General features: G+C 37.0%; 2 protein-coding genes across 2 annotated transcripts; both read left to right on the top strand.

Moving 5' to 3' along the window:
* Window positions 1–15,258: 15,258 nt before the first annotated feature.
* Window positions 15,259–19,363, top strand: LOC127119285 (protein trichome birefringence-like 2). The gene is made up of 5 exons (XM_051049492.1): window positions 15,259–16,402; window positions 17,546–17,738; window positions 17,829–18,019; window positions 18,319–18,477; window positions 18,769–19,363. The coding sequence occupies exons 1-5, from the start codon at window positions 15,360–15,362 to the stop codon at window positions 19,109–19,111; spliced, it is 1,929 nt and encodes a 642-aa protein (XP_050905449.1). The 5' UTR covers window positions 15,259–15,359; the 3' UTR covers window positions 19,112–19,363.
* Window positions 19,364–52,958: 33,595 nt separating this feature from the next.
* LOC127123024 (uncharacterized) lies at window positions 52,959–54,437 on the top strand. The gene is made up of 3 exons (XM_051053291.1): window positions 52,959–53,415; window positions 53,509–53,947; window positions 54,029–54,437. The coding sequence occupies exons 1-3, from the start codon at window positions 52,959–52,961 to the stop codon at window positions 54,435–54,437; spliced, it is 1,305 nt and encodes a 434-aa protein (XP_050909248.1).
* The last annotated feature ends 17,652 nt before the right edge of the window (window positions 54,438–72,089 follow it).

Raw genomic sequence — 72,089 nt, 5'->3', positions numbered from 1 at the left:
ATGCCTAACCACAAATACTTGTGTGACATTTCCAAATTCAAAGGAGTCTCCACTGAGCAGATGGATCTCAAGCCAACTTGTTAAGGACTACTCCACACAAGTCGAACATGACTATACCATCCTCCTATCTTAATTGCACTCAAGTTCGGGTTAGAACTTATCTCACAACTCGAAGATCACCAAGCATAACAAGCAGATAATATCACACATACATATATACAAACATCACATATATACAAATATATTCACACAAAAAGTAAGCTAAACCCACTGGAGACTACTCCCCAGCAGAGTCGCCACTTAATTTCTGTAGCGGGAAATTCATGATCGTCAAACTATTGACAAGCTAGAGATCAATTAACAAGAGTCTCCACCGCGCTTTTATTGTTTCCAAGGGAAAGGGGAAAAAAGTACGAACAAAACCCAATAAGTAAGAAGTTTTCAAATAAAAACTAATAAAAATCAGAGATCACAGGTAAGGGGGTTGGTTACACAGAGGGAAGGTGTTAGCACCCAAAGTGTCCTAGGTACTCCTAGGCAGCTCTTTTTGTGTGCATATGTATTTTGTACAAAGTGATGTTTACAAACAAATAGAATGGGAGAATGAGAAAAGAATTCATTAATTATATTTTTGTGTTTGACAAGACCTTTGGTCTTGTGCCTACGTACCAACATAAAAATGAGGGATCAAAACCTCGTAGTTCGTGCTACAAATTTCAAAATGAGTGTGTTGATTTTAATAAAATTTAAGTTTGAAAGGCACAAAGGCCTGAAATGGTTTGAATGAGTTAGTTATTTTTGGCTTTTTGAAAGTTTAGGTCAAATATAGTTAAGTTTATTCACAAGTTTGATTTAAGAAAATAAGTTTGAAAATGCAATGGCATAAGGCCAAAGTTTCTATCTTTTTTGCAAAAGTGGTCAAAGCTTAGAACAAAAGTAGTTCACATAAAGAAGGTTTTGAAAATGGGGGGAGAGATTTTGAAATTAAAGAAATGGGGAGAAGATGAAGAGACTATCCTATGTACAAAAATTTAAAAGTTTAGAGTTGAAAAAATCTGACCAAATGGGTAGCAATCCAATAAACAAGTATGTCAATAGAAACCTAGAATTCCCTTGGACTTTTAGAATCAAGCAACACACAAATGCACAATTATATTCTTGAAGAGCAAGGCATCAAATAAAGATGGCCTCATCCAAGCTTATCCATTCCATGATATTCTTCAAAATAGCCCATGCAACAGATGAATTCCACAAGTCACAGGTTCAAAATAACAGCTACACCATGATCATGTTACAGATGAATCTTAGAGAGATCTTCAAAGATGTATCAGATGAATTTCAAATTGCAAGCACTTGGTTCTTCAACAAGTTGGCATGGGCCAAATCCATTAGCTTAGGAGGTTGCCTAGATTCTAAGTCCATTTTCTCAAGATCAAACCAACAGTCCACTCAAAAGTTTTTTAGGGTTTTTGTTTTTATTATGTGCATTAAATGGTCAAAGACCACACAAACAAACAAAGTAACACAAATAAAATATATCACACAATATGGTCCAAATGGACAAAGTGAAAATTACATTAACATAAAAAATTAGAATGATATGTATAATGGCAAATGAAATAAAGTGCTAAAAGTAAATTGCATTAAAGTAAAAGCTTGAAATTAAAAGTTAATAGTTAGTAGGTTAGAGGTTTGTTTTGTTTTGCTTTTCAAGATATTCTTTGGAGAACGCTCAACCCACTTATCACAAGCATGGATCCTTGAACCAAAACATCTTCCAAAGGAAGGAACGAAGGCCAAGTTTCCATACAATACCATGAAAGAGGGAAGACTTACAATCTCACTAATTAGAATGCTTATGCCTTTTATGTCACAAATTTAGCGTTATGTTAAGCAATCGTAATTGGATTTATGTAGAATTCACAACTATTTGAGGCCGGACAATAGAATTTTGGTGTTAATGCATGTTAGAGACATAGTATAATGGACTATGCTCATGAAACATACCACACACAAAAAAGAATATGCAAAAGGTGTGGCCTAATCTCATCCAGACTCATGTCAATTTTTCAATCAACTAGCATTAGGACTTTGAGATGTCATAGGCCAAATGAAATGAATGAAATAAGAAGAGGAATGAGATGAAGTGGGAAGGGGATGAATGAAATCACAAATTGGTCAAAGGATGACTTTTATTAAATTAATATCATTCATTCATTTTGGGAGATGGAATGTACATTCCATCAATCCCCTAAATCCAATGATATTAACTTGACAAAGTAAAATCAACCTTGACCAAGACCCAACAACAAACAAGCGAACTCAAATAAGTCACTACAAATGGTCAACAAAATTTAATTGGCATTTATTCAATTAAAAATAGTAAAATAGTGCATTTAATTCAAATATGTTTTGTCCAATTCCTAAAATCTCATCAAAACACCAAAGAAATGGCCATGAGATTTATCATAGGTCAAACAAGGTCAAAGGACCTTGGAGAAAAAATTTCATAATTTTTGGACATTTAAAAATATTTTTAAACAATTAAAAACAAATGCAAAATCAATTAATTCATGAAAAATATTAATAATGATCCAAAAAATAATTTTAATTTAGAATATGAAAGAGAAAAATATTTGAAATTTTTTGGTGAAAGTCTCATAATTTTTGGATCAATATTGAATTTAATATGAATTATTGAAGAAAAAGCAAATAAAACAAAAATTCAAAAAATCTAAATTACGTGGACCATCAGATCTCGCTCATTAATTGAGGTGGCAGATCTGATGATCCAAAGCGCGCGTTCCACATAGACATGAGTCAACTGCGTGGCAAATGTGGTAATCAACACCAACGCTCAGGATTAAAACGTGAGAGGAGGATCATGTGGTTCAGAGGTTGGCCAAGTCATCGCCGGAGCCAGAGCTCCGGTCATCTTCTCCGGTGAACCTCACCGAACTGGTCAACATAAACCATCATCAAAAAGAGAAACAAGGACATGATCTTGAAGAAAAAATGACATTGAGCTCGAATCTGACCTCCATTCATTCCAATTCCAAGTATATTGAGAGATATGTGGAATTGAAATTTGAGGTACATGAACTGAGTTGCTTCGATTTGACCTCAAAGCAACTCAATCTTCTTGCCTACATTGGTAGGACTTCAGACAACCAAAGAATCAATAAAATTGAGCAAGATTTTGAGAGAATCGAAGAGTTTAAATTTTTTGAAAATTACCTTCAATGGAGGTCTGAACTTGATGGATCTTGATCTTGCTTGTGCTTAGACTCACTCCACTTGCCTGCAGGAAGAGGATTGAATGGTTTAGAAGCAATGGTTTCCTGGAGAGTTGAATTCCAAAACAGTGGAGATTCAAGCTCAAATCCAAAAGAATTTATCAGGCTTATCCTATGAGAAATGAGGGTTTGCAATGGGGGATCAAAGATGGCGCGATTATGTGTGAATTTCTTAGTAACTGAAGCTCTATTTATAGCTGAATTGGTTGATAATTGCACACTCTCTTTCACTTTCCAAATTTGGAAAATGATGATGTAAGTGTGCATGGGCGCGCATAGGCCCATGAAATGATAGCTTGAGGTCCATAATTGAATATCAGATGCCTTGAAGTAAGCTTGGATTGCAAAGCAACTGAACATTGATGCTTGAAGATTGCTCCATGCCAAATGATATCAATCTGTTTATGCCATGCACAGCCTATGCATTTCTCATCCAAAATGTATGAATTTGAGCTCTTTGGAAAGGTGAGATCAAGAGGAACAACTTTTATGTTCAACACTTTTTCATTTAGATCTTGGAACTTGGATAAATTTGAGGTGGAAGTTTGGAAATTTTTGACATATCAAAATTTTTCTAAGTGTCAAGCCATATGTCTCAATATTCCACCTTGCTTAACTTTTTATAGGAGCTTCAAATGAGAAACGTGTCTTCATCAAAGTTGTATCTCTCTCAAATACCTTCAAAATGGTCACCAATTTCATGTCATTTGGATTTTAAATGGTAGAGTTATGCATTTTTGGAGTTTGGAAAAATCACTTGATCAATGGTATAGGTCAAAAGTGACCTATAATGTAGCCTCATATCACATGCTCAAAAAAGTTGAATCATCTCCCACTCCAAACATCAAAGTTTAAGTAGACATATTGAATTTGATTGTGAAACTTGGAAATTTTTCATCTCATAAAAATTGAGCAAGTTATGGCCTTGGGAAGTTGACTTTCAAATTAGGGTTTAGACAAAATGAGATATAATGTTTCAACATAGAAAATGATTTTCCAAGCAAAACTAGATCTAGCTCCCCACATGTAAGTTGTTTATAATGTCATTTAGAGTAAGTTTTATCTTGGAATTATTTTCATATGGTGAAAATTGTAGGAGATGGGGTCTAGGGAGACCCAGTTTTGATCAGATGAATTCATCTGGCCAACCACCATCAACCAACTTGCTAATTTCGAATTCTCTTGACTTTCTTGGATCATGGTAGATCATATATGCATAAGATGATGAATTTTTAAGTGTCCCTTGAGAAATTTGATCAATTGGTGAGATAGCTTGTTGGAGAAGTTACTCAAGATACCTAGTCAAACTAGGGTTTCCAAGGCAAATCACCCTCAAACTCTTGAAGAAAACTTGATCAATATAACATGTAGAGATCATTGGGACTCATATATGATGATCATAACCATTCTTGAATCAATTCTTGGTTGTGCCCTTTGTTCATGAGGGTCTCAAACCCTAGATATGGACTTGATGAATCAATGAGATCATGCCCTTCCTACAAAAAGTTAGGCAAATGCAAAGATATATTTTTGGTATTTTGGTTAGTAAAATGATAATATACAAGTATGATATAATCAAAAAAATGCTTGGTGATCTCTCCCAAAACAAACCCAATGAAATAGGGGTAAGGAGAATGCCAAGACATGATCCCAATGCTAATGCATATGATGAAATTGCATGAGGGATCTTAGGGTCAAAATTGGGGTCTTACACATAGCGCTAAATTTTTTACACAAAAAGGCATAGCATTCTAGTTAGTGATATTGTAAGTCTCCCCTCTTTCATGGTATTGTGTGGAAACTTGGCCTTTTTTCCTTCCTTTGGAAGATGCCTTGGTTTAAGGATCCATACTTGTGATAAGTGGGTTGAGTGCACTCCAAAGAATGACTTAAAAGAAAAAGAAAAAGCAATACTAATCTCTAACTCATTAACAACTAACATTTACTTTCAAGTTATTTACTTTAATGCACTTTACTTTTAAGCCCTATTCATTTTCCATTATTCATACCATTCTAATTGTTTATGTTAATGTCACTTTCACTTTGTCCATTTGGACCATATTTTGTAATATCATTTTGCTTGTGTATATTGTGTTATTTGTATGGTCTTTGGCCGTTAATGTACATAATAAGAACAAAAACCCTAAAAAAAACATCTTGTGTGGACTGTTGGTTTGATCTGAGACAATTGGACTTAGAATTTAGGCAACACTCCCTATGCAAAGGACTTGGCCAATGCTAACTTTCATGTAACCAAGTCCTTGTAATCTGAAACTTCATATGATACATCATTAAAGATCCATTTGAGTTCATCTGCAACATGATTATTATGAAGTTGTTATTTTGAACCTGTGACTTGTAGCATTGTGGAATTCATCTACTACATGGGCAAATTTGAGGAAGATCGTGGAATGGCTAAACTTGGATGTGGCTATCTTTATTTGATGCCTTGCTCTTCAAGTTAATATTGTGTGCCTTGTTTGTTGCTTGATTCTAATGTCCAAGGGAATTTGGGTTTCTATATGACATTCTTGTCTATTGGATTACAGCCTATTGGTCAGATCTTTTCAACTCTTAACTTTTAATTTTGTGCTTAGGATTAGTCTCTTCATTTCCTCCCCATCTCTTTAATTTCAAAATCTCTCCCTCCTTTTAAAAACTTCTTTTTTTGAACTTGTTTTTTTCTAAACTTAGACCCTTTGCAAACTAGAAACTTTGGCCTTATGCCATTGCATTTTCAAACTTCTTTTCTTAAATAAAACTTGTAAATAAACTTAACTATACTTGACTTAAAATTTTCAAAATCCAAAAAGAACTAAGTCATTCAAATCATTTTCTAGGCCTTTGTGTCTTCCAAACCTAATTTTTGTTAAAAGCAAAGCATCCACTTTGAAATTTGTATCACGAACTACGAGGTTTGGATCCCTCATTTTTATGTTGGTGCGTATGCACAAGTCCGAAGGTCTTTTCAAAAACAAAAATATAATTAATGAATTATTTTCTCATCCCCCCATTCTATTTGTTTGTAAACATCATTTTGTACAAAATACATATGCACACAAGAAAGGGCTCCCTAGGAGTACCTAGGACAATTTGGGTGCTAACACCTTCCCTCTGTGTAACCAACCCCCTTACCTGTAATCTCTGGAATTTTATTAGTTTTGATTTGAAAACTTCTTATTTTGGGGTTTTGTTCGTACTTTTCCCTTTTCCCTTGGAAACAATAAAAGCGCGGTGGCGACTCTTGTTATTTGATGTCTTGCTTATCCATAACTTGATGATCAAGAATTTACCGCTACAGTTACCAAATTGTTTCATTCTTTGTTATCATAAAAACTTAGAGATATATTTCAAAATCAAAATCTTGTCATAACAGTTATTTGCTTTTGTTTTTTTCTTCTTCTAGGTTTAGGATTGTCGCTATCGAGGTTTTTGGATAATGAAACTGGGACATCCTCCTTGTTTAAAAGAGAAACAGGAGAGTTACCACCAATATTTATTTTGGATTCCTCTATCGGAGAGGAGATGGAATATAGTTGATAAAAGCCTCAAAAAGGAAAGGTGCACACGGCTAGTGCAGGGATGAGGAATTAGTCTCACAACCGAGACTTGGATTCAGAATCCAGTTACGCAAGGGCAAGGTATTAACACCCCTTACGTCAGTGGTACTCCATGGGAACCATTTGGGTTGTCTACGTATGCGGGTGTTTATCACGTTTATTATTTATTTTCTAAAGAGTGTAAAAGATTTGTGTTTTGAGTTTTTTATTATTGTGCTCACCAAGGATTGTGGCCCTTGTGCCTACGTATCACTCATCGGGTGATGAGAAATCAGAGCTTCATAGTTCAAAATAGAAAATGTTTATGTGTTGGTTGATTTTACCTTTGAGAAAAGGGTTTTTGGGATGATTCCCTAAGGCACAAAAATAAGGTTTCATGGGTTATATTGTTTTTACCTTGAATAAGGGTTTATTAAAAAGAGTTTGTGATTAGATTGCACTAAAGTCTATGGGCGGAGGAGAATATTTTAGACAAACAAGTCAAGCGTCTTGCATCCAAAATAATCAGAGTAAGGGTAGGAATGCTCCATTCTTACTTATTCTCCACTGTTTAAGGCTCGTGGCACACAATACTAATCGTAATTTTAAGTGTTTTGAATTTGATTATGAAAATGCCAACTTGACGTTGAATCAAAGGTTTGTTTATTTGATTATGAAATTGGGTAATGTAACAGATATACAAAATAAACAATACAAGAAAGTAAAGGGTCTCATTGTAAGGTAGCCCAAGAGAAAGCATTGTGTGTGCAAAAGTGACCTAAGCTAAACAAAGGATAATGGTCTTACAAACATGTCCCCTTAGGGTGGTGCCATGACGCCATTCTTACAACAAGTATGTAAGTTACATGAAATCCAAAGTTAAAACAAAGTATCACAAGATAAGGGCAAGGTCTTCCAAGAAAAAGTACTAAGTGAAATCCTCTAAGTCCAATGGTTGATTACAAGTGGAATGCATATTTTTGGTCTTATCATTTTATCATGTTTTTGTTGTTTTTAGTTGTATGATGACAATAAATTAAATAACAATAATAAACATACAATGATGTTGATGATGGTAATGAGTAATTGAATATAAATTACAAGGTAATGACATAAAAGTAAATTACAATATAGTAATAATAATGTCACAATAACAATGGTTAATGAGTGTGAATGACATAAAATAAAACACAAGTCAATAGTAACAAAAATCGCAATAACAAAGGTTAATAATAAATAAAGTCAATGAAATATAGTTAGTTGTTAGTAATATGTGCAAAATAAACATTTGAGGATTATATATCCATAAGTCAAAAGATTCAAAATATGGCGCATCAGGGATAACTTATCATTGATGCAAAGTATTGAAGATGATCAATATTAATCTAATAATAGATTTGTATCAATGAAAGTTATACAACCCCAAGTCCATCTATCAATAGTTTTACAAATATAAGATTATATCATTTAAATGATTATAAGTTTTTTTTATACTTATTGATTATACAAAGTGGTAAAAAACAAATAAATTGGCACAATGTAAATGATATGTGAATAGATGTCAATGGACATAAACATAAAGTGCTTGAAATAAATTGAACAATAAAATAAGCTGTGAGCAAATAAATAGAAATAAAATAAAATGCAATAATATAAATGTTAGAGGTTAGTAGTTAATGGAATCAAAACAAGCAAATTAATTAGCAAGTTAGTATGCATAAACATGGTTTCATCTATGCATCAAATGACTCAAGTATGGTTGAAATAGAGGCAACCTATCAATGCCTCAAAGTATCATGAATGATCCATTGATCATTCATTAATAGGTTTGAAACATTGAAGGTTTTATCAACCTAAACAACCATAGTCATGATCTAATCGATTTCATCAACCAATAAAAATATAACAATGGATAAACAATAAATAGGAAATGATAACAATAACATAGTTTGATTGAAAATGGTGAATAAAAAGTAGTAAGAGCAAAAATCCCAAGAAAAAGTGTGTAAACCAAACTTAATCATTTATCTCAAACGTGACTCTAAACTCTCTAAAAAAACAACCCAAGAACACCCAACCATTTCCAATACAAAATTAGAACCAAAATGCTAAAGAGTTTGATCTACAATCATTACCAAAATATGGAAAAAACTAAGTTGTTGTGGTGTTGAGCTTGAATATGAAGCAAGAGGTTTGGAGTAGAGGTGTTTATGGTTGAAACTCAATGAAGGGTCTGAGTTGTGAATGTTAGAGAATGGAAGATTTTGAGGGGAAAAAATGGGGAAAAAAGTTGGTGGGGATGATTTTGAGAGGGAATAATTTGTTTTGGTTTAGGTTTAAAGAGAGGGTTTGATTGAAGTTTTTTATAGATCTTTTGGGACTGCAAGCATTGTCCAAAAAGAGAGAGAAATAATGCCCTATTTATAGGGGAAACAAGTGGGTAGGTGGGTGAAAAAAAGGGATCATTTGGAGTAAAAAAGAGTTATTGTTGTTGTTCTGCGCAGTGTAACCGATTATTAGGATATGGGTAACCGACTACCCAGACCAAAAATGGCCCGAGGAGCCTTTGTTACGCAGGTGTAACCGGTTACCAGGAATTGAGTAATCGGTTACACAAACCAAAAATGGCTTATGGAGCCTTCGTTACGCAGGTGTAACCGGTTACCATGATTTGGGTAACCGGTTACACAAACCAAAAATGCTCATGGAAACTGTGTTAAAAGGGGTGTAACCGGGTATGTAGTATGATAATTGTATGGTAGAAGTGAATATGACATTGTAATTTGAATGAAATAGGAATTATAATGTAATGCATTTGAATTTAGTGAAATGATATTTTGGAATTAAGATGGTTATGTGCATTGTGTAAATGAATATTCATTGAATTTGATGTGTATGGAAGATTGTTAAATTGTATGGAATAGAACTCTAATGGTTTGAAAAAAAATGGAAAGTCACATTGAATGTTTGGAAGCGAAAGGGATTCAATTTTGGTTTGAAGTTGGAAATTGAATAGTGGTTGAATGGTGCATTGACCCGAAATATGATTTTAAAAGGTGAAGAAGGATGGAAAATTGAATTGTGGACTTGTGTATGGTTATTTGGATTTGCAATATGGTTTCTATGTCCACGCCTTAGGTGATTGAAAAATGAACCTGTAACATGGTTTATGTAGTGGTCATGTTATGGTTTAAGAACCAAAGAACTTAGGACTTATGGATTGCAGAATGGTGACTTGACTTTGGTCAACTAGTTGACCAAAAAGTCAACCTGTGCAAAAATGATGTAATTCTTTGTAATTTTTCAACATAATGCAATGTAATCCCTAATTAAAATGAATGTTATAATGAAACAATGCAAAAAATGTGAATTTATATGACCATTTTCCAAAGCAACTAATTGAAAACAAATGAATGAATGAAGGAACCTCAATGATTATGAAAAGATTGGACCAAACCAACAATGAATCCTTGGACCAAATGGTTTTAAATGAACCTTGACCCACAAAGGGACCAATGGATGAAACCTGGACCAGATGACGACCAAGATAGCCAATGGATGAAGTGACAACATGTAATGAGATGTAAGCATGCCTTAGACCAATCATAACAAAACAAGGACTAGGGTTGGGATGCACAAATGAACGCCAAGGTGCAAGAATCAAGGTCTCCAGCAATCAAGGTTTCTCCACATGACGAGCAGTACCAAAATCTTCAGGCCACAACCCATAATCTTGAGTCTATGATGCTTGTTAACATGTATTAATCATGAATGAATTGTGGCTATGAATGAGGCACGAATGAGCATAGGTGGGTCTCAAGTTATATGTTAGATGAGAAGCAAAAAGGAGGGAAAATTTGGGGGTACTACATTGTGCATAACATATAAGTTACAAAAATAGACGTTTCTTAGATTAAAATACAAACTACCTAATAATAAGAACTACTGAGTCATTCTCCTTGAAATTTCCTCCCATGACCTCATTTTCTTCACGGAAGGTTCCTCGTCAACTACCAATCGTGCAGCTGAAGTTGAACCAAACCCAACATTATTTTTAAATCTCCAAACAAATTTCAACCTATCACTACTCCTCTTAGGTTCCTGTGTATTCTTCTCATCAACTTTTTTCTTCTTCTCAATTGCTTTGGCAACTTGTTTCTTCATCTCAACTGGGCAACCTATTTCTTCTTCTCAACTGCTTTGTCAACTACTTGGGGAAATGCTTTGTCAAATTCTTATGCTTGTGTCTTCTAAGTTTGTGCAACATTAGGTGTGGGATTGCACACTTGAGATTGTGCCTGCTCAATTTGTGCAACATCGGGTATGGGATTACACACTTGAGATTGTGCCTGCTGAATTTATGCAACATTAGTTTGGTCTTCAATAGCTGCCATTATCTCTTCAAGTAGTGCATCTAAATATGAATCATTTATTCCATGCACACTTTCAGAAGCATCTGTCTTAGACACCCCTTCAGTTTCAGCAGCAGTTGAAGAGGCCTTGGTCCTTGGTGTTTACCTCTACACATAATGATATTGCAAACATTTATGTCAAACATCAACATTTTGTAAATTAGAATTAGAATAGTACTTAAGAAGCATGATTAATTACCTTTCTCTTAAATGCATTAGGATATTGTTCTTTGCTCAAACACCTTGCTTAGCATGTCTTCAACACCATGTTCTACCCATATATGCCCATCAACGTTACTATCAAGGTTGTGATTAGCAATCTATTCAACTTGTACATCATCAATGAAATGAATAAACCCTTCATCAAGTCCTAGTATCTTTCTCCAAAGTCTAACTTCATCATAACCCCAGTCTTTAACTAAGCTAACTACCTCAAAAAACTGTAATTATCAGAATCTTTCCCTTATACAATTGTTTCACTCCATCCTCTGTAAAACATGTGCTTATCATGAACAAAGTTTCCCCCATGGTGAAATATCACATTGAATAACTCCTTATGTAATTACAAATATACCCATAATTTAAAATACGACTAAGAAGTTTAACGTTCACAGTTTAAGGAAACAACAACGATTTACCCACACATTGAAGATCCTAAATTTGAAAAACTAAAAGTTATTGAACCATGCATTGGGACCACTAAAAATTCAATTAAGCTATTATAATCATACATTTTTGTCGCACTACAGGACCCCTGCAAACATATAGCACATGAAAGATGTTGTTCATTGAATGCTTCAATGTGTTTCAATGATGGATAAGGATGAACGATGAAGACGAGAGAGAAGGGATGTAAAGTTAGTTTTTTTTTTCGTTACATGAGGATTCACACATTCTCAACTCTCTAAAGGTTTTGTTTTTTACTTGGGCGCATTTGTGTCATCTTACACATTGAAATACACATGTGGAGATTATATTAAATGGAAAAACTATAAAAAAAAACAGTGTCACATCAGCTTTTTGGATGAGTTGGCCCGACGAAGGTCAAAAGTGAGATAATCTTCAAATATTTGGGGATTTCATCAAACTTTTTTTCGAAAAATGGCTCATATGACAGGGGGAGAATAGGTATTAACCCTTTAATCTTTGTTGCTTCAATTACAACCTTTTGAACATCTTTTGTTTTATAAGTAACGATTTTAAATTATTTAGAATTCTCCACTTTGAATTTTTTGATGCTAATTGTCTTTTAAAAATTATTTTGGTTGGCATGTTCTATTTGATGTTCATTTCCTTGCCTAACCTATGATGTGGACTTAATTTCATTTGATTAGAGTTAGAGGAATCATGAACTTGTTGGTTGTTCTTCATGACATGTTTGAGTTCTTAAGTAAGCTAAAACATTCACGTGCAAGTTCAATTCTTAAGAGGAAGTATGCCCTTGTAGTGTGTGATATTTGATTCTACATTGCATTAGTAACATAAATATGTTTAGTTCTTGTTAGAAATGTGATCGCATTGCAAGTAAAAGTTACAAAAGTGTGAGACCAAGAATTTTGGGGAGGCTATAATAATAAGGCTAAAATACACATGATGTAGTTGATTAGAAAACACTCTCAAACATTTTTAATCGTTATGGAAACACACATTGGTTTTCATAAGATTAAATACTTATAGGACAAGGCTGGATATGTGAGTGTTCACTATATTGATGTGCGTGGTCAATCCGATGGCAATTGGGTGTTAAAGCAGAATAATAGTAACATTATAATTGTCGTGCATGATGTTTTTATGGTTACAATTACTATCAAGCTATCATTGGGACCTTCCACTTATTATGTAATTGGAATTTATGCTAGTCCCATGTACACTTATCATTGTGGCTCCACCCCATTGTCATGAGGAACACTGTTGATGGTCCTTGGATGCTGATGGAAGACTTTAACGACATCATTCATCTAAGTGAATAAAAAGGAGGTAATTTTAATCATTATAGGACAACTACTTTGATTAATGTCATTGATAAATGTAATTTAATTGAAGTAGACATGACAAATGGGAATTTCACTTGGAATCTGCCTTGTATTAGTAATTGAATGGTCTACTGCAAGCTGGATAGGGCACTGTTTGACGTTGTTTGGCGCATGGCTTATGTGTGACCTTCCTCTCGAAGACCACAATCCGCCTCCTTTTAGGTTTAAGACAACTTAGATCTCTCTCCCGGAATACTCCAATATAGTCAAGACTGCTTAGGGGAAATCCTCATATGACATTATAACGTGTCTCCAAAATGTGCAACATGATTCTATCCTTTTTAATGAGGAAACATTTTGCAATATCAGCAAACAAAAGCATAACATTAAGAAAAGACTTAGGGGTATTCGACGCTGGAGAGAATAGTTTCGACAAGACTAATTTATCTCCAACAAGATTTTCAACAGGAGTATGATGATATCCCTGCGCAAGATTGTAACACCAAAGTTTTCCAAACCAAGACGAAAATTAGCCAGAAGAGAAATAAAGTCCATGACCTTCATCTTCTCAATGATGTTTGGTGCAATGATGACACTATACTCAGGGAATAAACATTGACTTTTTTTAAAGATCTTTTCTACCAACATCTCTTATACTCCCCACTAGTATGAGTGACTCAACTATGGCTACAATCCTCATTGAAGAAGCCAAACACTCTTTGATTCAAAGTGTTAACTCTTTTCGAATTCAAAATACAAACGGTCTATTGCAATATTTCACAAGTATTGTCTATTTCTGAATTCAAAAATTAACCTTCACTTATATATTTTCTTGTCATTTTAGAACAAAGTAATGGATGTGGAAGCCTATGTGATAGTCAATGCTCTGAGAGTGACAAAAATCACGAAGATAAACAACTTGCAAATCCGAACGAATTGCAAGAATATGATGGATGACGGCGGGACGGGAAAAACGATAGAACATACAAATTTTCAAGTGAGAGTCATTCATAATACTCTAAATCAATTGAAAATGGGCTCTATTATTTTCATCTCTAGAGATACTGATGTCCAAACCCACAATTTGACCGGACAATCAATTTAAAAAAAACCAAATTGGCCTAAAAGGGCCAATATCAATGCAATTAACATGTTTATAGATACATTCAACAATATATAATTGGTTCTTATGGTTAAAAACAACAACAATATAATCTCATTAACCTATATCGTTATAAGTTAAAGAGTATAAATAGTTAAATTCTCTTTTTAGTTTTATTTATTTATTTATTTTTATTTTATTAGTTTTGTAAAAAACTATAACTAACCACTATTCAAATGACGTTTTTATTCCGACCTATTTTGTTGGTAGTTTAAACACAACAAAATGACAAAATTGATAATGATGTAACTATATTCATGCAACGTCTCTCTTCAGCACAAATTAGTATAACTCAATTTATTTAATTAAAAAATTATGGGTAAGAAGGTAAAAAATTCACAAATAATTTTTTTTATTAAAAAAACAATAAAATTATTAATTATAAATTTATATTAAATTCATCACACAATTTCTAATATAATATTTTTTGCCTTTAAAACACAAATAAACATTATTGAAACATAAATTAGCATTATCCAAGGGTAACGATCCATCTATTTCAATTTAAATGAAGAAAACAAATCCACATTTCTTTAGTAAATTTCAATCACATAATAATTTCTTTGTAAAAATTTTAAATTTTATATTACAAACTAATTTCAAATGTTAGAACCAAAACTGCAATAGTACTAAATTTACGAGCATTGAAAAATGTAGTTATAACAATAAATTTGTTAAAAAGTTTTCCCATTTAACTATAGGAGTACTTACTATGTCAATTTTATATATTCAGTTATATACTGTCGTTCAAATTTTACATAATTGTGTAGTTATAACAATAAATGTACCAAACATGTTTATAATAATCAAGTTAATGATGTTAAATGTATTAATTAAAGGGCTAATTACATCCTAATCATGGAAAAGAAAAAAAGAAAAACTCTCATAATTAAATACTGATTTCTAGTTTTCTACAATTTCTCTTTCTGTGTAAATCCCAAAAACGCTCTTTGAATTTTTCTTCTTCTTCTTCTTCAATGGAGTGCACCAAGAGAATAACAATCTCTGAACATTTTCTCTCTTACAGAACAAAAATATTATCTGGTTTCACATTAGGTGTTTTAGGTTCTCTCGTTTTTCTAACTCTTCTCTTTTTTAACTCGTCTTTCAAAATTCCCAAACTCCAAGTTTTTATTCAAGGATCTCAATTGAATCGAAACTCTTCTTCTTCATTCTCTAAATGGCATTTTCCGTTTTCCACATTCTCTTCCGATTCCAATCTTTCTGTTACTCCTCTTCACACGATTCACGAAGAAGAAGAACAACAGAGTGTAACTCGTCAAGTGAATGTGTCAGATAAGGGTTTCCAGAATGGGAAAACGAATTCGGGGAATTTTTCTGAAAGTTTATCGGATCGTGATAGGGTTGCGAAAGTTGGGAACTTGTCTGTTGGGGAAACACGTTTGGGGAATTATTCTGAAAATTTATTGGATCGTGATAGGGTTGCTAAAGCTGGAAACTTGTCTGTTGGGGAAACACGTTTGGGGAATTTTTCTGAAAATTTGTTGGATCGTGATAGGGTTGCTAAAGCTGGAAACTTGTCTGTTGGGAAAAGTGAAATTGATGGAAAGGGAAACTCGAGTGTTTCTGTGTCGGTGGAGAAAACTACAGAGAGAATTGATGGAAAGGGAAACTCGACTGCTTCTGTGTCGGTGGAGAAAACTATAGACAGAATTGATGGAAATGGAAACTCGACTGCTTCTGTGTCGGTGGAGAAAACTATAGACAGAATTGATGGAAAGGGAAACTCGACTGCTTCTGTGTCGGTGGAGAAAACTATAGACAGAATTGATGGAAAGGGAAACTCGAGTGTTTCTGTGGCGGTGGAGAAAACTATAGAGAGAATTGATGAAAAGTGTGATATATTTGATGGGAATTGGGTGAGAGATGAATCGAAACCTTATTATCCTTTGGGTTCTTGTCCATATGTGGATAGGGATTTTGATTGTCATCTTAATGGGAGGCCTGATAGTGATTATGTTAAGTGGAAATGGAAGCCAAGTAAGTGTGACATTCCAAGGTATGTATCTATATATCAATGATTGATTAGTTTTTTTTTAATACTCTAAACTTAGTAATGTTAATGTTGTTATTATAGGAAAATATATAATAGTAGAATAGCAAGTTGTGTATATTTTTATGTAGGAAGATTGTGTATGATTATTAAAATAGTAATTTAAGAAGAATGGAATTTGAGGTTTCTTAGTCAACTATTTTTGCTGAATACAAAATAATAAATTGGTCTTGCTTAGGTTATATGTTTCAAAGTTTTGGAGACAAAGTGATAGAATAGTGTTGAATACTAGTATGTATTAGTGATCTTGGAGTTTGTTTGAAGTCTCGTATTATTTAGGTTTCTGGCCTGACGAATGTATAAATATGTGACGACAATTTCACCATTTGAGCTAGCTTTTGTGGGATGAGATCTAAGCATATTTAAACATGATATCAAAGTTTGGTTTCCGATCCAAGGCCCTGTGGGGTATGGGTCAACCCACAATTTATATATGCACAAGGGATACGTTTCATGCATTTGGATTTTATTTTTATCAAGGGAATAAACGACTGATAAACTATTATATATAGGTGTCAAATGGAGTTAAATGATACTATGATCCCTAGAAATATACCTCATCTTAGAAATGATTGTATATTTCAGTCCATAAAGTACAAATTCATTTCTTATTACACCCTACAATAGATAACAAAAGGTGAAAGTTAAGCAAGTTTGAATAATTTTAAGGACTGAATCATGCATTATGTTCATTAAGGTTATAAATTCAGAGTGAGTAACCTTATGGAGGACCACAATGCTTCTTTCTTTACATTGAATCTTTATTTACAATTGCATACATTAAGTAGCACAATTTTTGAGTTAGTGTAAACAAAAATTTAAATTAAAAATGCTATTCCCCTCCATTAACAACCCATTTGGAAAGGAATTAAATATGCAATAGAGTTATCCTTCAATCTCTAAACATCTCTAATTCAAACAAACTCTGTTTTTGGAGTGTTAATAATGATCAGTAGGTTGTGTTTTAATCTCTGTTGGTTTACAATCATTTCAACTATACGCAAACCAGTGAATTGTGACTTTCATTTTAAACCATAGAATATATGAATGTAATCCTTGTATATTTATCAATTATTGATGTCACCTCAGTTTGAATGCAACTGATTTCCTGGAAAAGTTGCGAGGACAGAGATTGGTTTTCGTTGGGGATTCACTGAACAGGAACATGTGGGAGTCCATGGTGTGTATTCTACGTCAAAGTATCAGTGACAAGAAACGTGTTCACGAAATTTCAGGAAAAAGGAGATTTAAGAAGAAAGGTGTCTACTCTTTTAGATTTGAGGCAAGCTTCTAGGACATCTTTGATATCTTTCTTCTGAGTATTAAACTTGTAATGGTATCTCAATGATTTTTTTTGTGTGGTTATTTATAGGATTATAATTGTTCAGTAGATTTTGTGAGTTCAACATTTATTGTACGAGAGTCGACTTTCAGTGGCATTAATGGGTCTTTTGAGACATTAAGATTGGATTTGATGGACGAGAAAACTATCAGGTATCATGATGCTGAGATCATAGTCTTCAATACAGGCCATTGGTGGACACATGAAAAGACATCTAAGGGGTGAGTCTGTCTTCTACCACTATCTATGTAAAACTTCCTTCACATTGTTATGATTATATGCTTGAAAGTGGTCTTGAAATCTTTAGCGATAATGGTCTTATTTGAAGATGAATAACAACAGAATTTTAACATGATATTAAGATTCATATTCCCTGATTATAAATGATCATATCTTTACAGTATCATAGTTTTACTTTTGCTAAGTTGTTTCGCTAAATTTCTTTTCCAATCAAGAAATTAATGCCACATAGTGCTTACCATTTGTGATTCTCATTCGTCGTCATCTGGTAATGTTACAGAGAAGACTATTATCAAGAAGGCAACCATGTATACCCAAGACTCGAAGTTCTGGATGCATATAAAAGGGCATTGACCACGTGGGCTAGATGGATTGACAACAATATTGATCCAAATCGAACACATGTTTTCTTCCGAGGATACTCAGTTACCCATTTCAGGTATGGGTCTTTTACATAGCTTCCGAAGCCTGATAGAATCTGGACCTGCTATTGTTTTCTTCCTTTATATGGCTCTAATATTAACCATTGTAACTTTGTAGCTCAAAATTTATATTTTGTTTCAAAGTTAAGACTTGTCGTGCATACTTGTCGATCTTCTACAAATGTTTTTACTTTTATTAATCCACACGTCTTTTATTTGAAGAACAAGATGTCTGAACATTGCTCGCGATTGATTCATATAGTATGTCTTAATGAATTCTAATACTGTCTGACATGGTTTTATATCAGTGGTGGCCAATGGAATTCAGGAGGAAAGTGCCACAAAGAAACCGAGCCAATATATAAAGGAGATCATTTACGGAAATATCCCCCGAAAATGAGGGTTCTAGATTATATCATCCCAAAGATGAAAACTCCAGTGATTTTTATGAACATAAGTAGGATGACAGATTACAGAAAAGATGCTCATCCTTCAATATACAGAATGGAATACAAGACCAAAGAAGAATGGGCCACCGCAGAGCAACACCAAGATTGTAGTCATTGGTGCTTACCAGGAGTACCGGATACCTGGAACGAGTTACTCTACGCATCTCTCTTAAAATATGGTAAAGGCAATTGGAAAACCTGAGAAATCTTCATGTACCACGATTCTGGTTGATTTTGGTTCATTATACACATTGAGTTCAAGACTCAACACATGTATATTCCTTGGTTTCCACTAAAGGGTGTCTTGAGTTATGGTCTGTGCAGATGAATAGTTAGAGTGACAAGTTTATATGTATTTTGTGTATTCATCTGGTTGCAGACATATTTGTCTTAATATTATTTACCATGAAAGCTAAAGAATCTGTCGATCAAAGGCCTGATTTGATTCTCTGCATTTAATTCGTTCATATTTTATCTATCATTCTCTCATCTACTCTTACAATATCACCAAAAATCGGACGATCCATTTTCACGTCGTCTCTATCGCTATCTTTACTCATCATTTTCTCTTCTCTACACTTGCAAGATGGAATATAGTTGGCAATTTTTAACTAGGCCACTACTGCAATTTTCTGTACCATGACATCTTCATATGAAATCTTGGGTCAAATAATGTATCTTTAAGATGAAAAAAACAACCTTATTCATATTAACTACACTGAATCATATGATAAAACATTACTAAATTTTCTGACTCCAAATTACTGGTGGGACATGAAACATTACTCATAACAGAAACAAAGAAGCATACATTCATGTAGAAAAAAGGACAACAACACAGAAGAAAAGAAACAGGAATTAATGATAACAGTTACCTACCTTACATGCAGAAACTGAAACAAGAAACAGACTCTAGGATCAGCTGCAAATTGAGTGAACTTGAAGTACATCACAAAGTTGGAAACTTCTCAAAGGAAGACAACACCATCTTTATGTTTATTATTACATTCTACTACAAGAAGAACTATAATAATCTACGAAGCACAGACACCAGACGACTGCGCCGTAAACTAACACACGTGTCAGACACCAGACAACCTTCAATCTGAAGTGTCTGCATAGATGATAATAACAGATAGAGTGATTGATACATAGCCATTAAGACTCCAAAAAGGAATCCATTGCCTTTTTGTGACTTGCCGGTTTGCCATACAATAACCAAAGCTTCTGATCTTTGAAGAAAAATGCTTAATTATTTGCTTCTGCTACTCAGAAAAAAGCACATCCCTTTTTGATATGAGAAGCCAATAGCTAAAGCACAAAGCAAACTGTTTTTGTAAAAATGGAGGGAGAGTGTAAAGGATGATGTAATTAGTAGTAATTAGCAACTAATTAACCCTCTCACACTTCACTCCATATTTGTTTTTAAGAACCATGGATTGATTTTTGCCAACAAAGAAACTTCATTGCTAATAACAAAGATTCAAAGTTTTGATAATGGATTGGTTTAGAGGTTAAAGGGCTCCACAAAAGAAAAGTAGTGGGGAAGTTGGTGTCTCTGATCATTGTTTTAAATACTTGTGATGGTTGAGAAGTAGTATAAGAAAGTGGTGAGTGTATGTATCATTCTTTTTCTTTATCCAATATGACTATTTAACACCATCAAAAGTTGCAATGTATAGCCACTAACATAAAAGAAAAATAGTACTACTGTTTTTGTCATTAAAATAATTCAAATGGATTAAGACGTTTTTTCATTGGTTCAATCTTAATCTCTAACCTAATGGCCTAACCTTTTGTTGATCTCAAAATCTAATATTAACCAGAACATACCTAACCTAACCTAGCCTAACTGAATTTCTTTTACGGTTTTATTTTCTTTCTAACCGATTTACACATAAATATAATAAAAGAAGTTTGTAAGTTTGTTACTAGGGTTCCATCGACTTAACAAGAAATAAATTTATTATCTTATCAATAAAGTTGATAAATAGTACTCTGTTATAATATAATAAGTTGATAATTCTTTTTCAATATTTGATCATAAGACCGACTAATTTAAAGATCAATTTTACCGTCTATTAATGAAAGACTAAATTGAAATCAACACATAAATTATTAAAATTATCGAAAGAACTTTTCATGTCATTTCACATGTAAAATAAAGCTGCATCGTTATCTCTTTTTAAATGATAAAATCAATCTTTCTAAAAACTATATCTATTGACTAGAAGATACAATATTACTATGCATAAGTAAGAAATCTATTTTGTTTCTAATATTAAAAAATCAAATGTGTCAAAGATAAATGGTATGAAAATATGTTCCTAGAACACGATTTCTCATGTTTAACCACTTTACTTGACGCGATTTTGAGGGTCGTGTTTGTGCTAACGGTGGGGAAAGTTTGTCAAGTTCACACATGTATGTTTTTCTTCCATCCGCTCATATACCAGAACATCTGCAGACCTAAATGTCAATTTTCCTTCATGTGGGTCAGGCAAAAAATTAACATGCATCTCTTTCTTGATAGATACTCTAACCCACCGTAATATATCAAATATAACATCACTAACAAAATTATGACGGTATTTAAAGTTTGAAAAATCCATATAATAATTCGCGTATTCTCTAAATATGATATGAGTACGAGATCTTGTAAGAAACATACTCTTATATCATAAAGATTCAATTCATAAAATTATTATTTGTAAGTTTTTGTTTACAAAATTTAAGAATACATCTTATTTATAATCTAATTTTTTTTTACAATATATAAGATGAGCTCATTTTATATATTTATATTGAATTTGAGATCTCTATCTTTGTCCTTGCCAATATGCAGTCCTCAACTAAATAATAAATTTGTACATAAAGGCATTTTAGTGAATCATGCCAATTTTCCAATAGAAATATGTCTGATTGAAATTTTGTATTGATTCAAGAAAAGTTATAAATAAATATATCAAAGTCAATATAAACTTTAAACATTGGCTCCCACACTTTACTTTTTTTCATTTATACTTGACCTTCGATAATTGGAGGCTTTTATTGCATAGTGGATCCACTCCCAAACACTATCCCCACCTCTTTTCCAACAATAATTTCATATCTTGTTGAGTATGTTTAATATAACTCTTAATTAGATATGAAATACCTATCATTTAATTTCTAATAATTCTTTTAATAGTTTATTTGATAAAAAAATGATTTTTAACGTTGATATCAAACTATAGGCCTCTTTCGATACACTAGAGTGATTTATAATTGAATTTGACGTATTTAGTTCATCTAAATTAGAATTGACTATATATTTTAATTTTTAAAAATTTATAACATTTGAATTAAAATATAATTACTCAAATTTAATATTAAATTCACTTCTACATAAATCTATTTAAATATATATCAATTTACATTTAAGTTAATTGTAATCGAAATTAATTTTATAAAATCAATTTTGTCAAAACTAATTTTATATGAAACACAAAACACAAAGATCTCTAATAATAGACTTGGTGACAATTTTTTTTTACTATTTACACATTTCAAATAAATTAATCAATATTTTAATAAAAAAATAGTTAACTAATATAATAACTTTTCTAACAATAATTTCCTTTATTTATAATATTCTAATTATTTATTATATTCATTTTATTTTTTTCTTTGTAATAAATATTTAAAGATAATTTTAATAAAAATATAATTAATATAATCTTTAACTTTGTAAAAGATAATTTAAAAGACAAATCAAAAAGTGATATTTAAAAGAAAGTAACAGATGAAATAATTTAATTCCAATTATATGATCTCCTTTCACATTTGTAAGAGACATTTTTTAATTACATTTTTTTAAGCCATTAATTTCAAAAAAGAGCGATTTATCACACGATCAAGAAGCAAAGGAATAGCCCAAAAAGTTGTAGGGGGCATTAATTTCAACCCTAGCATTTATTAAAAGTAGCAGTCAATAGCACGAACTTGCCTTCAAGAGTCATTGCCCTTTCTCTAGCCGGCTTTAGGAATGGCTCAAAAATTGGAGTGATTTCCTTCTCAGATATGCACACAATCATAGCACATAGACTATCCATTATCATTCAATTAACCTTTTCATTTGCCTCTTCTTTAAGCAAGAAAACAAAACATTTTTCTTTTTTTTTTCTTTTTAATATCACTTTATTGTTCCTATTATTAATTACTCTCTTCTTCTTAAATTAGAAGATGTTTTTATTTTTATTTTTTTTATTTCACACGAATTAAAAAATCTAATTATTATTATATGAAAAAGTGAAATGATTTATGATTTTACAAAAATACCGTTTATTAATTATATTGAAAAACAAAACTAAAAGAATAAGAAGAAGAGTAATAAATGGTAAATGGTAGTAAATAGGAAAAAAATCATTAATTTTGTATTGTAATTCTAAAGTTATTTACAATTTGGAACAAATATTTTTTTAGCAAAATTACTTATAATTTAGGACAGAGGTAGTATCTTTTAAGAATTCGGTATTATGTGTTATTTGATAATAAGAATCTTAAAACGGGCAGGGCTTGTTGGAAGTCCACCACAATCTATGGAGAATTTCAATCAATTTTGATGAACAAGATTGTTATCATCCATACAATAACAATGGAAAGAGAAGAACAATGGAGAAAGAAAGTAAAGAAAGAACGTCAGAGAAGAAGAGTATTCTGCAAACTTTCTCTCTGTCCACAACCTGTGAAAAAACTTCTTATTCACTTTGCAACTGCAAAATTACGTGAATACAATATTCTCTATTATTACAAGAATAAAGGTTACTCTGTCTATTTATATATTTAGGTTAACTTGCACCCCAAGGCAAAACTCAAAACTATAAAAGCCCAAAATAGTTAACACTACTAAAAATAGGCCTAAGTCGAAATCCTGTGTGAAACAACATGCTTCGACACTTTGCACACTAACACAACTCAATACACTAGGGGATTCGACACTTCCTTGCTTCTGTCGAGCAACATGCTTCGGCACAAGGAATTATAATTCAACATACTACCTAATTCATTATGTCCAAGCTATCTACATTCATCATAGCTCTTAGTCTTCTGAACACTTCGACCTGCACTCCCTTCGTCATGATGTCTACAATCTGATTCTTAGTTCTGTAGTGTTCCACATTCATCTTCATATTTGCTACCAGCTCTCGAAGATAATAAAACCTCATCTTGTGTGACAAAGGTATCGAAGTGACCCAATAAGTCTTCTATATTGGGTTGGGTCGAAATCATTTTCATCTGAATCTTTCGACAGTTGTAATTTGGGCTCAGCTGGAGTCGAAGTTGGGTTGCAATCTTGCATCTCAAATCTCTTGAGTATCTCGTCTGCATACCTTCTTTGATGCATCATCAAACCTCTACCACTCTTATAGAATTTGATACCAAGTAAATATGAAATGTCACCCAAACCTGACATTTCGAATTCCTTGTTGAGATCACCTTTGAAGTCTTCGATCTCCTTCTTGCAGCTACCTGTTATCAACAAGCCATCGACATAGAGACATAGTATAAGCAATTCATTCTTGCTTCTTCTTACATATACTCCATGTTCAGATTTGCACTTCACAAATTCCTTCTCCCTTAGAAAGCAAGTTATCTTCTTGTTCCAAGCTCTTGGAGCTTGTTTAAGTCCGTACAGGGCTTTATGCAACCTGTACACCTTTCTTTCTTCGCCTTGTTTCACAAATCCAGTTGGCTGTGCAACATAAACTTCTTCTTCTAAGGGGACATTCAAGAATTCACATTTCACATCCATCTGACACATATGCCAGTTGTTCATGTTTGCTAGACCAATAACCAACCTGATTATTTCGATCCTATCAATAGGTGGAAAAACTTTATCAAAGTCGATTCCTTCTTTCTGAAGAAATCCTTTTGCCACAAATCTTGCCTTGTGTCGAGTCACTTCTACTTTGGGATTCAACCTCACCTTGTTTACCCACTTCACATCGATTTCCTTCTTATCTTGGGGTAGTTCGAAAAGTGACCAAGTGTTGTTGACTTTGAGTGACTTCGGCTCTTCGCTCATTGCTTTCATCCACTTCGAATCTTTCAATGCCTCAACTGTATTGACTGATTCGACATCTACATAGAAAGCATAGTGTACTAGCTTACCTTCTTCGTTGACCATATAATTTGATGTTATCACACATTCTTGCAATCTTGCAGGCACGTGTCTTGTTCTTTGAGGTCTGCTTGGGCATGCTTCACATCCGACTTTTTGTCAAACTTCTCTTTCGACTTCACTAGCTGGTTCATCACATACGATTCTCACTGAATCCTTCTTAACATTCTAAGTCAAATCTCATTCCTTAAGCTCATCTATGATCACATCCCTGCTGATCACCACTTGTTTATTCACCGGGTCGAACAACTTGTATCCTCCAATCGAATGATATCCTATCAGGATCATCTGACTCGACTTGTCATCAAGTTTTCTTCTCAACTGATATGGCACATTTCTATATGCTATAGATCCAAACACCTTTAGATGACTCAATCTAGGCTTGACACCAGATCAACATTCTTCTAGCATGATTCCTTCTAGCTTCTTCATCGGACATCTGTTCAGGATATATGTTGCAGTCGACACAACTTCTCCCCATAATTCTTTAGGTATATGCTTGCCTTTTAACATACTTCTAACAATATTCATAATGGTTCTATTATTCCTTTATGTGGATCCATTCTGCTGTGGAGTGTAGGGTGGCGCCACCTCATGCACAATCCCTTCTTTCACACATAATGCGTCGAAGCCTTTCAACACATATTCTCCAACACCATCAGTCCTCAGAATCTTGATCTTTCAATCGCTTTGCCTTTCGACCATAGATTTAAACTTGGAAAATACCTCGATCACTTCACTTTTTTTCTTGATCAGGTAAGTCCACAATTTTCAAATGTAATCATCTATGAATGTAACAAAGTATTTGTTACCTCCAATCGAATTCACCTAGATAGGACCACATACATCAGAGTATATGACTTCAAGAATTGCCTTTAACCTGCTTCCTGCATCCTTACTGAAGTTGTTCTTGTGTTGTTTCGTCTGCACACATTCTTCACATACTTCATTTGGAATGTCGATTTCTGGTAATCCTGAAACCATATTTCTTCTCTTCAAATCTCTGATGTCTTTGAAATTGAGATGACCAAGTCTATAATGCCATATTCATTCACTCTGCTTGATGTTATTGCAAGGCACTTATGCTCCATCACATTTAGCCCAATCTTGAAGGTTTTATTATGAGACATTTAAGCCTTCAAGACCAACCTTCAATTTGAGTCGAGAACTCTCATCATCTCGTCTTCGATTGACACTCTGTAGTTCTTTTCGACTAACTGGCTTATGCTGAGCAAATTGCTCTTCATGCCTGATATTTAAAACACATTTGAAATTACTGACCTCTTGCCATCTTTCCTCATAATCAGAACATCACCAGCACCTTCAGCTGCTAGAGTGTTGTCATTTGCAAATTTCACCATGTTCTTCATTGAGGGCTTTATGTTGACAAACCAATCTTTCCTTCCAGACATGTGTCATGAGCATCCCGAGTCCAAGTACCACTGGTCCTTGAGTCTCTCTTCATCTCTTGTTGTAACCATCATCAACATCTCTTCTTCTTCATGTTTCTCCATTTTTGCATAAGTTTCTTCATTCTTCTACTTTTCTGGACAATCACTAGAATAATGACCATACTTCTGAAAATTGTAACACTGAATGTGACTCTTGTCTAGCTTTTAACCACCATATCTTCCTTTACCTGCAGCACCATCTCTTTGGTTGCCTTGGTTCTAGGGTTTTCTCTGATTCGACCATTTTCCTTCTTGCTGATTTTGACCAGTCGAATTGTTGTAACCTCATCTGCATTTGTTGCCATTCCAGCTTCCTTTGCCTTTCCTTTCTTTTGCTGATTGCACCTACAAAGCCATATAACTCTTCGAATTTCCTGCAGCTCTTTCAATCATTCTTTGTTAATGAGATTCAAGCGTCTCTTGAAGCTATTCCTTTGTCAGTTTTGACAAATCTTTCGACTCTTCTATGGCTATTACCACATGGTCGAACTTTGGAGCCAACGACCTCAAGATATTTCCAACAACAGATCTTGATGTCAACACTTCTCCACATACCTTGATTTGATTCACCTGTTTCGTAACCTTGGTGAAGAAATCAATTATGCTTTCATTGTCTTCCATCTGAAGCAATTCATACGTACTTTTATGAGTTTATAACCTCACCTCTTTCACCTTCTCTGGGCCTCCAAACGACTTCTCCAAAATTTACCATGATTCTTTCACTGACTCGACATCACTAACTTGTTTAAAGTTATCTGCATCAACACATTGATGGATTATTAAGAGAGCTTTATAATCTTTCTTCTTCAATTCTTTATGTGCAACCTTTTCTTGATCTGTCGTGTTTTCTATAAGCGTTGTTACTCCCTCATTCATAAGATCCCAAAGAGCTTGATAACAGAACACAACTTTTATCTGCTTGCACCAATTCTCATAATTGTTTTTCTTGAGAATCGGAAGATTTGCTGGAAAATGTCTGTTTGGATGATTCATTGTCATCGTGATTTTCTTTCCACGAATCGCTTCAACCGGAGCTCTTGATACCAGATGTTGGAAATCCATCACAACCTATAGAGAATTTCAATCAATCTTGATGAACAAGATTGTCATCACCCACACAATAACAATGAAAAGAGAAGAACAATGGAGAAAGTAAGTAAAGAAAGAACGTTGGAGAAGAAAAGTAATCTGCAGAGTTTCTCTCTGCCCATAACCTATGAAAAAACTTCTTATTCACTTTGCAACTGCAAAATTCTGTGAATACAATATTCTTTATTATTACAAGAATAAAGGTTACTCCCTCTATTTATAGATTTAGGTTAACTTGCACCTCAAACCAAAGCCCCAAACTATAAAAGTCTAAAATAATTAACACTACTAAAATAAACTTAAATTGAAATCCTGTGTGAAACAACGTGTTCACGACAATTTAATTCAAATTCAAATTTCTTTTAATGATAAATACAAAAGTATTTGATTGATGATATGAAAGTTTGAATTTGCAAGTTTAAATAAAATTCTAAACATTAAGCTAACTAAATTGAAAAGTCAACTCTAATTTTTCTGAAAAGTAATTTGATTCTTGTTGCTTTTAAAAAAATCAAAACAATGACTTATCGTCTTTCATAAATCAAATTAGAATCTATCATTATTGTCCACCACTTTCAATTGGACAAAGGAGTATCAGCAGAAAATGTTATGTGGTCCTAATTTGATTCATATTTGTAATCAAGTTTTTGGGTCCCTTATAATTCAAAATTTTCCACGTTTAACTGTTAATACAGTTTAATTTATGTTCAAACGTGGATGATTTATTGATTAGTCATCATCGTAGTAATTATAGATATGGTCCATCTACTTTCCACGTGTCATTTGAAGCCATAGGGGAAAAATATATATTCCATTATGTGGTTTCAATTTTCAATGGAACTTAAGGGGTCCTTGTTCTCATTAATTTTGGTTCAACAAAACAATATCAAATCTCACTTGTGTGTTATTTGTATATTAATGCTATTTTGATATTCTTTCAATATATATTTTTATATATGACCATCACTCACTATATCCTTTGGTCAAAATTTCTAAAGGATATACATTATTTATAAATAGGTGGCAATCAAATAGGTTTGTTTAACTCCGTTTTGTAAAAGATTATAAAAACGGGGGATAGATTATAATGAATATTGTAGAATGCAAGTTAAAAATCTCGACTAGTCTAAAAAAAAGGGTTGGGCGGAGTAGATATGAGAAACTACATCTTTTTAATCTAAAAATTGCAAAAATTTATATTAATGTATATAAAAAAAATCATAAAAAATAGAACAAACATATTAGAGAGTGCGACCATAATACCTTAGTCTGTGTTGTAAAAAAATGCAGACAAAATAAACATTCTCAACAGACCATATATGTTTTGCCACTAAGGCTTATTATGTGAAAAATGATTGAAGTGTTGTATTGGAGAAATTTAGTTTGGATGACCCTATTGTTAGACTTATGAATGTCAAAATAGATAAAATATAGAAGAATAATCCCTATGTGATGGTCTATACGTGTGTCCAAAACTGTTGGAGGAAACAAAGATATAATGGATTCAATAACAAAGTTTAAATTCAAAAATAGAAAATCAGAAGTGTTTTAGTTGCAAACATATCAGGTATTAAAAGGTGAATTGTTTGAATAAATTCTATAAACTATTGGAAAATATTTTTATATGTGATGTTATGTGTAACAATACTAGAATTTAAAGGTGGAATGGAAAATAAAAGCCTTTGATTGAAAGGAAATATCAATCCCTGCTAACAAAGAGATTTGGTTACAAGATGTGAAATAGAAAAGTTCAGAAAAGAGAGAGAGAAATTAGACTTAACAATTCACATAGCCAATAATAAGATCCCTACTGCTCTATATGTATTACTCATGTAGTCACACAATTCCTCAATTTGATATTGGCCTTGCGCATTCAGTTGCTCCTGCGCACTCTCTGTAATTCCGGATTGAACGTAACCAATTTATCCTCTTGTGGGTCCCTCCACTCATTCCTTGGTGACTCAGTATGTTCTAATTCCTTATTTTTTATTTGTCTCATTACAATACCATCCCCATTTGAGACAACCTTGTCCTCAAGGTTGAAAGTTGGAAAGTTGTCTTTAATCTCCTTTACGTCTTCCCAAGTGGCCTCATCAAATGACATATTAGTCCACTGGATAAGAACCTGTGGGTTTTGCACTTCTCTTTGTTGAACCACGCGTGCCTCTAAAACTTTGAATGGTAGTAAGATAGGGCCGATTTCTATCATTGTCAACGGTAACGGCATGTACTGTTCTGTGGTCCCTCCCTTAAACAACTTTAATTGGGATACATGGAAAACTGAATGTATTTTTGCTTCCTCTGGTAATTGTAGCTTATAGGCCACCACTCCTACCTTAGCTATTATCATGAAAGGTCCAAAGAATCGCATTCCAAGCTTCTGATTCTTGCGCAGCGCAGCAGATTGCTGCCTATAAGGTTGTAGCTTTACCATCACCCAGTCTCCCACTTGTAGCTCTACATCTCTTCTCTTCCTATTTTCTTGATTCTTCATATAAACTTGTGCCTTTTCCAGATTAACTTTGAGCTGTTGTATAATCATGTCTCTTTCTCCCAACTGTTCTTGCACTGATATGGGATCATTTATTTGCAGCCTATAACGAGTTATAGATGGTGGATCTCTTCCATATAGTGCTTTAAAAGGTGTCATACCAATACTTGTATGATGAGCATTATTGTACCAGTACTCCGCCCAAGTTAACGCCTTATACCATGCCTTAGGATTCTCAAAAGTGAAACATCTCAAAAACATCTCCAAACACTTGTTAAGAACCTCAGATTGTCCATCTAACTGAGGGTGGTATGCGAAACTCATCGCTAGCTTAGTGCCCTGTAATTCAAACAACTTTTTCCAGAAATTACTAGTAAAGACTTTGTCTCTGTCAGACACAATAGACTTTGGCATGCCATGGAGCTTCACCACTTGATTCATAAACGCCTCTGCAACCCCTTTGCTATTGTAATCACTCTTTAGTGGTGTAAAATGGGCATATTTTGTCAGTCTGTCAATCACCACCATTATCACAGTGTAACCAAAGGAGGGTGGTAACCCAGTGATAAAGTCCATGGCTACGTCTTCCCATACTTGAGAGGGAATATGTAAAGGCTGTAGTAATCCAGCTGGTAGTGTATGTGAATTTTTTGCTTGTTGGCATATAGCACAGTGTTGCACAAATTCTTCAATATCTCTCTTCATATTGTGCCAAAAATACTGATAAGAAATTCTCGCTACTGTTCTCGCATTTCCCGAGTGTCCTCCAATGGGAGAGCTGTGATTTTCCGTCAGTATTACTTGAATCAACTCAGAGCCTTTGGGAATTACTAATCTATTTTTCCAGTACAACAGTCCGCCCTTAGTGGTGTAGTGAGGCCTCAGTTGTGGTTCATTCTGGAACTGTGCTATCAGTTCTCGTAACTTAACATTGCTTTGAACTTCAACAAGTAGTTTTTGCATGAACTGTGTTTTGGGTTCCGACCATGACAACGCAAACATCCTAGACAACGAATCTGCAGCGATGTTATCCTTGCCAGGCTTATATTCAATCACAAAATCATATCCCAAAAACTTGTGCAACCATTCCTGCTGCTCGGGAGTTTGTAGACTCTGATCCATCAGACTTCTTAAGCTTTTTTGATCAGTTCTAATAATGAACTTACTACTTAACAAATAGTGTCGAAATTTAGCGATCGCTTCTGACATAGCCAGCATCTCCCTGAAATATGCCGATTTCTTTTGAATTCTTGGTGCCATTTTTTTTGAAAAGAAAGCTATGGGATGTCCATTCTGATGGAGAACTGCTCCTACTCCGATTCTCGAAGCATCTGTCTCCAAAATAAAAGTCTGTTCAAAGTTAGGCAAAGCTAAAACAGGTGCAGATGTGACAACATGTTGTAGGTCCTCAAAAGCAGTTTGTGTTGTCTCATTCCAGCAAAAAGAGTCCTTCTTTAGTAAGTCAGTCAAAGGAGCTACTATTCCAGCATAGGACCGAATGAACCTTCTATAATACCCTGTCAAGCCTAAAAACCATCTTAATTGTTTCAGGTTAGTAGGTCTTGGCCATTTTAGAACTGCTTCCACCTTTGTTGCTTCCATTGCCACACCTTTTCCTGATACAACATGACCCAAATATTCTATCTCTTTTACTCCAAAGGCACACTTGGTCAGCTTCACATACAACACATTTTCCTGCAGAATTTGAAGTACTAATTCTAAGTGCGTAAGATGGTCCTTCCACGTAGCACTATAAATTAGTATATCGTCAAAAAATACCAGTACATATTTTCTCAACGCATGCTGAAAGATTTGGTTCATGAGACATTGAAAGGTGGCTGGTGCGTTTGTGAGGCCAAATGGCATAACTAGCCATTCGTAGTGACCTTGGTGTGTTCGGAAAGCCGTTTTAAACCTATCCTCCGGTTGTATTAGTATTTGATGATAACCAGACCTCGGATCCAGTTTAGAAAAGTACTTTGCACCAAATAACTCATCTAATAACTCATCCACCGTAGGCATAGGAAAATTGTCTTTAATTGTAATGGCATTTAAGGCCCTATAATTAGTGCAAAATCTCCAACTCCCATCTTTCTTCTTGACTAACACAATTGGTGATGAAAAAGGACTATTGCTGGCTTGGATGATACCTTGGTCAAGCATCTCTAGTACCATCTTCTCAATTCGCTCCTTTTGACTGTGGGGATACCTATAAGGCTTAACCTTCACTGGACTTGTACCTTCTTTTAGAGGAATTGCATGATTTTGAAGCCTTTGAGGGGAGAGACCTTCTGGTGTGCTGAAAATTGTTCTGTATATGTCTAGAATCATAGCCACTTCTGGTGCCAACTTTGACGGTAATTCATTTCACACATCTGTTTCAACCTCTGTCTGAATTCGTTCAACCGTGAATAACTCATCAATACTCTTAGTGTTCTGCATTCTTTTGAGCTGATGCAACTGCGCTTGTCTGGGTACCATGCTAGTGTCACCTTGTAGGGTGATAAAGTTACCTTTATGGAACAATTTCAGTGTTAATGCAGAGTAATCTGCCACATGAGGCCCTAAAGTGGCTAACCATGCAAATCCTAAAATTAAATCAGCTCCAGCAACTGGTAATAAATATGCGGTAATCAACATTTCATGGTTCTGTATCACCACCGGGAGTTGTGTCACTACTCCTTCAGCTGTCATAGTCTGTCCATTCCCCACCAACACCTTAAAACATGGTGCAGGTTCCATTGGTAACTTCAAAAAATGAGCTATTCTTGGTTGTACAAAGTTATCAGAACTTCCCCCATCAATGAGAATTTGCACTTGAAGTTTACCAATTTTTCCCAAGAATCGCAATGTCCCTAAACTGTTAGCTCCCTTCATAGCATTTAAAGATAAATGGTGTTCTATGTTGGTTTGGGGTAAGGCTGTTTGTGTCAGATCTGGTGGTTCTTTTGCCTCTTGTTCTTTCTCTGAATCATCATCATACTGTAGTATCATCAATTGTCTATTGGGACATTTATGACTGAATGAAAATTTGTCATCACACCAATAACAAAGTCCTTTCTCTCTTCTTAACTGCATTTCGGCTGGGGAAATTCTTTTAATATTTGGGTTCTTTTGGTATGGATTCATAGGTCTAGTTGGTGGTGTATGAAGGATTGGTGTTGTTGTATTTTTCTAGACATTTTCTGGTTTGTTTGAATTGAAGGTTGCTCTAGAAGGAGAAGGGATATATTGATTTTGGTAGGCTTTTTGTGGTTTACTGGCAGTATTATATTTTTCTTCATACACTTTTGCTAGGGATACAACTTTCACCATGGAAATGGGGGTATGGATTAACACATCACGCCGGATCTCTGGATTTAAGCCAATAATGAAATAATCTATCAAGGCATCATTGCTAATACCGTATACCCTGTTTGCTAACGATGTGAACTGGATATAATACTCAGCAACAGTACCCGTTTGATTCAACTTAAAGAGTGTAACATGGGGACAGTCATACACAGAAGGACCAAAATCTAGCTCTAGAGCTCGGGTAAACGCAGTCCAAGACTGAAATGGAGTGGATCTTTGAACCATTTGAAACCATGGTACTACATCCTTATCAAGATGTACCGAAGAAATGGTTAATTGATCGTGATCCGAAGTATCGTAATAATCGAAAAATTGCTCAGCTCTAAAAATCCATTCCAGAACATTACTACCATCAAATCTGGGAAATTCGAGCTTAACATTTCTCACCTGGAAGGGTTGTTTGTTCGTGAGTCCAGCACTATGAGAAGTCTTCGACGAGGTTTGTTGAATCAGAATATCAAGCGCGGAATGAATCTGGTCGAATCTGCTATCAGTATTCGTCTGAATCGCTTCCATTCGCTGAAATCGGGACTCGTTCGAGAGTTCCATTCGTTCCATGCGTGCATAGAGATCCTCCTGGAGTTGTTTCAAAGCTTCCGCAGTGCGCTTGATTTCTGTGTCTATCTCCTTGTATTTCGAATCTGCCATGGTGACGATTAAAGCACCAGTGTAACAATACTAGAATTTAAAGGTGGAATGGAAAATAAAAACCTTTGATTGAAAGGAAATATCAATCTCTGCTAATAGAGATATTTGGTTACAAGATGTGAAATAGAAAAGTTCAGAAAAGAGAGAGAGAAATTAGACTTAACAATTCACATAGCCAATAATAAGATCCCTACTGCTCTATATGTATTACTCATGTAGTCACACAATTCCTCAATTTGATATTGGCCTTGCGCGTTCAGATGCTCATACGCACTCCCTGCAATTCCGGATTGAACGTAACCAATTTATCCTCTTGTGGGTCCCTCCACTCATTCCTTGGTGACTCAGCATGTTCTAATTCCTTATTTTTTATTTGTCTCATTACATTATGAAACTCATTTTGATAATGATGCAACAAAACTCAGACATAAGAAATGTATTGAAAGGTATTTAAAGCTGCAAAATGTACTCATGCAAGTAATGTATATTTAAGAAATAATGTCTCATTTATTTTAAATCTAAGAAGCATTAAATTGAGGAAATCTTAGACTATGTGCATTATGAGGTGGAGCCGTCTATAAGGGGTTTAATATATTTAATTACTTCAATGATGATTATTTATGCAAAAATTGAGTGTTTTATAAAACATAAATATGAAGCCTTTTTCAAGTTCATTTTGTGAAAGGTAGAGATAGAAAATTTGACGAATTGAAAAATCAAGTACTTATGAATAATTAATGAGACATTTCACAAAAAAAATCACTTTCTTTTCCATAATTCTTTAGAAAGCACATCACTTTCTATTATAAACAATAGTCACAGATAATTAATGATCAAAAATAGAATTTTAAAATGGATTTGAAATATACTGCTGCACTTGAATCAATTCCTACACATACATCGATCTTCTCTTCTAATGAAATTTCAATATAACAATATTAAATGCTCATAAACTTTTTGCAAATGGTATGCGAATTATACAGAAAAATTTCAAGGTTTGTGTGGTTTGAAATGTTAAATTAGATTTGAAATAAATATTTGAATGGAAGTAGTGAATTTTTTTGAATGATCATTGCCTTATATACACTCTATGAAACATGTTGGATCAATTATACATGATAGTAGATGTTTCATGAAGATTTGCATTGATTTATAATAGTAATGGTTGATGAAATAATGCATTCTACAATTCCAAATGTTCAAAATTTTCAAAGTTCCATACCATGGAATCAATTATATAAATGGTGTAACCGTGTTAACTGGAGATTTCAACAAATAGTTGAAGTTCTTTGGAAGTGTTACGTTTTGGAGAATAAATAAAAAATGGCTGTGTCGAAGCTATTTGTTGAATTCTTTTCTTGGGTAAACAAATCTTTCTTGTCGAAGCCTGAGACTTAGAAGATTTTTTGGATCTCCACAAAGTTCTCTTCGACATAGGCGTTTTGACAGATTCGAAGCTTCAAGCGGGAAGAATTTGAAATTTAAACGAAGCAGTTTCGTCAAGCCAACATGTGAAAACATCCGAGACATGCAACGCTTGAAAATATCGAACGTGGCAGTCATCTGTGTAGAGTCCGTTAGGGTCGAATTGTTATAAATAGGGGTCTTAGTTTTAGATTTCAGAGGTGTTCAAACAGATATACAGAAATTCACAAAAATACTCAAAGTACCAGAGCGAGAGAAAAGAGTTTTATGCTGAAAATGTATGTATGAAGAACACCATAATTTCGTTCATGTTATCTATTTCATGCAAGTTATTAAAATTAAAATTATTCACTGTCTTTTCTTCTGTCGAATTGCCCTTATTTTCAGTATTTTATCATCATTTTTACCTTTGCATTTACATTTCGCCAAGTTTTCATTTCCAGTACTTTCTCAAAACTTAAAACATTTACTTCAAGTCACTTATCTTCACCTTTTCCAAGTACTTTCGTTATCTTTAAAAAACCCTTTCCTACAAAGTTATCGTCATTTACTCTTTATTCATAAAATCATAAATTTCGTTTAGAATTGTTGTAAAAACACTTTTCGCTGTTCATAAACCAGAAACAAACTTAACCATGAGTCAAATCACCGTAATAATAGTTCTTGAGACACATGTCCTAGGATCAATCTAGTCGATCCTGTAAGTTACCAAAATATATAATATTGGAAGACTAGCGTTTGTTTATCAGAAATCACTAGTAAACAAATTGGCACGCCCAACGGGACAGTGTCAAAAGAATTGTTAATTACAATAGTTTGCTTTACTTTTACAATACAAAATTGCTGTTATTCTTTTGGTTTAAAAATTAGTGTTGTATGATCCTTAGGAGTGGTAGGATAGCCAACAATTCGCAACCTATAATCAACAGAAAAAATGCAAAAATGATGGTTAATATAACCAGTCAAGGGGAACAATTCCCTCCTCAGGGAACAGGCACAATCGGAGCAAATTCGATTGATGTATCCACTGAGATCCTGTCATACCCCAAAATTTGCCCATTAATAGTTCAAGACATTTTGCAGGGGCATTCCGACTCATTTTATGACACTGATCTTAAAGGAACGAAGACCCAGCTCACGAATGACCCAAACTGGCCTGTTCGCTACACGCTCGCCTAGTGATAACATGAAATTATATCATATTTTAGGACTTAATTCAATTAAATTTTATCATTTTTATTTCAGTTCACTTTATGTTGTTAGATATTACGCAGTATTTTCTTCCTATTTGTCTCAGGTGGCTTATTTGGAAGCACAAGTAAAAATGGAGGAAAAGAGGTGCAAAAAGGAGAGAAAGCGAACCAAATAGCAAAGCCCAGCCCAAAGCGCAAGACACAAATGTTGTGCTTGTGACGGACGTCACAGGGGGCGTGACGAGCGTCACGCAAAACAGCCTTGTGACGGACGTCACACATGGTGTGACGAGCGTCACACCACTCCCCTACTTTTTGGGCGCAAGTAACGCCTCAGAGACTTGAAGAGACGTTGAAGAGTGTTGGGCCCTATATCCACGCCATGAAATTAGCCACGTTGAAGACCTCTTGGCAGCAAGTAGTTACTTAATGGTACCAATATAAATAGCCACAAGAAAACCTAAAGTGGGGGGGCTTTTCCACATTTTTTCCCTTTTGCCGTTTTCGCTTTTGCATAGTTTCTTTTCCAGCAGCTTAGGCATTGTTTATTACGAGTTCTACACTACTTCCCTTGCAATTTCCCATTTCCTTTTTAGCATTTGGTTAATTCTTTTCGCACAATAGTTTCTACAACGGAAACTATTGTGTACCTTTTTACCGAATCTAACCTTACGTTAGGATCTAGTTTATTTCCTTCGTTTTAATTTGTTGTTTAATTGAAAAATCCAAACACAAATCCTACCGGCTTGTGGTGGAGTGTTCAGGACTACTGTTTAACTTACTCCGGGTAACCCTAAAGGAAACCCTGAAGGAAAAGCCGGCGGCTCCGCTCAACTCAATCCGGCATCAACCCTAAGAGTGCCAATTCAAGGTTGCAATTCAATTGCAAACAGGTTTGCGTTACTATCGCCGCTTTATGTTCCGAATTCCCATGTGATACCATAATTGAATTCATAAATATAGTTGAGGTTCTGCATGTAGACTTAAGTATGCCTGGATACCTTGAATTGTTGTAGCGGATGCCGCTGTTTTTCGTTCTGTTTTGATCTTTGCCCTTCTGACCTGTTTTATTATAACCATGCTTTGTTTACCTGATACTATTACTGTTTTGGTGCAACTCTTGATTGCACCCCATTTGGTATTCTGACCTGTTTGCGGAATTTTGTAAGGGCTCACATACTCCCGAAGAAGGTGGCTTGCTAGGTATTCCACTTTATTTGAGGGATACCCTTATGGAGATGGATTCCGAACTAATTAATTTTAATGGGGAGATTCATCCTAATTGCCTAATTAATTTTAATGTGGAAATTCATCTTAAATACTTAATTGTAAAACATGGCCTTTGAATATGTGACCTTGGACCTCTCTTTGCTGCCCTACGGTATTACGGTATAACGGTCATGTCCCGCGAATGTAGGGATACACTTAGCAAAGACCCTTCGATTAAATCATCATAAAATAAATCATGGTCCCTCGGATGTTGCCTTCGAAAATACGATTTTGTCCCTCGATGACCCTTCGGTGTAGCCTACGGTTAAATGATGATCGTCCCTTCGAATGCTAAGGTATCCTTACAACTGTTGCCTTCAATGACCTATCGATGACCCTACGGTGACCCTTAAACATCCAAAGGGTAAGATTACTTACTTCTCAATAGTAAGGACAATTTTACCCTCATAAGGATAGGAAATGCCCATAACGACCTCAGGAAGGTATAACTCTCAATTACTGGATCATAACCTAAAACATTTTCCACCCCTCACACTTTACACTTTACAAATCCTAGAAAATCACCACTTGGTATACATTCATACTAGAATCATTACCGAGTTATATTTTTCTAAACCATTTTCAAAATCAAATGAGATAAATACTTTGTATACATTCATACGAGAATCATTACAAAGTTAAACTCTCTTTCAAACATTTTTTAAGCAATTCACCGACACTTTTCAGACAAAAATATCAGTGATCCAGTAATTAAGAGCCCATGGATAACCATGGATACAAAGGGTGCTAACACCTTCCCTTTGTATAATGTACCTCCCGAACCCAAAATCTATTGAGGTCTTTCCTGTTCTTTTCCACCTTTCCTTATTGGATAAAAGAAAAGTCGGTGGCGACTCTTGCTATCCGCGACATTGCGATAAAAAGCAAAATACCCCAAGTCAGTTCACCGTATGACAGAACTGGCGACTCCACTGGGGATACTTTAAAAAGAGAGGTTACCTTAAAAACAAGATCATTTATTTAAAATTGTCTGATTTACTTTTAAGGGATTGCTTGGGTATTCTTGAGTGAAAGATCCTACACCCGGATCTAGTGTACCTTAGGTAAGTAGCAATAGATCATCGCGACTATCCGGCGTATACTGGAATGGTTAAAATGATGGCTACGGTTAATGTGACACTTTGGTTGTCCTGATGTCCCTCATGTTACTTGAGGAAAAATTTGGCTTCCGCGTGGTGTCGTCAAAGCACTAACCAGACCTTTAGAACCCTAATTGACTCATCCTGGCCATTAGAAAGTAGTGAGATAACTGACTTCGGTTCCGACTGGGGTTGGTTGAGACTCGATACTACACTCTTTGAGATTGGACTTTAGGGAAGCTTCGGTCAACCACTTGGTGTTGCACTGAAGTGGACTTAAGGAAAGGTCGATGATTTGAGATCCTTTTAGAACCCGGTTACTATTCTAGGACAGGTTGAACCAACCAAACTTCAGTGGGGAGGGTACTTACCTATGGAACTCATGCAAGCCTCAAAACTTAGGAATGATTGTGGTGTGACTTGCTTGTGCTTGTTATTTACATAACATCATAACATCATAACATCATAACATCATAACATCATGACATCATAACATTGTACTAACCATTTCAAGGACTTAGGGATTTAACTTTGCTCTGTTTTGTAAGGCTATGGCTCCCAGGAAGACCATCCGGATTAATCTTGTAGCAATCTCTCCTCAACTCAAGAACTTAGTGTCAGAACTTTCCGATCATGCGCAGTTCATCAAGAGACATGGTTCTCTTCTCGATTTAGTTACCACTGGGTTCAAAGAAGATATGATGAGAGTTTTATTCCAGTTCTTCGACCCTAAACATCATTGCTTCACATTCCCAGATTATCAGTTGGTACCTACACTGGAAGAATTCTCCAGACTGATTGGGATACCTATCCTGGATCAAATACCTTTCGGTGGTTTAGAAAAGGTTCCGAAGTCTGAAGAAGTTGCCACAGCTTTACACATGACGAAGTCCGACATTGAAGCTAATTGGGTAACAAGGAGTGGAGTTAAGGGTTTACTTGCCAAATTCCTGACAAATAAGGCCCGAGAATTCTTAAAAGTTATGAATGTCCGTGCTTTCGAAGACATCCTGGCATTGCTAATCTATGGTTTGGTGTTATTCCCTAATCCAGACCAATTCATAGACATGAATGCTATTAAGATATTTCTCACTCATAACCCTGTACCTACCTTGCTGGGAGACATTTTGCATTCCCTCCACACTCGTACCATGAAGAAGCAAGGGACTCTCATGTGCTGCATACCTTTGTTGGCTAGGTGGTTTATTTCGCACCTTCCTCAATCAGTCTTAAAGAACGAGCAGAATTTGAAATGGTCTCAAAGGATAATGTCGCTCTCCCACCCAGACATCTGTTGGTGTCCTCAGTTCAAGGAAAATGTTACCATCATTGACCGTTGTGGCGAGTTCCCTAATGTACCACTCCTAGGAATAAGAGGAGGTATTACTTATAATCCTGCTTTAGCTCTACGACAGTTTGGTTGTGCTCGAAGAGATGGTCCACATGAAATGATCATCGAAGGCATCATGTTCGACTATGACAACGATTCCCAAGGCCACCGTCAAAGATTTGTACGAGCTTGGGGCATGGTGAAGAGAGGTTCGTTAGGACAGAAAAATTCTATTCCTATGGAACCTTATCTCAGATGGGTACGCGCCAGAGCTCGTGAACTTGTCATGCCATATCTTGCAATCGGACCTCAGATTGTCGAACCTGAAGCTGAAGGAGGTGCTCCTCAGATCATTCCTTATCCAGATATGCCTACCGACGTGGAGGAACTAAAGAGATCCTGGATCCAGTTGAGAGAAGAAAGGGATACTTTCGAGACTCAGTTCGTCGCAGAAAGGAAGAAAGTGTTAGAACTTACCAGTCAGCTTAATGAGGAACGAAGACTCAATGCGTATCTTCGCCCAAAAAGAAGCCGCCCCTGGGAGACTTGAGCTTTCATTGTATTTTTATTATTATTCCTTTTGTAATGAACATTGGTCAAAGAAATTAGCAATAAACATTTCTCTCTTGTTGGTGATTTACGCAAAGTTAAATTCCAAAAGTCCTTGAAAACATTTCATGCATTGCATAACATAACATAACACTGCATAACAGGTATTCTACAAGTTTAATGTTCTCACGGTCTTCATTGCAAACAGAAAAATGGATCTCGAACAAACTGTCAAAGATCTCCAGACTCAGAATGCTCAATTCAAGGAGATGATGCTAAGCTTATCCAAGGGGCAGGGTGAACTGAAGGCTCTTTTGCTCGAAAAGAAGAAAGACAAGAAAGCTGTGAGTTTCATTAACCCGGGAAGAAGGCGTAAAGGACAGGCCGCAGGAGTCAAGTTTGGAATCCCGAATGGTCCAGAAGAGGGGGCGGAGAATGATTCAGAGGAAGAGAATGCTGATTTCTCCAACCCTGAGGATGACGATGAAGATTATGAAAATGAACAATACTCTCCAAGAGATGATAAGTACAAGTTGCTGGAAGAACGTATGCTAGCTATGGAGGGTCAGAAGGCGCCCGGTCTGGATTTCGAAAGTTTGGGTCTGGTCTCCGATGTGACCATTCCTCGCAAATTCAAAATCCCCACTTTCACTAAGTACGATGGTGCGTCTTGTCCTCAGATGCATCTGAGAGCTTATGTGAGAAAGATTCAGCCGCATACCACTGACAGGAAGCTATGGATCCATTTCTTCCAAGAGAGCCTGTCTGGCACACAATTGGAATGGTATTATCAGCTCGAGAGCTCTGACATCCGCACCTGGACTGATTTAGCAACAACTTTCTATAAACAGTACCAGTATAACTCTGAACTAGCACCTACCCGGCTACAGTTGCAGAATATGACTATGGGATCTAAAGAAAGCTTTAAAGAATATGCTCAAAAGTGGAGAGATTTGGCTGGCAGAGTCAAACCCCCTATGACTGACAGAGAATTGGTGGACATGTTCACGGGCACACTGACCGGCCCATTCTACAGCCATCTACTGGGAAGTTCTTCATCAGGTTTCACTGAACTTATATTAACAGGTGAACGTGTTGAGAGCGGCATCCGAAGTGGAAAGATACAGGCGGCTGCCTCTGCAAGCACCAAAAGGTCCTATCAGGGGAGGAATGAATCAAATGCTGTGTACGGTCAAAAGGGTCGTAACAAGAAAAACCGTGACCATGACATCGGAGCAGTTACGATTGCAGCACCACCGTCTCAAAACTTCCAGCCCAAACAAGACAGGCCAAGAAGGCAGTTTACCAGGATCAATATGACCTTGGCACAGGCACTGCAGGGAATGCTAAAGGCAAATTTGATCACCCTCAGAGATCCTCCTACGAATCCCAACACTACCTCTTCTCGTTATAACCCTAATGCCAGGTGTGCATATCACTCCGATAGCCCCGGGCATGATACAAACGATTGCTGGTCATTGAAGAATAAGATTCAGGATATGATCGAAGCTGGAGAAATTGAGTTTGAGCCTCCGGAGACCCCTAATGTCATCACTGCCCCTATGCCTAATCATGACAAGACAGTTAATGCCGTGGATGATGACGATCACGTTTCCAATGTGGCGGACTTAACATCTCCTCTCCCGATCATAAAGAGGAATTTATTGCAAGCTGGTTTATTTCCAGGTTGTGCTGAAGATTGCAATCTCTGCATACTCCGGCCCGAGGGCTGTTTGAAATTGAAGAATGGTATTCAACGGCTGATGGACGATCGTACAGTTCTCTTCGAAAGGATTCCTAAGGCGGAAAACCCTATTGAAGAAATATCTGTGATTGCTAGGTCCAAAGTTCCAGTGAAGATTACCGCTACCAGGGCGCCTGTGAAGATTACTGCTGAGCCCAGGGTTGCTCCCCTAATCATCACTGCACCTGGCCCGATCCCGTATTCCTCAAGCAAAGCTATTCCGTGGAATTATGGCGGTGATGTTTACGTCCATGGCGTGAAGCAAGTGGATAATGCTGCTAATACTAGTGGCATTGTTGGGACTAGTAAAATTACTCGAAGCGGAAGGATCTTCTCTCCAGAAATCTCACCTCCTGTCCTTGAAACTCGAGGAAAGGAACCAGTCAATCCTTCTCAGTCAGAGACACCGGTCGAAGTTACTCCCGAAGATGTTGCCAAACAAGAAATGGAAGAAGTGCTGAAAATCATCCGCAAGAGTGATTTCGATGTGGTAGAACAGTTGGGCCATACCCCGTCTAAGATTTCGATGTTATCCTTGCTGTTATCTTCTGAATCTCATGCCAATGCATTGATAAAATTCTTGAAGACCGCTCATGTACCTCAAGAGACATCTGTCGATCAGTTCGAACATTATGTTGCTCACTTGGCTGTTGACAATGGCCTAGGCTTTTCCGACGCTGATCTGACACCAGCAGGAAAGAATCACAATAAAGCCCTACATATCTCCATTGAGTGTAGGGGAATCACTTTGTCTCATGTGTTGATCGATAATGGCTCTTCCTTGAATGTGCTGCCGACAGCTGTGCTGGATAAGCTGGATTGTAAAAGCATTGAACTGAAACCTAGTGACATTGTGGTACGTGCTTACGATGGTGCGAAGAGTGTTGTCCATGGCGAAGTAGTCCTTCCTATCAAGATAGGACCTCAAGTCTTCAACACTACCTTCCATGTAATGAACATTCGTCCTGCCTATTCCTGTTTACTGGGACGCCCTTGGATTCATGGGGCAGGCGCTGTAGCCCCGTCTCTCCATCAAAAGTTGAGGTATCCCACAAAGGGCAAAATTGTCACCGTGTGTGGAGAAGAAGAGTACATTGTCAGTAGTGTGCATACCTTCAGATACGTCGAGATGGATGGTGAATTCATTGAGACTCCTTGTCAGTCATTTGAAGTAGTTCCTCCGACCAATCCTGTCCTTAAGCCAACTTCCTGTGTACCCAAGGTTATTCGTGCTCCTCCTGCTATGATTTCTCTGAAGGACGCTCAAGCCGTGGTTGAAGATGGTGGTCGTACTGGCTGGGGTCAATTGATCGACGTACCGTACAAGTCTGACAAATTTGGCCTGGGGTTCAGCTCTGACAAGAGTCAAATTAATGCTGTAGAAGATGCTGACAGCGATTGCGACCTGGATAGCTGGATTTTCCCAACAATTGGTGACGGACTCAATAATTGGAAGGCTGAAGACACTATCCCGATTTCCTTTAGTTAGGAGTAATTGTTGTTGTCTATTTTAGTGTTGCAAATTTTTGTTTTTTTACAATTGAACTTCTCCAAGCATTGTGTCTATGCCCGGGGCATAATAGCTAATTTGTTAAGGGTTTTGTCATCTTCATAAGCATATTCATATTCAATAAATCAACGGACTTTTTGCATTCAAATATTGCGCTCTTTATCTTTTCTGTCATCTTCCAAACGAGCTATGTTTTCTTACACACACTCACGTAACGAATTGCAGATCCATACCCACTCTGGATCCTGTTGACAATAGTTCTACTACTGTTCATTATGACTTTGAAAATCCGATCTACCAAGCCGAGGATGGAAGTGAGGAAGATTGTGAAGTACCTGGAGAACTTGCCAGACTGTTACTGCAGGAAGAAAGGACTATACAGCCACACGAGGAGTCAGTTGAGACTGTGAATCTGGGTACTGAAGTAAACAAGAAAGAAGTCAAAATAGGAGCAGGCTTGGAAAACAGTGTCAAGAGAAGGTTGATTCAGATGTTGCATGACTATGTAGAGATTTTTGCCTGGTCTTATGAAGACATGCCAGGATTAGATACAGACATAGTAGTGCATCGGCTGCCAATGAAGGAAGACTGTCGTCCTGTTAAGCAAAAGGTTCGCCGCATGCGTCCTGAAATGTCCGAGAAAATCAAAGCCGAGGTTATGAAACAATTCAATGCCGGTTTTCTAGCCGTTACTTCTTATCCGCAATGGGTTGCTAATGTGGTACCAGTGCCGAAGAAGGATGGCAAGGTGCGAATATGTGTAGACTACAGAGATTTGAATAAAGCGAGTCCCAAAGACGACTTTCCACTCCCGCACATTGATGTTCTGGTAGATAACACCGCTCAACACAAGGTGTTCTCATTCATGGATGGATTCTCAGGTTACAACCAGATTAAGATGGCGCCTGAGGACATGGAGAAAACTACGTTTGTGACACAATGGGGCACGTTCTGTTATAAAGTAATGCCATTTGGTTTAAAGAATGCAGGGGCAACGTACCAGCGTGCTATGGTGGTTTTGTTCCATGATATGAGCCATCATGAAATAGAAGTATATGTGGATGACATGATAGCCAGATCTCATACTGAGGAGGAACATCTCGATCATTTATACAAACTGTTCGAGAGGTTGAAGAAATATAAGTTGAGGTTGAACCCGAACAAATGCACCTTTGGGGTAAGGTCCGGCAAACTCCTGGGCTTTATTGTCAGTGGTAAAGGGATTGAGGTTGACCCGGCCAAGGTGAGAGCTATTCAAGAAATGCCAGTTCCCAGTACAGATAAAGAAGTCAGAGGTTTCTTGGGACGCTTGAATTACATTGCCCGATTTATCTCCCACTTGACTGCCACCTGCAAACCCCTCTTCAAGCTACTGAGGAAAAATCAAGAGATGATATGGAATGAGGAATGTCAAGAAGCTTTTGACAAAATCAAGAAGTATCTTCAAGAACCTCCAATTCTGATGCCACCAGTTGAAGGAAGACCTCTAATCATGTATTTAACCGTGTTAGAAAATTCAATGGGGTGCGTGTTGGGACAACATGATGAGTCTGGTCGAAAAGAGCATGCCATATACTACCTTAGCAAAAAGTTTACCGACTGTGAAACAAGATACTCACTGCTCGAGAAAACTTGTTGTGCTTTGGCCTGGGCTGCTCGCCGACTGAGACAGTATATGTTGAATCACACCACTTTATTGATTTCTAAGATGGATCCTATCAAATACATATTTGAGAAACCCGCTCTCTCCGGAAGAATAGCAAGATGGCAGATGATTCTAACAGAGTACGACATCCAGTATACTACCCAGAAAGCAATCAAAGGAAGCGTGCTAGCTGATCATTTGGCTCATCAAGCAGTGGATGATTACCAATCTATGAATTTTGAGTTCCCAGATGAGGATGTCATGCTTGTTACTGATTATGAAGAACCTGGACCGGATGAAGGACCCGAACTAGGATCCCGATGGACTATGGTTTTCGATGGGTCTTCTAATGCATTGGGCAATGGTGTTGGTGTGGTAATCATTTCTCCCGAGGGTTACCATACGCCTTTCACTGCTAGACTATGTTTTCATTGTACCAATAATATGGCTGAGTATGAAGCATGTATTTTGGGACTCAAGGCTGCTATAGACCGGCGGGTCAAGTTTTTGAGTGTGTACGGAGACTCAGCATTAGTAATCAGTCAGATCAAAGGAGAATGAGACACTAAGCATCCGAATCTCATCCCTTACCGAGAACGGGTGATGACATTAATCCCATACTTTGAAGAGATTACATTCGAACATATCCCACGAGAAGAGAATCAGTTGGCAGACGCATTGGCTACCATGTCATCTATGTTCAGAGTCAGATGGGACAATGAAGCTCCCATGATCACCATTGAGCGATTGGATGAACCAGCACATTGTTATGAGCTTAATACTGATGAAGTGGAAGAGAAACCCTGGTTCCACGAAGTAAAAAGATATTTAGAAGCTCAGGAATACCCTGAAGGGGCATCCATCAATGACAAAAAATTCCTGAGGAAGTTCTCCGCTAAGTTCTTTCTGAGTAATGGAGTATTATACAAACGTAACCACGATTCGACTTTGCTTCGCTGTGTGGATAAAAAGGAAGCAGAAAAGATTATGGGAGACATGCACGACGGTATTTTTGGGACTCATTCTAGTGGACATACAATGGCCAAGAAGATTCTGAGATCAGGGTATTATTGGTCTACCATGGAAGCTGATTGCCACCATCACTCCAGAACCTGTCACAAGTGCCAGATATATGCGGATAAAGTACATGCACCTCCTGCTCCATTGAACGTGTTGACCGCACCTTGGCCCTTTGCAATGTGGGGCATTGATATGATTGGGGAGATTAAACCTACTGCTTCTAATGTACATCGCTTCATCCTTGTCGCTATTGATTACTTTACAAAGTGGGTAGAGGCCGCCTCATTTGCTTCTGTCACCAAGAATGTGGTGGCACGATTCATCAAGAATAATCTCATTTGTCGATATGGCATCCCTGAAAGAATTATTACTGACAATGGTACTAATTTGAACAACAAGATGATTACTGAACTCTGCACGCAGTTCAAAATAAAACACCATAACTCTTCTCCGTACCGGCCAAAGATGAACGGTGCCGTGGAGGCTGCTAATAAGAATATCAAGAAGATCATACAAAAGATGACGGTGACGTACAAAGACTGGAACGAGATGTTACCGTTTGCTCTTCACGGTTATCGCACTTCAGTACGCACTTCGACAGGAGCAACTCCTTTCTCTTTAGTCTACGGAATGGAAGCCGTTTTACCAGTGGAAGTCCAGATTCCCTCTCTAAGAATCATAAAAGAGGCGGGCTTAGATGAAGATGAATGGATTCAGACTCGACTCGACCAGATAAACTTGATCGATGAGAAGAGACTTGCGGCTGTGTGTCATGGACAGATATATCAGAAGCGCATGACCCAGGCATTTAACAAAAGAGTCAAGAGACAGGTATATCGAATTGGCGATTTGGTAATAAAGCGCATCACTCTACCACAAGGTGATCCCAGAGACAAATGGATTCCCACGTACGAAGGGCCGTTTGTAGTTAAGAAGGTATTCTCTGGTGGAGCCATGATGCTTACTACAATGGACGGCGAAGACTTCCCGCATCCCGTGAACGCAGACATAGTCAAAAAAATACTACGCATAAAAGAGACCTGCTAGGTCGACGTACCTAGGCAAAAGTAAGGGCATCCCGGCGAACCAAAAAGGTTCGGGCAAAAATTAGGGATAAACAAAAAAAATGTGCACCCGGCAAGTCGAAAACCTGAAAAGGCGGCTTGGGCAAAAAGGGGTATCCTGGTGGATTGAAAACCTGAAAAGGCGGTCCAGGCAAAAATTAGGGATTAAAGCGTATGACTATGTCCCGTTCTCTGTTAGCTTCCACCAAGTTCCAGGGACTGAACAAGCCAATCACTTCTATCCGACAGCAGGAGATGAGAGGCTTGAAGACATAATGGCAGTAGTGGAATTAAAGTCAATAGGACGTTTTCGGCATAGCTTTCTCTTTGTTTTCTTGACAATTTCCTCTTACTAGGATTTTTGTCTCCTTGTACACAAATTGCCTGTTTATAGGCCCTCTTTCGAAATCAATATAATTTTAGTTTCAAAAAAATGCTCTCGTTTTACTTTCTCTGTTTTGTTTGCATAAACGTCCATTGATTTAATTCGAATTAATATATGCATTTGGATATGATCGATGTTTACCAAAAATGCGTGCATAAAATAGAAATAGCGATTACTACTAGGCTTTAGGATCAAGGAGAAGGTCTAATCATGCTTTCCAATGAATCCGTTGCTAATCCTATTCCCCAGCAAAGCCAGTTATTCCCCAGAAGAAATAGGCATCACTAGACGAATGGGTCATCTCTTCCACCCCCAGCCGGGCTTCTGTTGAACATTTCTACCATCAGACAGAAATCAAGCATCCCCGGCTAAGAAAGGGTCATCGATACCAGTATCTCCCAACCAGAAGATTGAGATTTGTTTTCCCCAGTAGAGTCCTCAGGAAGAACTTTTCAGATGCATAATTCATTCATTACATCATTTCACAGCATACGCATGCATACATCGTTCGCAGTTATTTTCGAAAGCATAAAACATCTCATGCATCATGACATGGCATGAAGCTAACTTTATTTTTCAGGTTAATTATCTTCCTGACACAGTCAAAATAGAAAGCCATTCAGACGGACATCTTCATCGATTACGTTCAGGATTCAACTACATCTTTCAGATATACTCCATGTCAACATTCATTCTGACGTCCTCCTAGTGATGGCATCTATAAGCCCATCCCAGACATTTATTGCAAATACAACATATACAAATACTATCAGATATAGCCTAGCGTACGGTTCATCCGGATTCAGCTCTACATATGACTCTTTCAACTCAGATGCGATCTAACGTACGATCCATTCCGACCTTCAACAACTCCAATACGGTCTAATGTACGACCCAGTTAGACCTTCATCTCCTCAGATGCTACCTAGTGTACGGTACATTTCTGAAGTGTAGTCTAGCATACGACTACCCCCTTTATCATCAGATCCAGCCTAACGGACGGCTCGTTCTGCTCAGAGACGGTCTAATGTACGACCCAGTTAGACCTTCATCTCCTCAGATGCTACCTAGTGTACGGTACATTTCTGAAGTGTAGTCTAGCATACGACTACCCCTTTCATCATCAGATTCAGCCTAACGGACGGTTCTTTCTGCTACTCAAATGCGATCTAGCGTACGATCCATTCTGACCTCTCATCCTTAAGTACAGCCTAACGGACGGCTTATTCTGCAACTCAGAGACGATCTAGCGTACGATCCATTCTGATCCCTTATCCCCAGCGGTATATAACACACTCCGACTCCCCAACGAAGTCGACAGCCTAATGGGCGACTCACTATACGGTCTAACATACGACCCGGTATGACACCCATGTCTTCAGTAATCGCCTAACGTATGACACAATCTGAAGCTCTCATCATCAAACTTCCTGGATGGCATCTTTAAGCCCATCTCCATCAAGACTAACTAATTGACAAGTGCAAATTTTTGGGGCATCCTAAGTGTTCAATAATCTTCCACCTCCAGACCACGAATGGCGTACATACCATTCTGACTCTCTCGGTTCAAGAATATTGAACAGGGGCAGCTGTCATACCCCAAAATTTGCCCATTAATAGTTCAAGACATTTTGCAGGGGCATTCCGACTCATTTTATGACACTGATCTTAAAGGAACGAAGGCCCAGCTCACGAATGACCCAAACTGGCCTGTTCGCTACACGCTCGCCTAGTGATAACATGAAATTATATCATATTTTAGGACTTAATTCAATTAAATTTTATCATTTTTATTTCAGTTCACTTTATGTTGTTAGATATTACGCGGTATTTTCTTCCTATTTGTCTCAGGTGGCTTATTTGGAAGCACAAGTAAAAATGGAGGAAAAGAGGTGCAAAAAGGAGAGAAAGCGAACCAAATAGCAAAGCCCAGCCCAAAGCGCAAGACACAAATGTTGTGCTTGTGACGGACGTCACAGGGGGCGTGACGAGCGTCACGCAAAACAGCCTTGTGACGGACGTCACACATGGTGTGACGAGCGTCACACCACTCCCCTACTTTTTGGGCGCAAGTAACGCCTCAGAGACTTGAAGAGACGTTGAGGAGTGTTGGGCCCTATATCCACGCCATGAAATTAGCCACGTTGAAGACCTCTTGGCAGCAAGTAGTTACTTAATGGTACCAATATAAATAGCCACAAGAAAACCTAAAGTGGGGGGGCTTTTCCACATTTTTTCCCTTTTGCCGTTTTCGCTTTTGCATAGTTTCTTTTCCAGCAGCTTAGGCATTGTTTATTACGAGTTCTACACTACTTCCCTTGCAATTTCCCATTTCCTTTTTAGCATTTGGTTAATTCTTTTCGCACAATAGTTTCTACAACGGAAACTATTGTGTACCTTTTTACCGAATCTAACCTTACGTTAGGATCTAGTTTATTTCCTTCGTTTTAATTTGTTGTTTAATTGAAAAATCCAAACACAAATCCTACCGGCTTGTGGTGGAGTGTTCAGGACTACTGTTTAACTTACTCCGGGTAACCCTAAAGGAAACCCTGAAGGAAAAGCCGGCGGCTCCGCTCAACTCAATCCGGCATCAACCCTAAGAGTGCCAATTCAAGGTTGCAATTCAATTGCAAACAGGTTTGCGTTACTATCGCCGCTTTATGTTCCGAATTCCCATGTGATACCATAATTGAATTCATAAATATAGTTGAGGTTCTGCATGTAGACTTAAGTATGCCTGGATACCTTGAATTGTTGTAGCGGATGCCGCTGTTTTTCGTTCTGTTTTGATCTTTGCCCTTCTGACCTGTTTTATTATAACCATGCTTTGTTTACCTGATACTATTACTGTTTTGGTGCAACTCTTGATTGCACCCCATTTGGTATTCTGACCTGTTTGCGGAATTTTGTAAGGGCTCACATACTCCCGAAGAAGGTGGCTTGCTAGGTATTCCACTTTATTTGAGGGATACCCTTATGGAGATGGATTCCGAACTAATTAATTTTAATGGGGAGATTCATCCTAATTGCCTAATTAATTTTAATGTGGAAATTCATCTTAAATACTTAATTGTAAAACATGGCCTTTGAATATGTGACCTTGGACCTCTCTTTGCTGCCCTACGGTATTACGGTATAACGGTCATGTCCCGCGAATGTAGGGATACACTTAGCAAAGACCCTTCGATTAAATCATCATAAAATAAATCATGGTCCCTCGGATGTTGCCTTCGAAAATACGATTTTGTCCCTCGATGACCCTTCGGTGTAGCCTACGGTTAAATGATGATCGTCCCTTCGAATGCTAAGGTATCCTTACAACTGTTGCCTTCAATGACCTATCGATGACCCTACGGTGACCCTTAAACATCCAAAGGGTAAGATTACTTACTTCTCAATAGTAAGGACAGTTTTACCCTCATAAGGATAGGAAATGCCCATAACGACCTCATGAAGGTATAACTCTCAATTACTGGATCATAACCTAAAACATTTTCCACCCCTCACACTTTACACTTTACAAATCCTAGAAAATCACCACTTGGTATACATTCATACTAGAATCATTACTGAGTTATATTTTTCTAAACCATTTTCAAAATCAAATGAGATAAATACTTTGTATACATTCATACGAGAATCATTACAAAGTTAAACTCTCTTTCAAACATTTTTTAAGCAATTCACCGACACTTTTCAGACAAAAATATCAGTGATCCAGTAATTAAGAGCCCATGGATAACCATGGATACAAAGGGTGCTAACACCTTACCTTTGTATAATGTACCTCCCGAACCCAAAATCTATTGAGGTCTTTCCTGTTCTTCTCCACCTTTCCTTATTGGATAAAAGAAAAGTCGGTGGCGACTCTTGCTATCCGCGACATTGCGATAAAAAGCAAAATACCCCAAGTCAGTTCACCGTATGACAGATCCCTAGTGCATAGGCCATACCAACATTTGGATCCATGGCCTTGCATAATTCGACAACAATGCCTATTATGTCAGGCATAGCAGACATTCCTGCAATTTCAACCCCTAGCCACCAGGATTCGAGAACTTTAGGCCTTTGAGAGAATACCCATATGGAATGCCATCTACCGCCATGGCGGGACTTCCAAACAATTCTTCCATATATACTCAACCACATAATACGGTTATTTCGCCAATTCAAAATTTTGGCACTGGCATGAACCATGTAGGTCGAAACACCCAATCACAAGGAGTCCCCACCATATTACCTACCCTTACAACGAATAACCAGGAAGCCTTTAGACAACAAATGGATGCCAGTAACCATGATATGGTAAGAGTTCTGGTCGGAGAAATGAATACCATTTTTCTCCCCTGATACAGAATGTAAATAGGACTAACACTGACAATGCCCAAACATACCAACAACTGTCAGCACAGATGGGACGCATAACAGATTTCCTAGGCGCTCCACAGTCTTCTGTTCGACGCAGGCCAAACCAGGTTATAATCCAGGGAGAAGAACCAACTATAGATTAGGTTCGACCACCAAGGCAAGCGCCTGACGAAAGGGTCATGGGGGCAAGATTGGAACAACAACCAATTTAACGGGAAGTCCCTGAAGAACAACCTAGGAGAGTGATAATGGTTAATAGAGACCAGGATGCAGACGAAGTAATTCATAGGGTCAAGCGGGAAAACATGATGGAAAATGACTTAACTAGTATGATAGAGAGAATCATGGCCCAGAATGGTCTGAATACAGGACTTCAACGACCAAATTATTCCTCTCCTTTATCAGAATATGTCCTACAAACAGAAGTACCAAGGGGTTGTAAAATCCCTAAGTTTACCAAATTCTCAGGGGACACTAGTGAATCCACTATAGAACACATAGCCAGATATATGATTGAGGCAGGGGATTTGGTGAACAGTGAGAACCTAAGAATGAAATATTTCCCCAGTTCTTTAACAAAGAACGCCTTCACGTGGTTTACAACTTTGCCACCAAATTCCATAGATGCTTGGCCTCATTTGGAAAGATTGTTTCATGAACAATTCTACATGGGCCAAACTAAGATAAGTCTTAAGGAATTAGCCAGTATCAAAAGAAAAATTCACCGAACCTATAGATGATTATCTGAATAGGTTCCGTTTGTTGAAATCTAGATGTTTTACGATAGTGCTTGAACAGGAGTTGGTCGAAATGGCCGCTGGAGGTTTAGACTATTCCATCAGGAAAAAGTTAGATACCCAGCATCTAAGAGATATGGCCCAATTAGCAGACAGGGTTTGACAGGTCGAACGCTTAAATCTAAAAAGGCCAGAGCGAATAAGAATTATAAGAAAGAGAGGGTTGCTTATGTCGAATTCGAAGACGGGGAGTCTGAAATCTCTGATGACCCTTATGGTCTTGAGGAATTCGAAGTAGATTTGGCTGAATTAAAAGAAGCACCACCTTATGCCTACAAATTACTTACACCTTCGAATGGCAGGAACCCTATCGAAGCTGAAAAGAATGATAGATTTCCTAAAAAGACTTACACATTTCATGTTACCAAATGTGACGAGATCTTCGATTTATTAGTAAAAGATGGCCAAATGATAGTGCCTCCTAATACCAAAATTCCTCCGTTAGAACAATGAAAGAAAAGAGGCTTTTGTAAATATCACATTTTTTTAGGCCATAAAACCTCACAATGCTTTCTTTTCAGGGATCTTATTCAGAATGCAATTAGGGATGGCCGCCTCAAGTTCGCTGACAAAGGAAAAAACCAGATGAAGGTTGACGCTGATCCCCTCAACATTGCTGATACAAATTATGCTGAACCTGTCGAAATCAACATGATTGACGTAGGGGAAATGGAGGCTGTAAAGGCAACAGGAACTGAAGGCTATGCGCTAGATGGAAAGCAGGCTACTGATGGCCTAAATCACGATGTTCCCTTTGGAATCCCTGTCAAAGGTAAACAGGGTGCTAACATCGAACCAAGGGCCACTGAAGGTCTCAAGGAGAAAGCAACTGAGGCTACTGAGGACCTTAGGAAGAAATTCGAGGAAATTTCAATCACTGATGGCGCCAGTCTAGGTGTCAACATGGTGGATCTGAAACAACCCCTCTAGAAATGGAGGAAGTGGAGAAATGTCTGAAGATGGAGCAAGAGGGGATGCAGTTTGGCTATCCCAAAACCAACGAAAGCCTACGTGAATACCTTTGGAGATGTCACAAAAGAAATTCTGACATGTTGTTGTGCCCAAGGTGCAGCATCAGAATATGTCGAAGGGTGGCTGAGGATTATGAAAGATGGCAACGAACAAAGACTGAGAGAAACTGGAGGAAGGAAAGCCAATTACAGAAGGTGTATCCCACATCAGGAGAAAGCCTTCTTGGTTTTATTATGTGTTGTTACAAGTACGAAACAGAATGCTTGATGTGTCCCAGGTGTGGGGCAGTGTACAACGGAGAATTAACTGAAGCGTTCGAAAGAATCCCATCTAACCAAGGTTGGGACGGACATGGAGATAACCCAAATATGTATATCTCGACAAGAGGGGAGAACCTAGGAGGCCAGACATCCCTTACCCAAGGGCAAAAAATGTTATGTTTAAACTGCCAGCAGAAGTCCTTGAGGACAAATGGACTCAAGCGGGGTCGAAGAAAGGAAAGTGGAGAAGTTTTGAGGATGGAGGAAGAACCTCTTTGGCTTATAGAAAACAGTTCCAGGCATCTAAGAGAGAGGCTATCAGGCTAGAGAACTACAAAGGAAAGAATCCTATGTCAAGATCCCAGTGGAGAAGACATCAGAGGTTGAGGAAGGTTGAAAGAGAGATGAATCCAAAAGAGACTGGAGAATCCAACAGCGTCAAGGTTCCCCCAAATGTCACGAATTCGACCAAACCACCTGTAGGAAGGAAGTTGTTTCTAGATGAAAACAAAAGTCAGAAAGTTCAGAAGGAACAAGTAAGAGAGGAGGAAATGCTCACTGACGACTTCGAGTCCGACGGAGTGTCTTCTGTTAATATGAATTGCAATGTAGTCTCAGTTCTACCATACGAATATAACCAGGAGACGGAGGTTGAAGATAATGAGGAAGCGGATGCTATGGAGATGGCGAAGCATAAACTAGTGTGTTACTATGTTCTCAACAGTGGCGCTGTCGAAGAGAAGAACGCTCTTTTTGAAAGGCCTCACCAAGGGATGCAGAGTCACCTCAAGCCCCTATACATTAGGGCCAAAGTTCGACATGTGGGGGTGAATAAAGTTCTGGTGGACGGAGGAGCAGCAGTCAATTTGATGCCCCAATTCATGTTAAAGAAGATAGGTATGTTCGACACTGATGTCAAACCTCACAATATGGTATTGTCAAATTATGAGGGTAAGATAAAACAGACTCTGGGTGTCATACAAGTGGATCTGACTCTTGGATCAATCACAAGACCAACAATGTTCATGGTAATACCCGTGAAGGCAAATTACAACTTACTACTAGGAAGAGAATGGATACATGGAATAGGGGCAGTTCCTTCGACCATGCATCAGAGGATATCCATCTGGAGAGAAGATGGTGTGGTAGAAAATGTTGAAGCTGACCAAAGTTACTTCATGGCAGAAGTAAACCATGTAGACAAGAAGAACTTCGACAGGAACTTGGATCATATAGGACCATGCCACCCAGCTGAAGAAGGCTACGCCCCAAATAAAAATGCTTTGTACTTCTTGACTCTTCATCCCAATGGCTTTCAGTGGGATATGGAAATTACAGGAGACCCAGAAGAAGGGGAATCATCTGAAATACGACCAACAGGCTGGGATGAAGACCTGTATTATGCCTGAGTCTTCTTTTTTCGAAAAGACTTCGGCCTACATGGCTGAGAACAAAAGACAAGCGACTCTCGAAGCCGAGATAACAAACATGGTTGACAAAGCCACATATGGTGAAATCTATAATACAGGACCTGGGGAGTACTTTAAACCAAAACCCCCTGACGAACAGGTGCCTGTGAAACTAGCAGAACAGAGGTTAGATGTCATCTATTACGAAGAGCCTCTAGGATTCGAAAAAGATCCAGTAACATCAAGTGCGAAGATGTTAGCGCAAGATCCTCTTGAAGAAATTGATCTCGGAAATGGGAGTACAAAAAGAATCACCTACATCAGCACTAAATTAGACCCCAAGTTGAAAGTAAGAGTAATTGAATTGCTAAGAGAAAACAAAGATTGTTTTGCTTGGGACTACGACGAGATGCCCGGTTTGAAGAGGGACTTGGTCGAATTAAAGCTACCTATCAAGGATGGCAAGAAGCCCATCAAGAAGACTCCAAGGAGATTCTCCCCAGAGATCCTTTCAAAGATCAAAAAAGAGGTCGAAAGACTTCTTCGATGCAATTTCATTAGGACCACAAGGTATGTCGATTGGATTGCAAATATAGTTCCTGTTATCAAGAAAAATGGCTCTTTGCGAGTGTGTATAGATTTTCGTGATCTAAATGCAACAACTCCTAAAGATGAGTATCCAATGCCTGTGGCAGAGTTGCTGGTTGACTCAGCTGCAGGCTATGAATATCTCAGCATGCTTGATGGATATTCTGGCTATAACCAGATTTTCATTGCAGAAGAGGATGTTTCTAAAACAGCCTTTCAATGTCCAGGGGCAATAGGCACTTATGAGTGGATAGTTATGCCCTTTGGTCTAAAAAACGCTGGGGAAACATACCAGCGAGCAATGAATTCTATATTTCATGATTATATAGAGACATTTATGCAAGTGTACATAGATGATATTGTGATAAAATCTACGTCATATGAAGATTATCTAACCCATCTCAGCCAATCATTCGAAAGAATGAGAAAACATGGCTTAAAAATGAATCCTCTTAAGTGTGCATTCTTTGTGCAGGATGGAGATTTTCTGGGCTTTGTGGTCCATAAAAAGGGGATAGAAATCAATCAGAATAAGACGAAGGCTATTATGGAGACCAAAGCACCATCAACCAAGAAAGAATTGCAATCATTATTAGGAAAGATAAACTTCCTAAGAAGATTCATCTCAAACTTAAGTGGTCGAACTCAAGCCTTCTCTCCCCTCCTACGCCTGAAACAAGGGAAGTTCGAATGGAATGACGAACATCAAAAGGCATTCGACAAGATCAAACATTATCTGACGAATCCTCCTATCTTGGCACCACCATGTGGAAAGAAGCCCATGAGACTGTATATATCAGCTTCCGCCACTACCATAGGTAGCATGTTGGCACAAGAGAATGAAGATGGTGTTGAAAGATCCATTTATCATCTTAGTAGGGTTTTAAATGATACAGAAACTAGATACACTTCAATAGAAAAGTTGTGTCTTTGTTTGCATTTCTCTTGTACTAAACTCAAGTATTATATAAAACCTATTGATTTATACGTCTCTTCACATTTTGATGTCATCAAGTATATGTTATCTAAGCCAATAATGCACAGTCGAATTGGCAAATGGGCTTTAGCACTCACTGAATACTCTTTAACCTTTATGCCCTTAAGGGAAATGAAGGGACAAATAGTATCATACTTTACTGTAGACCATGCGGTGGTCGAAAATCCTCAACTTCAAGTTGAGTTGAAACCTTGGAGATTATTCCTCGACGGTTCCACTCATAAGGATGGAAGTGGGGTTGGGATCATGTTAATTTCTCTTGACGGAATTCCAATAAAACTCAAATATAGAATTGAAGGCCCTCTTTGTTCTAACAACGAAACAAAATATGAAGCCCTTATTGTGGGACTTGAGGCTTTGTTGGAATTGGGGGCAACTAGGGTCGAAATTAAAGGAGACTCAGAATTAGTAATCAAGCAACTGACGAAGGAGTACAAATGTATAAAATAAAATTTGATTATGTACTCCGTCATTGCAAATAGGTTACTCAAAAAATTCGAATATATCGACATAAAACATGTCCCTAGAATAAAAAACCAAGAAGCTAATAACTTAGCACAAATAGCGTCAGGGTATAGAATTTCAAAAGGGAAGCTAGAAGAACTTTTCGAAGTAAGAGGAAAGGCAATGGCTGCCAGATTGTCTCCGACAAATTTGGAAAGCACTCAGTTAGGATATGCTAACAAAGAGGAGTTTGAAGTACTGTCCATTGATACCTTAATAGATACAGATTGGAGGAATCCAATTATTAATTATCTTAAGGACCCTTTGATAGATACAGAAAGAAAAACCAAGTACAGGGCTTTATCTTATGTTTTAATGGGGAATGAATTATTCAAGAAAACCCTTGAAGGGATCCTGTTGAAATGTTTAGGAGAAAACGAAGCTTACTTGGCATTATCTAGTGTACATAGTGGAGCCTGTGGAGCACACCAGGCAGGCCATAAGATGAAATGGTTGTTTTTCAGATATGAAATGTATTGGCCCACCATGTTAAAAGATTGTATAGAGTTTGCTAAGGGTTGCCAAGAATGTCAAATACATGTAGGAATTCAACATGCTCATGCAAGTGAGCTTCATACAATTATTAAGCCTTAGCCTTTCAGAGGGTGGGCATTAGATCTAATTGGGGAAATTCGACCCAATTCATCCAAAGGTCAAAGGTACATACTTGTAGGAATTGACTATTTCACTAAATGGGTCGAAGCAGTACCTTTAGTAAATGTGGATTAAGAAACTGTTATCGAATTCATTCAAAGGCAAATATTATATAGATTTGGAATCCCAGAAAGTATAACAACAAATCAAGGACCCGTTTTTACTGGTCGAAAGATGCAAGAGTTTGCAAAGGAGATGTGTTTCAAATTATTAACATCCACACCCTATTATGCTTAAGCCAATGGGCAAGTCGAAGCAGCCAATGAAGTAATAATTGGTTTAATCAAAAAGCATATAGGGAAGAAGCCAAAAAATTGGCACAAAACTTTAGATCAAGCACTTTGGGCTTGTCGAACCTCCCATAAAGAAGCTACTAACACTACACCTTTCCAGCTTACATTTGGACATGATGCAGTATTACCTGTCGAAATCTACTTGAAATCAGTGAGAATCCAAAGACAAGGAGAAATTCCATCTAACTTATACTGGGAAATGATGATAAATGAGCTGGTGGATTTGGACGAAGAAAGGTTGCATGCGTTAGAAGTATTAAGAAGACAGAAGGAGAGGGTAGCAAGGGCATACAATAAGAGGGTCAAAGGTAAAACCTTCACTACGAATGATTTAGTTTGGAAAGTTATATTACCTATGGATCAAAAGAATAAAGCATTAGGAAAATGGTCTCCACATTGGGAAGGACATTTTCGAATTTTAAAATCCTTTTAAAATAATGCATACGAAATAGAAGAATTAACAGAGGATCGAAAAATCCTAAAAGTAAATGGGAAATACTTAAAGAAGTATAAACCATTTGTGCATGAAGTTAAAATCTTAATAACATAGTAAGCCTTACTATCATGGCCAAAATGGTGAAGATATTTAAACTCCAAACTTTGCCAAAATGGTTTTCGTCTTAATCAAATTACAAATGAACAAGAGTCAAATAGAAAAAATACAGGTGGAAATCAAAAAGGAATAGTGGCCCTCATCCGATCATACTTTTTCTTCGCCAAGCCAATCTTGTACTGAACAACAGCTTGAACCCCTCTGAGGCGTGCAATATCTTCATTCATAGCAGTAGCCTTTTCGACGTGATCTACGCTTTGCTTCGCCAGATCATCAGCTTAAGTATTATCTAAGCCTTGGATAGCAGCCTGCTTCGCCTTAGCATCAGAAATCTTCTTCTGCAATTCTGCAATATGAGATTCCCAGAGTCGTATCGAAGCAGTATAAGTGTCAAATTCTGCTTGGGCTGATTTTCTGGAAGCGGCTAACTCCTCAGAAGCTTGTGAAGTTCAAAGGGCATTGTCAAACTCAGTGGCTTAAGCATTTTCAGTTGATAGAAGCTTTGCTTTAGCATCCACCTCCCTACGGTATTCAGCACAGACTTGATCAATGAGGTTCTGAATGTCGATAAGGGCTTCAGCTATATCAGTGGGGCAAGTAGTGATGTTAATCTTGCTTATCAGCTTCTTTATGCTAAAGCTCGCTTCCATATTATTCCTTAATTCTTCAAAGAGATCTACATCAAAAACTGCCTTCTTCACCTGCTGAAGGAGTTCGTCATGTGATGCTTCGTTTGCACTAGCACCAGAATGGGTCGAAGCTCCAGAAATGCTTTGCTCTGAAGAAGATTCTCTTTGAGCCATCATTAACCTTACATACTTGAGGGGATCATTTTGTTTTAAAGCTTTTTTCTCCTTCTCAGTAAGCGATATAGGCGAAGTCTGGATGATGGATGGTCGAACTTTAATTGGATTTGGGACCGTGTCGATGTTGGCGTCACCAGTTCCAGTTTGATTTCCTTCAGGATCAGCTTCTCCCACATTCATGTCTTCATCTTCCTGAAAGTACCCCTCAATCTCATCAGAATCCTGATCATCCTCATCAGCATCATCTGAAGGGAACACAACTCTTGCAGGAGAATTACTGGGAGTATCCTTAGAATCTTCTTTCTCTGCTGAGTCCTTCTCGTTAACGTGCTTTAAATCTCTTTTACCATCTTCACCAGGAGAAGAGGTTTCTTGTTCGTTCTGGGCGTTATCTGCTTCGAGATTTTGGGCTCCAGTAGAAGATCCTTTGCTTTGGACACCCGCTGATTGTCAGAGGAGGAGATGGATTCATGCCGCTCGAAGGATCACTCTGATTGGTGGTAGAAATGAGGGGAGTGGTAGGTTTGTCCTGAAAACAAAGTGTTAGAATAAAGTATGAGTTTGTCGAAAGATAAAACACTCAAGGTCGAAGTCTACCTGTTGAGCCTCAGGGTCAGAAGCATTGCTCCCTGTAACAGCCCATTTTTTTTAAGTATTTAATATTATTATATTTTTTTAATTTAATTATGTGGAGTGTTAATTAATTAATTGGTGTATTAATTCATTAACTAGCGGTTATGAGAAATAATTAAATAAGTGAATTATTAATTAATTAACTTGGTCGCATAGTGAGTGGTTAATTATTTAAATTAAATAGAGGTATTTGAATATTAGGCATTTTGGGCCTAGTGATTAAATTAAATGATTTAAGCCCAACTAGAATACCATTATAAATAGTAAGAGGTAAGGAAGTGAGAATCATAATTCACTTGAGCACCGAAGGCAATAGAGAAAGAGGAGAGGGAACGTAAAGAGGAGATAAGGGTTCCATCAGATTGACAAGGTAAGGGGTGAAATCCTTATCATTGTGGGTTAGTATGATTGGGTTAATGGGTAGGAACATGATTTAGGTTGAAATCCTTAATTGGCATGGTTTGGAATTATTAGGTTTTGATAAATACTCTTGAATTGTGATGATTAAATTATGCTAAAACTGCGAATTTTCAAGAGCTTAAGAGAAGATTGACCACGACTCCTATTTTGATTTTACCGGATCCGTTAGAAACCTTCGTTGTGTATTGTGATGCTTCTTTGTTGGGTTTGGGAGGTGTTCTGATGCAAAAAGGGCAAGTGGTAGCTTATGCTTCAAGGCAACTCAAAGTTCATGAGAAGAATTATCCGACGCATGATTTAGAGTTGGCTGCCGTTGTGTTTGTGTTAAAGCTTTGGAGACATTACTTGTTTGGATCGAGGTTTGATGTGTTTAGTGATCACAAGAGTTTGAAGTACTTGTTCGATCAGAAAGAATTGAATATGAGGCAAAGGAGATGGTTGGAATTCTTGAAGGATTATGATTTTGGTTTGAATTATCATCCTGGGAAGGCGAATGTTGTAGCCGATGCATTGAGTAGGAAGTCATTGCATATGTCTATGTTGATGATGCGGGAGTTTGAATTGTTGGAGCAATTTAGAGATTTGAGTTTGGTTTGTGAAGCGACGTCTTCGTGTGTTAAGCTTGGGATGTTAAAGCTTACGTGTGGCATTCTTGACGAGATTAGAGAAGGTCAGAAGTCAGATTTGAAGTTAGTCGATGTTATGACATTGATTAACCAAGGTAAAGGTGGTAACTTTCGGATTGATGAGAACGGTATCATGAGATGTCATGATCGAGTTTGTGTTCCGGATGTTATGGATTTGAGAAAGAGGATTCTTGAGGAAGGGCATAGAAGTGGTCTGAGTATTCATCCTGGTGCTACTAAGATGTATCAAGACTTGAGGAAGATGTTTTGGTGGCAAGGTATGAAGAAGGATGTAGCGGAATTTGTGTATTCATGTTTGACTTGTCAAAAGTCAAAGATTGAACATCAAAAGTCGTCTGGTTTGATGCAATCGTTATCTATTCCCGAGTGGAAGTGGGATAGTATCTCTATGGATTTTGTTTCGGGCTTACCAAGAACATCGAGTAATTGTGAGGCGATTTGGGTTGTTGTGGACAGGCTGACGAAGTGTGCTCATTTTATTCCGATGAGAATGGATTATTCGATGGAGAGACTTGCTAAGTTGTACATCGAGAGGATTGTGTGTTTTCATGGTATACCGTCGAGTATTGTTTCGGATAGAGGTCCGAGGTTCACTTCGAGATTTTGGGAAGGGTTGCAAAGAGCTTTGGGTACGAAGTTGCGTTTGAGTTCAGCATATCATCCGCAAACTGATGGTCAAACGGAGAGGACTATTCAGTCACTGGAAGATCTTTTGAGGTCTTGTGTTTTGGAACAAGGAGGAAATTGGGATAGTTTCTTGCCTTTGATTGAGTTTACATATAATAACAGTTTCCATTAGAGTATTGGAATGGCACCTTTTGAAGCTCTTTATGGCAGAAGGTGTAGAACTCCTTTATGTTGGTACGAATCGGGAGAGAGTACTGTGGTTGGACCCGAGTTGATTCAGGAGACTACAGATAAGATTAAGATGATTCAAGGGAAGATGAAGGCTTCTCAGAGTCGTCAAAAGAGTTATCATGATAAGAGGAGGAAAGCTCTTGAGTTTGAGAAAGACGAGCATGTGTTTCTTCGAGTTACGCCAATAACGGGTGTTGGTAGAGCTTTGAAGTTACGTAAGTTGACGCCGCGTTTCATTGGTCCTTATCAGATTTCCGAGAGGATAGGTGAAGTGGCATATCGGATTGCATTACCACCATCACTTTCTAATCTTCATGATGTATTCCATGTGTCTCAGTTGAGGAAGTACATTGCGGATCCATCTGTACAGAATTTGTCACCAGTGGGGTTCGAACCCAGGAACTCCCTGGAACTGTACATGCCTTACCACTAGGCTAGAGAGGTTGTTGTTGAATACTTATGCAATGAATAAATATTAATCTAAATCTTGATTAAGATAGATTAATGATTTAATTAAGCATTATAGCTCCGTTTTGAATGCGGACGGATGCATTGGTAAGATAATGGAAAAGGCTATTATTATGATATCATATTATAGTGTATTATGCGTCTTACAAATTCTATGAATTTTATTTTGATGGGTGTTAAACATGGTTGATATGTTTGATTGTGAAATAACATGACTAAAGATAATGTAAATGATTATTATTATTGTTCCAGGTTATAAGATATTATGTGATTTATAAATGCCATAAATTTTATCATGATGAGAATAAAATATTGTATGAATGTGTATGTATACCATTATTGAATTGTGAATGATTTATGGTTATGGATGTGTATATGAAATAGTAGATGATGTGTGATGATGAATATGTATATGTACCAATTATGAGTTATGGTGATATGTGGGATGTTAAGACGGTATAGAAGATCTTAATTGCATATGTGTTGGTATGTGTGAATTCATTCATAGCATGGTCAAGCGGTGATCCTTTATTGGAAACAGACGTAGCAGACGTTGATTCTTGATTGGAATCAGGCGTAGTATTAAGCGGTGATCCTTAATTGGAAACAGACGTAGCAGACGTTAATCCTTGATTGGGATTAGGCGTAGTATTAAGCGGTGATCCTTCATTGGAAATAGACGTAGGCTTTGGTCTTGTCCGGATCTGGAGCGTGGCTTGGATTCTAGATATTGAATCGGAAAGCGGTGAAACTTTGAGTTCACATTGCGGTACCACATGCATAGAGTCACATTGTCTTGCATTGATTCGTCTATAGTTATGTGATCATTGAATGTGTGTATTGATGTGAGTGTGATGTACATTTGAATTATGTGGAGTGATTGTCTGTTAATATCATTGATATAATTATACCAAGTGTGATGAATTCTTAAATTGTGTTTCAATTCATTGTGCCTTATTATGCTATTTCATAATGATTTGAAATTCTCACTCTTTCTGTTTGAATGTTACCTTTACATGGGTATCGTGCAGATACTATAGAGTAGTATTGCTGGAGTAGGTGGATGGTAGCTCGCTCAAGATTAGCTGGAGAGTTCCGTATTTAGTTTGAAGTTTGGTAATGAGTCAATGCTCTGGTCATGTAACACTGGGTAGATTAGTGGTATTGAACTCGTATCTTATTTTGACATGCTTTATGTCATTGATTGTTTTATTTTATTTTGAAGTGATTATGATGATCATGGTATGGGACATGAATCATTCTATGAAATACATGAGTATTCTTTATTTTCTGCTGCGAACGCATATTGCTTGAATACTCATGATGAGTGAAATGTGTTATTTTGAATGACCAGGTGTATTGTTGGTTTTTGAAAAGTTTTAAGTTTCGAAAACGTCGATGTGACGCCCTTTTCTTTATATGCGTGCTTATTTACTCTAATTATATGCTAAATAATTTGGGGTGGAAAAAGGGGTGTTACACTCCCAATGTGCTCCAGCGCTGCGCCACCAGAGGGCTGGGATTGAGTTTCCTTTGGAGGAGGAGGGAGAATGTTGGTTTCGACACCTTGTTGTTTATTTGTTTAGTAAGAGGCAACTGTTGCCTTATTCTTTTTTTGCTTTTTCTTAAGTGGAGTTGGAGGAGTATCTTCTTCATCATCTTCGACAAGAATTGCATTAGCAGTGGATACTTTTCTTTTCTTGGGCGTCAAAGGAGGCTTGTGACTACCCTGAAAAAGAAAATTATAAATAGTTAGAAAAATATGAAAGAGATAAAGAAGTTATTTGATGTAATACCTTTGAACTCTTCTACATTTTTTCTGGAGCAGCACCAGAAGGCACTCCCTGGCTTGAAGAGGTAGTTGGCTTAGAAGCAGTATTCGAACTAGCTTTCGCCACAAGCTTCTATTTCTTCGCCACCTTCCTTTCGATAGCTAAAGAAGAATGTAAGTTAGTCGAAACATGCAAATGTTTAAAAGATTGGCAAAAAGACGAAAGGGAGTTGTAAAAACCATGAAATCCAAACATTCCACACCTTCACATGTCGGAGAAGTAATTCTCACTGCAGCTAAGTCAAAGTGAAGAAAGCCTTTGAAATTGTCTAAGGTATGTTTGGTTGCAACTACTCTTTTAGCAGGTTTTTGTTGGTCATTTTTTAGTATGTTAAAAATGTCCCCACATATGAACCAATTTGGGTAAGGGGGAAAAATGACAAAGCAAAATCTGCACTGGATAAATTTGGAAATTTGGGTGGTTCGCACTCAAAGGCCAAATCATATTTAAATTCAGGTTTTACAGCTTTGAGAGATTTTCTTTTGGCAATTTGCTTTTCAAATTTCTCTTTTAAAATTGGCGCTGCGTCATAAATGGTTCGAACAAGGTCCGTTGGGTCATAGACAGTTTCAAAGTACTTTTAGAATGCTTGGATTTCTTCAGAGTGAGTAAGCTTAACCTTGTGGATATTTTCCTGCAAAGATGAAAAGGCCTTCGTTAGACGTTCTTTGATTTCAGCAGTAGAAAACATATTCTTGGAATAGAAATCTGTCCACCAAGTGGCAAAACCATTGGTGGAGTAGAAGAACGGTTGGTAGGCTATTAATTGGAATTCAACAAAGTTTGCATGGAATTCTTCGTGGATTGCAATGTCTCGAGTGATTCATTCAGTCCCTGCACAGCAGATCTCGTGCTTTCGATTGAATAAAGAAACATGAATAAGTTGACACAACCCAAATTGTCGAGAGACAAAATTAGGTTGATAAGCCAACAGACACACATGGCTCTTTACTGGCAGGATCCTAGAAACAAGCAGCCTTGGGAAGAGAAAGGCACGCCATATATCTTTGATCTCTGTGTTGGCGTTCTTCACAGCATCTTCGAGCAAAGCAGTGAACCAGGAAGGACCATGGGTTCGACTGGCAAAAGGAGCCATCGAAGGAAAGAAATGGTGACGCTTCGAGAACATCAAGGTGTATTTGGTGAGGGAAGTTTGTAAGTTATCAACATCATCAACTAGAGTCAGTTGAAGGAGTCTGGTGCCCTCAATGCTTCGATTTATTATCTCTGGGGCACTTTCATCAATGTTTCCTTGTGTTGGCAAAAAGGATTCGAAAGTGGCATTGAGCCACAATTGAAGAAGCCAATAAGGCCCAAATAGTAATAAGTTGGTACCAGCTTCATACTCCTTTAACTTGGCACTAGCCGATCCTAGACTTTCATACACACTAGCCAATAAGAGTTCACTTAAACACACTCTTCGACCAACATGCAATTGGTTAGCGAGTGTTAAAAATCTCTTTGCAACTTGCAGAGATTTACAACAAAAGAAGAACTTGGACAACCATATACCTAAGAATGCTATATGTTCTATGTCAGGAACTTCTTCCCCATCAGCGTGATACAAATTAATATAAGTACTGAACGAAGCGTTCTTGACGTTGAAGTCAATCAAGTTTTCGCAGTCTTGGTAGGGGTCGAAGGTTTCTCCTGTCAGAGGAAGTCCAGATATGGCAGCTACGTCGAAAAGCGTAGGAGTCATCATTCCACAAGGGAGATGAAAGGTATTATATGTGCTATCCCAGAAATATAGGCTGGATAATAATAAAGGCTGGCAGTAACTAAACCCCAACTTCGACATCTGAATCAGGTCAAAAATACCAAATTCTTTCCAAAATGAAGCTTTCTTTTTCTCAACTTTCGTTAACCAAGCTAGATAGGATTTGTCTAGAGTTGGACAAGACCGAAAGGGTATGAAACTATCAGTGATAAAATCCAGTTGAAAAGCCTCTCTTTGGACTGAATCCTCATTATTTCTGGAGGAAACGGTTTTATTGGCTATGGTTTTGGTAGTATGATAACAGGGAAAAAACTTCACACATTTCTCTAAATGATCTTCAGAGACTAATGGGCCTAAAAACCCTAAAACATTTCCAGAAAGTAAGGAAGGAATCATTACCTGAGAAGCAAAAATTGCTTTCTGTTCTTTAATAAGTTTTGGAAAAGTGATGTACTCCCGATCCCCAACAGTTATGGTTGTGCTAGTTGGAATGTTCTGAGAAGCAGAACTTTTTGAGGATCCAACACCTTTGATGTTCTTTGATTGCTTTTTCTGTTTATCAGAAGACATTGTTATGGGTTTTTTTGTGGAGATTTTGAAGGATTAGGGTTTTAGGGAAGAAAAAACGTTTTCAGAGAAGTTTTAGAAGATGAACTTAGGTTGAAGATGAAGATTTTCGTAAAAGGGAAGAAAGAAGTGACAAGTGAGCTTTTATAGTATTAACCTACGAAGCTGATTGGTTACACCTTGCTAGGGTAGTGGGCCACGTGGTGATTTTTCTGAGAAAAGGGTACATGGATTACTGTTCATTATTCTTGGAAGTTGAAATTCATGATGACAAATAACTGCGCACACGTTTTGATGAGACATTTTGAAAAAGTAAATCATGATTAACTGACAAATATGGACTTTTAGGTCTATGAAAGGTCTCTGGTCGAAATCTGGTGATTACAAAAAATGCCCATTTCTACATTGATTCGAAATAGACATTTATTGGGGGCAATTTGTTAACTAGAGATTTCGACAAATAGTTGAAGTTCTTTGGAAGTGTTACGTTTTGGAGAATAAATAAAAAATGGATGTGTCAAAGCTATTTGTTGAATTCTTTTCTTGGGTAAACAAATCTTTCTTATCGAAGCCTGAGAATTAGAAGATTTTTTAGATCTCCACAAAGTTCTCTTCGACATAGGCGTTTTGACAGATTCGAAGCTTCAAGCGGGAAGTATTTGAAATTTAAACAAAGCAGTTTCGTCAGACCAACACGTGGAAACATCTGAGACATGCAACGCTTGAAAATGTCGAACGTGGCAGTCATCTGTGTAGAGGCCGTTAGGGTCGAATTGTTATAAATAGGGGTCTTAGTTTTAGATTTCAGAGGTGTTCAAACAGATATACGAAAATTCACAAAAATACTCAAAGTACCAGAGCGAGAGAAAAGAGTTTTATGCTAAAAATGTATGTATGAAGAACACCATAATTTCGTTCATGTTATCTATTTCATGCAAGTTATTTAAATTAAAATTATTCACTGTCTTTTCTTCTGTCGAATTGCCCTTATTTTCAGTATTTTATCATCATTTTTACCTTTGCATTTACATTTCGTCAAGTTTTCATTTCCAGTACTTTCTCAAAACTTAAAACATTTACTTCAAGTCACTTATCTTCACCTTTTCCAAGTACTTTCGTTATCTTTAAAAAACCCTTTCCTACAAAGTTATCGTCATTTACTCTTTATTCATAAAATCATAAATTTCGTTTAGAATTGTTGTCAAAACACTTTTCGCTGTTCATAAACCAGAAACAAACTTAACCATGAGTCAAATCACCGTAATAATAGTTCTTGAGACACATGTCCTAGGATCAATCTAGTCGATCCTGTAAGTTACCAAAATATATAATATTGGAAGACTAGCGGTTGTTTATCAGAAATCACTGGTAAACAAACCGTTACACCTTGACCAGTTTTCAAAAAAATCAGAAAAAATAAAATTGTAACCGGTTGGTGTAACCGTTACACCTTGAAAAATGAGTTTGAAAACAATTTGGTTTGCAAAGTATTGATGCATGTAGGCTTTAGAGACTTTTTAACGGATGAATAGAAATATGATTTTATGAGCATCTAACAATGTTACAAAATGAATTGCATTATGTACCCTTTAACATCATTATCAAAGTCTAATTCCATCATTGTAATTCAATAACTTAATTCATATTTGATCCTTTTGAGATATCTCTTGATAATTGATGTCGAGAAATATTTTCCTTCTTTTTGACACTTGAAATTTTTATATGTTGATAACAGTTACTGATATAAGACAATAAATAATCATGTTGAATATACATGCATTTTTTATAGAATTATGGGAATTGCAATTTTGTAAGAAAACATATAGGTAGCGTGATCTGGATAAAGCAGTATAAGGCTCAAAAGCAGTATAATTAACAATTATTGATATAAGACAATAAATAATCATGTTTTCTTCAACTAAAATGGATAAATCAAAGTAGTATAAGGCTCAAAAGCAGTATAGACATTGAGAAATATATTAATTAAAAATAACACCTATAAATTTTAGTCTTTGTGCTATGGTCATCAGAGCATGTAAAAAGTGTTATATCTCCTTTGGCTACTTTGGGACACTTATGGAATACCTTATAGTACCAATCGAATTTAGAGGATTTTAGCTTGTCACTCGTAGCAACTGTGACACAGAAAGTCAACTGCAATAAATCACAAGTAAAAATAAAATATTATACCATTGACATAGTGGAAAAAAGTCAATATTTCAAGGAAGAAATTTTGGTAAATAGATCATTACATCCTCAAGTTTTGTAATATTAGTCAGAGGAAGTAAGTTGACATTTTCCATGAATTTATCATAAGCACTTAGTTATGAACCACTAGAGTTTTGAGACCACATATGTGACTATGTACTCAAAATTTGACTTGAGCTTCATACCATTGAGTATTTAGGTATCCTAGTAACTGCATATATTGTTAGTAAAACCAGGAAGGAAAAAAGAAGTCAAAGCATTTATGTTGATACAAAGATTTTCTATTCTGAAAATTAATTATGTCAAATAAATTTTCATTTATGTGCAACTTGATGACATTGAAGTGTTAGAAATAGAGAGCAAACATTTCCCTACATTAGAATATTTAACACGAATGCATTAAATATGTTACATAAACACAACCAAAAATATCATTGTCATACGGTGAACTGACTTGGGGTATTTTGCTTTTTATCGCAATGTCGCGGATAGCAAGAGTCGCCACCGACTTTTCTTTTATCCAATAAGGAAAGGTGGAAAAGAACAGGAAAGACCTCAATAGATTTTGGGTTTGGGAGGTACATTATACAAAGGGAAGGTATTAGCACCCTTTGTATCCATGGTTATCCATGGGCTCTTAATTGCTGGATCACTTATATTTTTGTCTGAAAAGTGTTGGTGAATTGTTTAAAAATGTTTCGAAAAGAGAGTTTAACTTTGTAATGATTCTCGTATGAATGTATACAAAGTATTTATCTCGTTTGATTTTGAAAACGGTTTAGAAAAATGTAACTTGGTAATGATTCTAGTATGAATGTATACCAAGTGGTGATTTTCTAGGATTTGCAAAGTGTGAGGGGTGGGAAATGTTTTAGGTTATGATCCAGCAATTGAGAGTTATACCTTCCTAAGGTCGTTATGAACGTTTCCTATCCTTATGAGGGTAAAACTGTCCTTACTATTGAGAAGTAAGTAATTTTACCCTTTGGATGTTTACGGGTCATCGTAGGGTCATCGATAGGTCATTGAAGGCAACAGTTGTAAGGATACCTTAGCATTCGAAGGGACGATCATCATTTAACCGTAGGCTACACCGAAGGGTCATCGAGGGACGAAATCATATATTCGAAGGCAACATCCGAGGGACTATGATTTATTTTATGATGATTTAATCGAAGGGTCTTTGCTAAGTGTATCCCCATATTCGCGGGACATGACCATAATACCGTAATCGTAAGGTAACAAAAGAGAGGTCCAAGATCGCATATTAAAAGGCAAAGTTTTACAATTAATTAGATAGCCGTAGTCGATTAAGTAATTAGGTCCATATTAAAATCAATACATTAAGATCAATTAAGCCATTAGGGTGGATCTTCACCATGAAATTAATACATTAAAATCAATTGAGTAATTCAGGGTGAATCTCCATAAGGGTATCCCACACATAAAGTGGAATACCTAGCCGGCCATTTCCTCGGGAATATGTGAACCTTTACACAATTCAGCACACGGGTTAGAGCATCAAAGTAAAGTATAATTGAAAATTGCACTACAACACAACAGTCATAATCTCAGGCCAAATGATGCAGAATTATAATAAATCTTGGTTAGATAGACATAAGGCATAATAGAAAAGAAACAAAGCAGCCACTGTCCCGTTCGCCTCTGCTTCGCCTGGCGAAGGCTCGGCGAATGCTCGCTACAGGCTCGCTTAGCGATATGCTAGCGAGCGGCCACGGGTTTGGAGTTTGACAGCAGCATGACCTCCGGAAACCTGAACTTGTATGGCACTTGATTACAGGAATAGCATGGACAAACATTCATGATATTCAAGCATATTTAAATTCGCATGTGAAATCAAATTACATATTCGAAACTTCAATCATGATGCTTTATGTATATAGAGATTACCGATTAAAAGTATAAAACAATAGTGATACGCAAACCTGCTTGCAACTAAGCTGCTATGTTGAAGAGACTGATCGCTTTTGGCATCGGATGGAGTTGGGCGGCGGTAGCTTCGGAGCGGAGGAGCGGCCTTCAGGGTTTCTTCACTCGGAACTCTCTAAAGTAGCCTCCAGGGTTTCTGTGCCAGGGTTTCCGTCCGTCTTCCCCTGTTCCTTTTCGTGACTGAAGCTTGGCTATTTATAATGCTCTTGTTGTGACCTAATGGGCTCAGAATGAAGCCCGAAA

Source organism: Lathyrus oleraceus, chromosome 2, assembly GCF_024323335.1.
Source record: "Lathyrus oleraceus cultivar Zhongwan6 chromosome 2, CAAS_Psat_ZW6_1.0, whole genome shotgun sequence".
In the NCBI taxonomy this organism is placed as follows: Eukaryota; Viridiplantae; Streptophyta; class Magnoliopsida; order Fabales; family Fabaceae; genus Lathyrus; species Lathyrus oleraceus.
This window is presented reverse-complemented; position numbering and strand designations above follow the sequence as displayed.

Excerpts from the sequence above, each read along its gene's own strand:
- LOC127123024 (XM_051053291.1), top strand. The coding sequence starts at position 52,959 with ATGGTTAATAGAGACCAGGATGCAGACGAAGTAATTCATAGGGTCAAG. Across the intron at positions 53,416-53,508 it reads AAGTCTTAAGGAATTAGCCA|GAGTTGGTCGAAATGGCCGC; the intron begins GTATCAAAAGAA and ends GTGCTTGAACAG. Across the intron at positions 53,948-54,028 it reads CCTAATACCAAAATTCCTCC|GGATCTTATTCAGAATGCAA; the intron begins GTTAGAACAATG and ends CTTTCTTTTCAG.
- LOC127119285 (XM_051049492.1), top strand. The coding sequence starts at position 15,360 with ATGGAGTGCACCAAGAGAATAACAATCTCTGAACATTTTCTCTCTTAC. Across the intron at positions 17,739-17,828 it reads TCTACTCTTTTAGATTTGAG|GATTATAATTGTTCAGTAGA; the intron begins GCAAGCTTCTAG and ends GGTTATTTATAG. Across the intron at positions 18,020-18,318 it reads CATGAAAAGACATCTAAGGG|AGAAGACTATTATCAAGAAG; the intron begins GTGAGTCTGTCT and ends GTAATGTTACAG.